Source organism: Oncorhynchus mykiss, chromosome 16 (genome assembly GCF_057628025.1).
Source record: "Oncorhynchus mykiss isolate SJ-2025 chromosome 16, ASM5762802v1, whole genome shotgun sequence".
NCBI lineage: Eukaryota > Metazoa > Chordata > Actinopteri > Salmoniformes > Salmonidae > Oncorhynchus > Oncorhynchus mykiss.
Window position 1 is genome coordinate 7,106,548 of NC_143037.1, and position 71,413 is coordinate 7,177,960.

Genomic DNA, 71,413 nt, shown 5'->3' on the forward strand with positions numbered 1-71,413 from the left:
GTCTGTGACAGATATCTCCTAGCCTCTCTGTGGAGAACATTCTGTGACATATCTTCGAGCCTCTATGTGGAGAACAGTCTGTGACAGATATCTCCTAGCCTCTCTGTGGAGAACAGTCTGTGACACATCTCCTAGCCTCTCTGTGGAGAAAGATTTGTGACATATCTCCTAGCCGCTCTGTGGAGAACAGTCTGTGACAGATATCTCCTAGCCTGTCTGTGGAGAACAGTCTGTGACATATCTCCTAGCCTGTCTGTGGAGAACAGTCTCACATTTGGGGGTGAGAGCAGCAGTAGACGAGGTCTATCTAAGATGTCTGCTGTGGCTTTGAAGTAAAGAAGTACAGGTAGGATTAATACTGCTCTGAGCAACTTGGACTCAGGGGTAGACGTAACATAGTAAATGTAAATCCGGGACAGTCCAATTAATTTGATGCAGTATACTAATGTTCTTTAGCTAGGTTTCTTAGCCCATACAGAGCATTTGGAAAGTATTCATACCCCTTGACTTTTTCCACATTTTGTTACGTTACAGTCTTATTCTAAAATGGATTACATGTTTTTTCCCCTCATCAATCTACACACAATACCCCATAATTACAAAGCGAAGACAGATTTTTAAAGAATGTTTGCAAATGTATTAAAAATAAAAAAACAGATACCTAATTTACATAAGTATTCAAACGCTTTGCTGTGAGACTTTAAATTTAGCTCATGTGCATCCTGTTTCCGTTGATCATTCTTGAGATGGTTCTACATCTTGATTGGAGTCAACCTGTGGTAAATTAAATTGATTGGACATGATTTCGAAAGCCACACACACACCTGTCTATATAAGGTCCCACAGTTGACAGAGCAAAAACTGAGCCATGAGGTCAATGGAATTGTCCGTAGAGCACTGAGACAGGATTGTGTCGAGGCACAGATCTGGGGAAGGGTACACAAAATGTCTGCAGCATTGAAAATCCCCAAGAACACAGTGGCCTCCATCATTCTTAAATGGAAGAAGTCAAACTGAGCAATCAGGGGAGAGGGCCTTTGTCAGGGAGGTAACGAAGAACCCGATTGTCACTCTGAAAGAGCTCTGGAGTTCCTCTGTGGAGATGGGAGAACCTTACAGAAGGACAACCATCTCTGCAGAACTCCACCAATCAGGCCTTTATGGTAAAGTGGCCAGACGGAAGCCACTCCTCAGTAAAAGGCACATGACAGCCCTCTTGGAGTTTGCCAAAATGCACCTAAAGGACTCTCAGACCATGAGAAAAAAAATTATCTGGTCGGATGAAACCAAGATTGAATTCTTTGGCTTGAATCCCAAGCATCACGTCTGGAAGAAACCTGGTGCCATCCCTACGATGAAGCATGGTTGTTGCAGCATCATGCTGTGGGGATGTTTTTCAGCGGCAGGGACTGGGAGACTAGTCAGGATGGATGGAAAGATGAATGGAGAAAAGTACAGAGGTATCCTTGATTAAAAACCTTCTCCAGAGCACTCAGGACCTCAGACTGGGGTGAAGGTTCACCTTCTAACAAGACAACGACATTAAGCATACAGCCAAGACAATGTAGGAGTGGCTTCAGGACAAGTCTCTGAATGTCCTTGAGGGGCCCAGCCAGAGCCCAGACTTGAACCCGATCAAACATCTCTGGAGAGAGATGAAAATAGCTGTGCAGTGACGCTCCCCATCCAACCTGACAGAGCTTGAGAGGGTCTGCAGAGAAGAATGAGAGAAACTCCCCAAATACAGTTGTGCCAAGCTTGTAGCTTCATACCCAAGGAGACTCAAGGCTGTAATCGCTACCAAAGGTGCTTCAACAAAGTACTGAGTAAAGGGTCTGAATACTTATGTAAATGTGATATTTATGTATTTTTGCTTTGCTTTGTCATTACGGGGTATTGTGATGTCATTATGGGGTATTGTGATGTCATTACGGGGTATTGTGATGTCATTATTGTGTGTAGATTGATAAGGGAAAAAAACAATTGAATCCATTTTAGAATACAGCTGTAACATAACATAATGTGGAACAAGTCAAGGGGTCTGAATACTTTCCGAATGTTCTGTATGTTAAGTTTCGTATGGGGGTGTATTCATTTGTGGATGTCCATCTCCTATGATATGTTACAAATTACAACGCATATGATATATTACTAACTGCAATTCGTACAATATGTGCCGAATTTGCTAAACGTATGATAAGGTACGATATTCCAATATTATGCCACTAATGTTCCCTAGGTGGCTAACGTTAGCTTAGGGTTAAGGTTACGGTTAAGGGAAGTGTTAAGTATTTGCAAAGTAGTTGAAAAGTAGTAACTCATTGCAAAGTTGCTAATTAGCTTAAATGCTAAAGTTGTCCGTGATGATTTTTGAAAACACTACCGTTGGCATGCTGGACGTTCATGTTATACGCCCACCCATTCACCCCGACTAACCAACCTACTTTCATTTTTGCCTTAATTACCTCCTGTCTTATGTAACCATACCAAACATAACATATCATACTAATTTGAGTTTCCTGGATTTACAATTTACTATGTTACGTTTAGCCTATGAGACCAGGCTGCTCTGAGAAACTGCTCCAGCTTCTTACACTGAGCTGAGCCGTCTTGCGAGATGCCTGGCATATTGTAGACACCTCCAGAAGGACACTGACTCCGTTCCACTCAGCCTCTCAGCCGGTCTCCCCTCTTCCTGGTCTCTACCTCCACCCTGTATGATCCTGACAAACCGTCTTCTGCCTCCTCCATCAGGATGAAGAACCAAAAGAAAAAAAGAGGGTTTATTTTTCTCTTAGTCTTCTTGGTTACTCTTCCTCCCTCGTTGGGTAGGTTTTTATTTTCTCTGTCCTGGTCTTTGTCTTGATATTGGGAGTTCACTGGGTTTTCTTTACCTTCTGTCAGATAATACCATTTTCTTAACCTCTTTTGACTTTAAACTGTCTTGTTTCTCTCTGCTTTCCTGCCGTTTCAGGAAGTGAGTACAATAATTCAAATGGAATATTCAGATAAACAGGACCACAGGTGTCAGACGTAACTGAATTGATTATGACCGCATGTGTTATAATTTCTGTACTGTATAAAAGTTTACTCGTCATCCATAGATTGTCATCTAACTTTTTTTTTGCGATTGTGAATACGCTTGATAGTGCTGTTTTGTTATAAGTGACACATTTCGATTCATTTGTTTTTCTCCACCAGGGCAAACGTCAGACTATGCTCCCTATTTCTACGACAAAGGACCGAGCAGCACTGATGGCAATATGGCTCTCTTCAGTATCTCAGAAGACACACCAGTCGGTAAGTGTTGTGAACAATTAAATAAATGAGATGATTATTTAATATAATTATTCAATTGAGTCAGTGAAGTTGTGAATTGATAATATACAGTATGTCATGTGGTTTACAAATAGCATGTATAATGTGGCTAAATTAAAAGAAAATCACAGTGTGATGGATTTTGTGTTTCAAGAACAGTGTTATACAGTAGTTAAGGATCAGACCTGGCTTCAAATACTATTTGTAATAATTTCAAGGAGATTATTTGTGCTTCGTTGAGCTTGCCTAGCTTCGTTGACCAACAGAATAGTCCCAAAACTGCAAACCCTGCACTCCATGCAGGCGAGAGCAAACACAAAAAAATATTTGAAAGATTTCAAATAGTATTTGAACCCAGGTCTGCTTGTGATGGACTGATCAGTGATCACTTGAGCAGCATTGAGCCTTAGATTTATCACCATAATGCCCTGCAGAGGACGGTGACGCGCGCTAACAAGCTTAGCCAGGGAAAATAATAACGAGGCATGGGTGGCTGTCAACAATAGGAAAAACAATCAGACAATACTACGGAATGCAACATTTCCAGGTTTTCCAGAAATCCCACTTGGAGGAATACCCAGATTTCCTGCTTGTTCCTGGTATTCTGGAAAACCTGGGTTTTTGGGAAAGGTTACACCTCAGAATTCCTATTCCTAAACAACTATGTCTAGGTCAGGTTAATGGTGCTGTAGGATATGCTCTCCTGTACAACTGGAGGTAGAGATGGGTTACCTTTCATGTATTTGATAGGTAATGTTATTACCAAATTCGGTAACACTTTAATATTTGAAGAGTAGCTACATAAAGACTTCATCACACATTCATAAGCATTCGTAACTCATACATGAGCATTCATAAGCATTCATAACAGATTCATAAGCATTCACCACACATTCATAAGCATTCATAACACATTCATAACACATTCATAAGCATTCATAATGCATACATAAGCATTCATAACACATACATACGCATTCATAACACATTCATAAGCATTCATAACACATTCATAAGCATTCATAACGCATTCATAATGCATTCATAACAGATTCATAAGCAGGTGCTATCTCTGTCTCTAACCTTACAGGAACACAGGTATATATCCTAAATGGCACTGACCCAGAGGGGGATGCCGTGTGGTTTGGCCTGACCTTTGAGAAGGGCACCAGAGAATACCTGAGAGTGGACCCCAAATCAGGAAACATAACTCTCATTCAGGAACTAGACAGAGAGGTGAGTGTAATGCAGGGAGCTTTGAGAAAACTATATCTCTGGTAATCTCAGCAACCCAGAACCAAGTCTGCCGTCTGTCGCCAGAGACTATCATTACCCCCTAGTACCGGATGTGCTATTTAGAGTGCTGTTAACAACATGTTCTTTGTTTTGTCAGAAACAAGGTGAAATCTCAGCTCTCGTTAGCATAACAGATGGCCGGAATAAGGTGAGCTGAGCTTTGACAACAACATTCGTCTCTTCAAATGTATAGGCCAGTACACATACCAAATAATCATCCCTGGCTTCTCAGCCGGGCTGTTGTGATGTCATCTGTTTGTTCCTTCCTTTAGGTTGTCGAGACGATACGGGTGTTTGTCACCGATGCCAATGATGAAGAACCAGAGTTCCAGAACCTGCCTTTCGCCGTAGATGTCCCAGAGGTCAGTGTTAAACCCTCATCGGCATACAGACAGCTCTGTCTTTGGTTTAAAAGGTCTTTAGAGATAATGTTAAGTGATAACGACAGAGATGTCAATATTGGTTTCATGTCTTTAGAGATAATGTTAAGTGATAATGACAGAGATGTCAATACTGGTATCATGTTTTTAGACATAATAGGGCGTCACTACCCCAGGGGCCTGTCTGACATGCTGGCAAGTAATGACACCGTTATTAAAGTCTAAGCAGATATGTACTAGATAAGTAAGTGCACAAGCACTTATCTAGTACATATTCTATTTAATGTCAAATGCCATCCATGTCTGTGTCATCTGCAGGACACTCCAGCTGGAAGCAGCATTTACAGAGTGCAAGCGGTGGATAAAGACATGGGCTCTGGAGGCAGTGTCACCTACTACTTACAGGTGAACAACGTCCATTAATCACTAAAGAAGAAGAAAATGGTCTGAAACAGGAAGGGACTATATGAACCCTCAAATTTTTTTTTAATTTTTGTTGCTACGTGTTTGTTTATTTGACCTTTATTTTAGTAGGCAAGTCAGTTAAGAACAAATTCTTATTTTCAATGACGGCCTAGTGGGTTAACTGCCTGTTCAGGGGCAGAACGACAGATTTGTACCTTGTCAGCTCAGGGGGTTTGAACTTGCAACCTTCCGGTTACTAGTCCAACGCTCTAACCACTAGGCTACCCTGCCGCCCCGTGTCATAATGAACACAGTCCTGGTTTGTCAGAGGGTTCAGTGTTAGTGAGTGCTCTAATGTAATACAGTCTATACGGAGGATCCACTTTCATACTGTAGATGAATGGTAAGGCCATGTCTTTAATCAACACAGGAAGTGAACCATCCTCGGAGAGAAAACCATTCATTTTTTTACACTGGAGTGGAGGCAGGAAATGGTGTTACTTTAGTGGATTACATTTCAATTACATTTCAGCAAGGTGTCGAGGGCTTAGCCGGAGCTTAGGGCTGCTTTTGGCCATCAGCAAGCAAACAGCCTTTGGCACCGTTCATATGTCGACTGGGAGATTCACAAAGCAGATTCTGGAGTCTAAAACCATCCTGATGATTTTAGATATCTGAAAGAACAACAGTAGAAAATGGTTGAACGGCTGAAATGTAACGTTTTATCCCTCTTTAGGCCTGGATTTGATGTGTGATGTGGTCTTGGTTGTACTTCAAGTGTATTTGAAATGTCATTGAAACCAAACAGTTAATTGAATGGCGAGTGCTTAGTTAGATCTGTCCTAGATCTCAGCGTACATCATCACAACGAAGGGTTTTACTGATGGTCCTGTGTCTGTTCACAGGGAACTCCTACTACCAAGTTCACCATCGACGGCCACAGTGGGGTCCTGCGGATCAAACCAGGCGAGACGCTCGACTTTGAGACGACAACGTTACACTTTGTGACGGTGGTTGCCAAGGTTAGATGGCCGCTAGCTATGTGTCAATCAATTATTTTTGTAATTTTTGTATTTTTATGAAGGCCTTTTTTTTTTATACAGCAGTTGTCACAAAGTTCTTTACAGATACCCAGCCTAAAACCCCAAACAACAATGTGTCATCCCAATCTATCCTCTCCTCTGAGTCCTGGGGGAAGGAAGCTTTCCTTCTATTTCTGTTCTCTGAGTCCTGGGGGAGGGAAGCTTTTCTTCTATTTCTGTTCTCTAAGCCCTGGGGAGGGAAGCTTTTCTTCTATTTCTGTTCTCTGAGTCCTGGGGGAAGGAAGCTTTTCTTCTATTTCTGTTCTCTAAGCCCTGGGGAGGAAAGCTTTTCTTCTGTCTCTATCCTCTTCTCTAAGCCCTGGGAGAGGGAAGCTTTTCTTCTGTCTCTATCCTCTTCTCTGATCCCTGTGGGCTGGGGGTCCCTCTGTCTTTAAGCCTCAGGGGGAGGATCAGCTCCTCTCCTCCATCCTTGGATCCGTCTCTAAGCTCTCGGGGAGGGTCTGCCCAGATTATTTAAGGCCACACTACGGCTCGGCCCTTGATCCCACACCATGGCAGTTGATTGACTAATTGTCTCGTGTGAAGGAGCATGTTGTTTAGGCCCTTTACTGTACGTTGAGTGTATTTTCATGGGAGCCAGATTCTGAAGTTCACACACAAATAGAAAGCTGTTGAAATTCACATATCTAGCAGATGGAGATGTGTGACACTGAGTTCTCAGCCTGAAGTGTCGCTCCTTTCGCAATTGAAGAAGGCCTTTTTTCTTAGGGCGATGGAGGAGGTGGTACTCCTCACTAAGCAAACAGTGTTACATCCTTCCACGCAGAGTATTTAATTTTTTTGGTATTTAATTAGGCAAGTCAGTTAAGAACAAATTCTTATTTTCAATGACAGCTTACTGGGGAACAGTGGGTTAGTTAACTGCTTTGTTCAGGGGCAGAACGACAGATTTTTACCTTGTCGATCCAGCAACCTTTCGGTTACTGGTCCAACGCTCTAACCACTAGGCTACCTGCCGCCTTGTTTAACTTATGCAAACAGTACTGTTGCTTCGCAATGGTTTTTAGCGCTAAATAATCAGTCAGCACATGTGTCGTCGTCCAATGTCTAACCTTCTGTTGTATCCACCAGGATGGGGGTGGGCAGTACAAAGGGAAGCATCAGGTGTTGACATCTACAGCCACCATAACCATCAACGTCCTCGACGCCCAAGACACTCCTCCAGTCTTCGTTGGAACTCCTTACTTTGGCTACGTCTACGAGGTCTCACTTCCTGTAAGTACAACACAACCTTCTTACTTTGGCCACATCTACGAGGTCTCAGTTCCTGTAAGTACAACACAACCTCCTTACTTTGGCTATGTCTACGAGGTCTCACTTCCTGTAAGTACAACACAACCTTCTTACTTTGGCCACATCTACGAGGTCTCAGTTCCTGTAAGTACAACACAACCTCCTTACTTTGGCTACGTCTACGAGGTCTCACTTCCTGTAAGTACAACACAACCTGATGATCCTCTGGTCTTTCAAACATAGGTTTTAAAACTTTTGGGAACTTTTGCAAGCCATTTCTTTATATTCAATAAATTGTACTTTAATTATTTTGAATATCATGTCGCCGTATTAACATACAGTATGTTCAACAGATTTTTTGGAAAACTTTTCCAAGCCATTTCTTTATGATGTATAATTTCTATTTGCAGGGTTCTGAAATAGCCACTGTGTTTGCCAAAGATGGTGACGAAGGAAACCCTAATCCTATTCATTACTCTATTACCAATGGTAAGTTGGTAATACACACACACACACACACACACACACATCACAAACTGATAATAACCTATCATTGTCAGCAGTTGAGCATGTGTGTGTCTACAGTTTCACAGGTATTTGTGATTTCTGTATGCGCCATGATTCACATACTATGGTGATGTTCTTACCTTTCTCCTCCTTCAGGTAGTGAGGATGTCTTCACCATCAATATCACAACTGGTTGTATCAGCCTAACAACTTATCCAGTCACTCTGAGGAATGAATTATATGAAATCAAAGTCAAGGTAATAAGAGCTTTCTTATTCTGTTATTAGTGTCAGTGCTCTGTTAATACGGTGTTAGTGCTCTGTTATTAGTGTCAGTGCTCTGTTATTAGTGTCAGTGCTCTTTTATCACATTACTATTGCTCTGTTATTACGGTGTTAGTGCTCTGTTATTACAGTGCCAGTGCTCTGTTATTACAGTGCCAGTGCTCTGTTATTAGTGTCAGTGCTCTGTTATTACAGTGTCAGTGCTCTGTTATTAGTGTCAGTGCTCTGTTATTACGGTGTTAGTGCTCTGTTATTACAGTGTCAGTGCTCTGTTATTAGTGTCAGTGCTCTGTTATTACGGTGTTAGTGCTCTGTTATTACAGTGTCAGTGCTCTGTTATTAGTGTCAGTGCTCTGTTATTACGGTGTTAGTGCTATGTTATTACAGTGTCAGTGCTCTGTTATTAGTGTCAGTGCTCTGTTATTAGTGTCAGTGCTCTGTTATTAGTGTCAGTGCTCTGTTATTACAGTGTCAGTGCTCTGTTATTAGTGTCAGTGCTCTGTTATTACAGTGTCAGTGCTCTGTTATTAGTGTCAGTGCTCTGTTATTACGGTGTTAGTGCTATGTTATTACAGTGTCAGTGCTCTGTTATTAGTGTCAGTGCTCTGTTATTACGGTGTCAGTGCTATGTTATTACAGTGTCAGTGCTCTGTTATTAGTGTCAGTGCTCTGTTATTACAGTGTCAGTGCTATGTTATTACAGTGTCAGTGCTCTGTTATTAGTGTCAGTGCTCTGTTATTAGTGTCAGTGCTCTGTTATTAGTGTCAGTGCTCTGTTATTACGGTGTTAGTGCTATGTTATTACAGTGTCAGTGCTCTGTTATTAGTGTCAGTGCTCTGTTATTACGGTGTTAGTGCTATGTTATTACAGTGTCAGTGCTCTGTTATTAGTGTCAGTGCTCTGTTATTACGGTGTTAGTGCTATGTTATTACAGTGTCAGTGCTCTGTTATTAGTGTCAGTGCTCTGTTATTACGGTGTTAGTGCTATGTTATTACAGTGTCAGTGCTCTTTTATTACAGTGCCAGTGCTCTGTTATTACAGTGTCAGTGCTCTGTTATTACAGTGCCAGTGCTCTGTTATTACAGTGTTAGTGCTCTGTTATTACAGTGCCAGTGCTCTGTTATTACAGTGTTAGTGCTCTGTTATTACAGTGTCAGTGCTCTGTTATTACAGTGCCAGTGCTCTGTTATTACAGTGTTAGTGCTCTGTTATTACAGTGCCAGTGCTCTGTTATTACAGTGTCAGTTCTCTTTTATTACAGTGTTAGTGCTCTGTTATTACGGTGTTAGTGCTCTGTTACATGTTTAGCACATCTTTTTTATTGTCTGATCTCTTTCGCTTGTGTGTGTATCTCTCTCTCTCCTCTCTCTCTCTCTCTCTCTCTCTCTCCTTCTCTTTCTCCTTCACTCTCTCTCTCTCTCTCTCTCTCTCTCTCTCTCTCTCTCTCGTGCTGTTGCTGCCATTCTCTCTGTCTCTCTGTCTCTGTGTCTCAGGCCACTGAGCTGGGGCCTAGCGAGGAGCTGTTGGACTACAATGCCATGACTATGGTGACGGTTCGAGTGGTGGATCTCAACAACCACCCTCCTACCTTCTACGGAGAGAACGGGCCCCAGAGCCAATTTGAGGTGACCATGTATGAGCACCCTCCAGAGGGGGAGATCCTCAGGGGGCTGAAGATAACGGTCAACGACTCTGATCAGGTACTGGAAGGCAAAGTCTGTTTCCCAAATCGCACCCTATTCCCTATATAGTGCACAACTTTTGATCAGTGCCCTGTGGGCCCTGGTTAGAAGTAGTCCGTTATATTGGGTAACATTTCGGATACAACCGGAGACATTCTATTTCCCACCTCTCGTACTTTCATGGAAATGACTCCTTTATGCTTCGTTATAGGCGTTGAGCCTGTCTCCTAAACATGTTTGTTAGCCCAACCCCAGAACACTTGACTGATACTAAGGGTATTGATAGCTCCAACGATGACTTTAGTGCTACAATCCACGTTGTGTTTTATTAATGGGTGCTGGTTGTGTTATATTATGTGATGTATTTGGCCGTAAAAATCTACATTTCATAAAGGAGGCTTTCATTAACCCCCCCCCCCCAGACAGAAACACAGAGACACACAGAGAGACACACAGAGAGAGACACAGAGAGAGACACAGAGAGACACACAGAGAGAGACACAGAGAGAGACACAGAGAGAGACACAGAGAGAGAGACAGAGAGAGACACAGAGAGAGACACAGAGAGAGACACAGAGATACACACAGAGAGACACACAGAGAGACACACAGAGAGACAGAGAGAGGAGGGACACACACACACACACACACACACACACACAAAACAGTATGTGACATTATGTAAACCCATTTTAGAAATCAATATCTTGATCCCCATATTTGCCCAATAATACTATTAAACATCCCAGGAATGTCAATAGTTAATTTAGATTAAGATGGCTGTCATTATCATCATTATTCCCAGAATTCTCATCTGCAATTTTTTTTACATTATATAATAATTGTATCCATTGACAGTTTTTTTTCCCCTCTCAGCCCATTAGATAGATTAAAATGATTGTTGTCAAACAGAGGTCAGAGATCTTGGTATCTGCCATGAATGTTGTCATAGATGGCAGATTCATGTAGGTGTGTGTTTTCTCTGACAGGGGGCGAATGCTAAATTTAAACTGAGATTGGTGGGGCCTGGTCGTGTACTCAGAGTGGTGCCCCAGACGGTCCTCAATGAAGCACAGGTCACCGTCATCGTTGAAGACTCTGCTGCCATCGACTATGAAAAAGGCAAATCCTTAACATACAAGGTATTTCACACCATTTTCAGCTGCATTTACAGTACCAGTCAAAAGTTTGGACACACCTACTCATTCAAGGGTTTTCTTTTAAAAAACAAAGATTTTCTACATTGTAGAATAATAGTGAAGAAATCAAAACTACGAAATAACACATTTGGAATCATGTAGTAACCAAAAGTGTTACACAAGTAGCCACCCTTTGCCTTGATGACGGCTTTGCACACATGGCATTCTCTCAACCAGCTTCACCTGGAATGCTTTTCCAACAGTCTTGAAGGAGTTCCCACATATGCTGAGCACTTGTTGGCTGCTCTGTGTCTCACAAAGACACAGCGGTTGGAACCCAAAAATCTCAAATTTGGATTTCCACCGGTCTAAGGTCCATTGCTTGTATTTCTTGGCCCAAGCAAGTCTCTTCTTATTATTGGTGTCCTAGAAGGGGTTTCTTTGCAGCAATTTGACCACGAAGGCCTGATTCTCACAGTCTTCACCGAACAGTTGATGTTGAGATTTGTCTGTTACTTGAACTCTGAGGCATTTATTTGGGCTGCAATTTCTGAGGCTGGTAACTGTAATGAACTTATCCTCTGCAGCAGAGGTACCTCTGGGTCTTCATGAGAGCCAGTTTCATCATAGAGTTTGATGGTTTTTGCGACTGCACCTGCATTTTTTTTAAAGTTCTTGAAATGTTCCGTATTGACTGATGTCTTAGAGTAATGATGGGCTGTCGTTTCTCTTTTCTTATTTATTGAGTTTTTCTTGCCATATTATGGTATTTTACCAAGCAGGGCTATGTTCAGTATATCTTCTACCTTGTCACAACACAACTGGCTCAAACGCATTAAGAAAGAGAAAGAAATTCCACAAATTAACTTTTAAATTAACAAATGAACTACCTCATGAAGCTGGTTGAGAGAATGCCAAGAGTGTGCAAAGCTGTCATCAAGGCAAAGGGTGTCTACTTTGAAGAATCTAAAATCTAAAATATATTTAGATTTAACACTGTTGTTCTGGTTACTACATGATTCCATATGTGTTATTTCATTGTTTTGATGTCTTCACTTTTATTCTACAATGTAGAAAATAGTACAAATGAGAAAAACCCTGGAATGAGTAGATGTGTCCAAACTTTTGATTGGTACTCCATGACAAACTGGAATAACAAATGTTTGATCCTAAGAGGGACAATGTAGATTGGATATGATTTTATTTTGATGGTACAGAAATTACTAGGTATTTACTAAGAAATTACAATGGTAATTATACAGTTAGAAATTACAATGGTAATTATACAGTTAGAAATTACAATAGTAATTATACAATAAGAAATTACAATGGTAATTATACAATAAGAAATTACAATGGTAATTATACAATTAGAAATTACAATAGTAATTATACAGTTAGAAATTACAATGGTAATTATACAGTTAGAAATTACAATGGTAATTATACAATAAGAAATTACAATGGTAATTATACAGTTAGAAATTACAATAGTAATTATACAGTTAGAAATTACAATAGTAATTATACAATAAGAAATTACAATGGTAATTATACTGTTAGAAATTACAATGGTAATTATACAATAAGAAATTACAATGGTAATTATACAATAAGAAATTACAATGGTAATTATACAATAAAAAATTACAATGGTAATTATACAATAAGTCATTACAATAGTAATTATGTGGTAAGCAATTACATTGGTAGTTATACAGTAATAACCTATGACTTATAAAATAATAATAATTTAGCAGACTCTTTTATCCAAAGTCACTTAAAGTAGTGCTTCCATATATTTTGTATTTTTGACCCCAGTGGGAATCTAACCCACAACTCTGGCATTGCAGGCATCATGCTCATTCCTTCAACAATTATTTACTATAGTATAACAGCAAGAATAGCAGTGAGTATTTTATGGCTTTAACATAGCATTTTCCTCTACCAGTTACTGGCTGTGGAGATTGACACCCCTGAGAGGTTCAGTGCGACAGCTGACATTGTGATTCACCTTTTGGACACCAATGACAACACTCCCAGGTTCACCTCAGAGTATTACATCGCACGTATCCCGGAGAACTCCCCCGGAGGCTCCAACGTTGTGTCTGTCACCGTGAGTACATCTGGATTATTCAACTCTACTCAAACATCACTGCCACCAAAATATGATTATGTAATCTCACAACAATAATCCACCGATAGATGGATATTAATGGTTATGGGTAATTGGAAGCTGAGAGGAAGCAGGGATTTCCAGCTTGAGGGATTTCCACAAAATGCCCGTAGAGACGTAATGCTTATATGATTGACTTTCTCCATACAATACTCAACTATGGAACCAGATTCAATAAATGCAAATAAATGTATTGAAACAACAATAATAGGAAAAAACAATACTCCAATATCAATTTTATTTCAATGTTGTTATCTGTATTTATTTTGGGATGAATCTGCTTCCATACTACGAGTATTTATAATGTTACACGACTAGTAGTTACCGTTTAGCAGGAATTAGAGTTGGTGAGAAGGAAACATTTCTTTAGGGTCAATCATATTGGCCTTTACACTGTGGTGTCCCTGTGGTGTCCCTGTGGTGTGACTGTGTCCTAATCACCCCAGGGAATGGGAGCCTAGTAGACAGACCCTGCTGGGGTGAAATCCTCCCCACATTGTTCGGTGTGTTTTAGCTTAGAGTAAGATCCTCTCTAGTGTGTTATCCTCAGACTGTTCCAATCAGCAAATGGACAGTGACCTTCAATCAATGACCTTGTGTCCCAATGGACTCCCTACTCAACAATATTGTCCCCAAAAATCAGTTGTTAAAACTATAAATATTAATGTGGAAATTGTTGTTATTATTATGAATAATATTGTTATGTAATATTGGAAAAATAAAATGTTTGATATGCGTTTATTTCCTGGGTGATTGGATACTTTTTAAAGAGCCCTGACATGCTTATGCATAGGTACCAAAATTCTAACTCCTCTCCTCTCTGTTCCGTTCCAACATTCTAACTACTCTCTTTTATGTTCCGTTCCAACATTCTAACTCCTCTCCTTTATGTTCCGTTCCAACGTTCTAACTACTCTCTTTTATGTTCCGTTCCAACATTCTAACTCCTCTCCTTTATGTTCCGTTCCAACATTCTAACTCCTCTCCTTTATGTTCCGTTCCAACATTCTAACTCCTCTCCTTTATGTTCCGTTCCAACATTCTACCAAAATTCTAACTCCTCTCCTTTCTGTTCCGTTTCAACATTCTAACTCCTCTCCTTTATGTTCCGTTCCAACATTCTACCAAAATTCTAACTCCTCTCGTTTATGTTCCATTCCAACATTCTACCAAAATTCTAACTCCTCTCCTTTCTGTTCCGTTCCAACATTCTACCAAAATTCTAACTCCTCTCCTCTCTGTTCCGTTCCAACATTCTAACTCCTCTCCTCTATGTTCCGTTCCAACATTCTACCAAAATTCTAACTCCTCTCCTCTTATGTTCCTCTCCAACATTCTACCTCCTCTCCTCTATGTTCCGTTCCAACATTCTAACTCCTCTCCTCTATGTTCCGTTCCAACATTCTAACTCCTCTCCTCTATGTTCCGTTCCAACATTCTAACTCCTCTCCTCTATGTTCCTCTCCAACATTCTACCTCCTCTCCTCTATGTTCCGTTCCAACATTCTAATTCCTCTCCTCTATGTTCCGTTCCAACATTCTAACTCCTCTCCTCTATGTTCCGTTCCAACATTCTAACTCCTCTCCTCTATGTTCCGTTCCAACATTCTAACTCCTCTCCCCTGTTCCGTTCCAACATTCTAACTCCTCTCCTCTCTGTTCCGTTCCAACATTCTAACTCCTTTCCTCTATGTTCCGCTCCAACATTCTACCAACATTCTATCTCCTCTCCTCTATGTTCCATTCCAATATTCTAACTTCTCTTTTCTCCTCTCTGTTCCGTTCAAGCATTCTACCAGGATTCTAATTTCTCTGTTCCCTTCCAGTATTCTGACTCCTCTCCTCTATATTCCTTTCCCAGCAATCTACCAGTATTCTGACTTCTATCCTCTCTGTTCCTTTCCAGCACTCTATCAACATTCTGACTTGTATCCTCTCTGTTTCTTTCCAGCACTCTATCAACATTCTGACTTCTATCCTCTCTGTTCCTTTCCAGCACTCTATCAACATTCTGACTTCTATCCTCTCTGTTCCTTTCCAGCACTCTATCAACATTCTGACTTCTATCCTCTCTTTTCCTTTCCAGCACTCTATCAACATTCTGACTTCTATCCTCTCTGTTTCTTTCCAGCACTCTATCAACATTCTGACTTCTATCCTCTCTGTTTCTTTCCAGCACTCTATCAACATTCTGACTTCTATCCTCTCTATGTTCTGTTCCAACATTCTAACTTCTATTGTCTCCTCTATGTTCTGTTCCAACATTCTAACTTCTACCCTCTCCTTTATGTTCTGTTCCAACATTCTAACTTCTGCCCTCTCCTTTATGTTCTGTTCCAACATTCTAACTTCTATCCTCTCTATGTTCTGTTCCAACATTCTAACTTCTATTGTCTCCTGTATGTTCTGTTCCAACATTCTAACTTCTATCCTCTCCTCTATGTTCTGTTCCAACATTCTAACTTCTATTGTCTCCTCTATGTTCTGTTCCAACATTCTAACTTCTATCCTCTCTATGTTCTGTTCCAACATTCTAACTTCTATTGTCTCCTCTATGTTCTGTTCCAACATTCTAACTTCTATCCTTTCCTTTATGTTTCCTTTATCTTTCCTTAACGTGCGTCCTCTCTATGTTCTGTTCCAGCATTCCAACATGTGTCCTCTCTATGTTCTGTTCCAACATTCCAACGTGCGTCCTCTCTATGTTCTGTTCCAGCATTCCAACGTGTGTCCTCTCTATGTTCTGTTCCAGCATTCCAACGTGTGTCCTCTCTATGTTCTGTTCCAATATTCCAACGTGTGTCCTCTCTATGTTCTGTTCCAACATTCCAACGTGTGTCCTCTCTATGTTCTGTTCCAGCATTCCAACATGTGTCCTCTCTATGTTCTGTTCCAACATTCCAACGTGTGTCCTCTCTATGTTCTGTTCCAATATTCCAATGTGTGTCCTCTCTATGTTCTGTTCCAGCATTCCAACATGTGTCCTCTCTATGTTCTGTTCCAACATTCCAACGTGTGTCCTCTCTATGTTCTGTTCCAACATTCCAACGTGTGTCCTCTCTATGTTCTGTTCCAACATTCCAACGTGTGTCCTCTCTATGTTCTGTTCCAACATTCCAACGTGTGTCCTCTCTATGTTCTGTTCCAGCATTCCAACGTGTGTCCTCTCTATGTTCTGTTCCAACATTCCAACGTGTGTCCTCTCTATGTTCTGTTCCAGCATTCTAACTCTCTTTCTCGTTTTTTGCATTCCAGGCCAATGATCCAGACTCTGGCCTTTGGGGTGAAGTCAAGTACTCCATCTATGGATCCGGATCTGATTTGTAAGTACAGTGGAGTCCTGCCAATACCAATGATTGTTGAACATGAAGATTTGAATAAAATCCATTAATCTGTTGGTGTGGAGCCAGTTGAATAGAACAAAATGGGCAGAAATGATCACTTAAGCAATATAATAATTTGTTATGCCTGATTATGCGTGAGGACAAACGTGGGGAAACCCGCTGGGTCTTTGTATTGGGTCCCAATCGCTCAAGCAACAGTGATAGAATGGTAGAAAAACGTGGGGAAACCCGCTGGGTCTTTGTATTATTGGGTCCCAATCGCTCAAGCAACAGTGATAGAATGGTAGAAAAACGTGGGGAAACCCGCTGGGTCTTTGTATTGGGTCCCAATCGCTCAAGCAACAGTGATAGAATGGTAGAAAAACGTGGGGAAACCCGCTGGGTCTTTGTATTGGGTCCCAATCGCTCAAGCAACAGTGATAGAATGGTAGAAAAACGTGGGGAAACCCGCTGGGTCTTTGTATTGGGTCCCAATCGCTCAAGCAACAGTGATAGAATGGTAGAAAAACGTGGGGAAACCCGCTGGGTCTTTGTATTGGGTCCCAATCGCTCAAGCAACAGTGATAGAATGGTAGAAAAACGTGGGGAAACCCGCTGGGTCTTTGTATTGGGTCCCAATCGCTCAAGCAACAGTGATAGAATGGTAGAAAAACGTGGGGAAACCCGCTGGGTCTTTGTATTGGGTCCCAATCGCTCAAGCAACAGTGATAGAATGGTAGAAAAACGTGGGGAAACCCGCTGGGTCTTTGTATTGGGTCCCAATCGCTCAAGCAACAGTGATAGAATGGTAGAAAAACGTGGGGAAACCCGCTGGGTCTTTGTATTGGGTCCCAATCGCTCAAGCAACAGTGATAGAATGGTAGAAAAACGTGGGTTCACAGTGAATAAAGTACAGCGGAGTATATTTTATATGGCTTTTTCCGGCAATAGATGTGAAAAATTTAAAAAAGTAGTGTAAACGGTGTTTACTTGTGTCTACTCTCCACCCAGACCTAACAACAACGCTCACCATCAGATGAACCAACCTCCTACTGACTGATCAGTCTCAGAGAGATTCACATTTTTCATGGCATTCCATCTGTGATTATTGTGGATAAAAATGAATGAGTTTGACTTGGGTTAACTAATCCTGCTCCAGGTCAACCATCTCTCAACTCAGATTCTTCCCCTTTGATTGGAAGATGGGAGAAGACAGTATTTCAGTATTAGGTTGGCTATGCTTGTAGCTCTTCTCCTCCCTCCTGTAACAGCTTACTCTTAAGATTGGGGCACGATACTGACTGGTTAATCTTGTAATTGGATTGCAGGGTGAAAAATAGCCTGCCAGGCCTGGATGTCTCGTGTAGAGAGGGCCAATTAACATGCAATGTGGCAGCTGGAGCTCTGCTATGGAAAGCAATACAGGCAGAACATTGAAAAAATAAGTGTCAAGTTATCTTCCAGTTTTGCTTGCCGTCTTGACGCAGGAAGTAAATGATAAATGTGTGAAAGTTAACAGTTTGCCTTGTATTTGTTAATTTTCACAGGGAATACGTTCTAAAAAAAGAAAATGTTGGAAAATGGCTGAATATGTGCCACTTTAACAGAATATTGGACAAAAAAAAATGTGTACTGGACAAAAAAATGACCTTGGTGATAATACAGAATAATTTATCATCTGCAACACGGGTCTTGATATATTTTCCCCATGAGATTTAATCCAAGATTAAACTGTTGTGCACAGTACATACAGTAGTGCATAACCTTGATTGTTACATAACTCCCAATATACTGCTAATGCACTGCTAAAATACTGCCAATATACTGCTAATGCACTGCTAAAATACTGCCAATATACTGCTAATGCACTTCTAAAATACTGCCAATATACTGCTAATGCACTGCTAAAATACTGCCAATATACTGCTAATGCACTGCTAAAATACTACAAATATACTGTAAAAAAATACTGCCAATATACACTCTTAGAATAAAAGGTACCAAAATGGTTCTTCGGCTGTCCCCTTAGGAGAACCCTTGATGGTTCCAGGTAGAGCCCTCTGTGGAAAGGGTTCTACCTGGAACTAAAAAGGGTTCTTCAAAGGTTTCTGCTATGGGGACAGCCGAAGAACCCTTTTGGGTTCTAGATAGCAACTTTTTCTAAGAGTGTACTGCCTAAATACTGCCAATATACTGCTAATATACTGACAATATATTGCTTGTATACTACCAATATACTGCTAATATACTGACAACATATTGCTTGTATACTACCAATATACTGCCAACTTACTCTTAATATACTGTCAATATAATGTTAATATACTATCAATATACTGCCAATATAATGCTAAAATACTGCCAATATTCTGCTAATATAATGTCAATATCCTGCTAATACACTGTTGTGTATTCCAGGTTTCTCATCCACCCGTCCTCAGGCATCATCTACACCCAGGCCTGGGCCACTCTGGATGCTGAGGTCAAGTCCAAGTACAACTTCTACGTGAAGGCAGAGGACACAGAGGGCAAGTACAGCCTGGCGGAGGTGTTTGTCACTGTCCTTGACATGAACGACCACGTTCCAGAGTTTGATGACAGCTTTGTGGAGAGGACCATGATCATCGGTGCACCTGTTAGGGTAGAGGTATGTACAGTGGCAATAAGATAGGATAAGATAGCACTTTATAGATCCCTAAAGTAGAGGTTTGTACAGTAGCCATGTGGTGTGTAGAGGTATATTCTAGAGCAGTGGTTCCGCAACGGTGGGGCTGTAATAGTAACAGTAGAATGAAGGTGCACTTTCACAATTGTGTAGTGCATCATCAGTGTTCCTCTTGTCATGTCAGTCATTGGAAACCTTCCAGAGCTATTACCAACTGGTCATGTCCAGATCAACTATCCCATGTTAGCTAACGTTATTTAGCTAGGTTTCTTAGCCTATACAGTGCATTCGGAAAGTATTCAGACCCCTTGACTTTTTCCACATTTTGTTACGTTACAGCCTTATTGTAAAAAATGTATATATATTTTTTCCCTCATCAATTTACACACAATACCCCATAATGACATCACAATACCCCATAATGACATCACAATACCCCATAATGACATCACAATACCCCATAAGCACAAAACAAAAACATGTTTTTAGAAATTGTTGCAAATGTATTACAAATAAAAAACTGTAATATTACATTTACACAAGTATTCAGACCGTTTACACAGTATTTTTTTTAAACACCTTTGGCAGCGATTACAGCCTCGAGTCTTCGTGGGTATGACGCTACAAGCTTGGCACACCTGTATTTGTGGAGCTTTTCCCATTCTTCTCTGCAGATCCTCTCAAACACTGTCAGGTTTGATGGGGAGTGTCGCTGTAGAAAAGGCCCATGGAGTTGGTGGAATAATCCTTTAATTCATTGCCATTTACTCAGCTGGGCCAGGGGCGCTTTAATTAGGTCAGGTGGAAATGTCTGACAGATCTCAACTCCATAAAAGGCGGAATTTGCCATCGCCTGATCTCGCTGCTTTCTCTTCCTTAATTACATCTGATCCAGAAGTTCTGTGCATCCATGAATCCACGTAAGTCCACCGACTCTGTTACCGTTCATCTGAACTATCTGTTGCGATCCGGAGATGGGCCATCAGTTATTGTTTATAGTTATTGCGGCTTGGAGCGCATGCTTCAAACATATTGTGTAATGTGAATTGTCAATGATCCCGGCCCTACGGATCCTCATAAGCCAATTATGCAATCGATATGGTTCATATGTATTGAAATTAATTATATGTACACATGAAGACAAGTGAAAGAGTGAAATGAGAAACATAATTGTTTGCTAACTGATTGACTTTGATAATGGGGATTATAGATTGAATAACCATTCACTGTTTGTATTCTTTCATGATTTATGATAAATAGTTACGAGCCTAAATGACTCGCGGATGATTACTATTGACTTCTTAATGAACTGAACTGTTGACCTCCCTAAAAAATTTTACTAATGAATGATATGATTTGATCTTTGATTATGAATTTGATTGAATACATGTTATTTGTTTCCTTTGTGATGCAACACAGACTACTCAGTAAATATACCACTTTATGGTTAAAGGAATTCCTGCCTCATTCAGATCCATTCCTCTGTCACCTGACACGTTTGGGATCAAATATGCTCTGAAAGCAAACATGTTGACATGAGTACCCTGATATCGGGTCATTTGTGCCATTCTGACACCTTCACTGTCAGTCATCCTACCTTTCCAGCTACCCACACAGATTCCACTAATCTTTCAGTCGCTGCACAGCTATTTTCGGGTCACTCCAGAGATGTTTGATCGGGTTCAAGTCCGGGCTCTGGCTGGATCACTCAAGGACATTCAGAGACTTGTCCCGAAGCCACTCCTGCTTTGTTTTGGCTGTATGCTTAGGATTGTTGTCCTGTTGGAAGGTGAACCTTCACCCCAGTCTGAGGTCCTGAGTGCTCTGGAGCAGGTTTTCATCAAGGATTTCTCTGTACTTTGCTCGGTTCATCTTTCTCTCGAACCTGACGAGTCTCCCAGTCCCTGCCACTGAAAAATATTTCCACAGCATGGTGTTGCCACCACCATGCTTCACCATAGGGATGGTGACAGGTTTCCTCCAGACGTGACACTTGGCATTGAGTTTGGCTGGGCGGCCAGCTCTAGGAAAAGTCTTGGTGGTTCACTTCTTCCATTTAAGAATGATGGAGGCCACTGTGTTGTTTTTGATACCCTTCCCCAGATCTGTGCCTCGACACAATTCTGTCTCCGAGCACTACCGGCAATTCCTTTGACCTCATGGCTTGGTTTTTGCTCTGATATGCACTATCAACGGTGGGACCTTAGACAGGTGTGTCCCTTTCCTATTCATGTCCAATCAATTCAATTGACCACAGGTGGACTCCAATCAAGTTGTAGAAACATCTCAAGGATGATCAATGGAAACAGGATGCACCTGAGCTCAATTTCGAGTCTTATAGCAAAAGGTCTGAATAATTATGTAAATAATGTATTTCTGTTTTTTTATTTGTAATAAATTAGCAAACATTTATAAAAAGAAAAAAACAGGTTTTGCCTTGTCATTATGTGGTATCATGTGTAGATTGATGAGTCAAAACATTTTCCCCAATGCTGGAAGGGGGGCCTGAGTGAAAAGGTTTGGGAACCCCTGTCCTAGAGTTGTAATGGTTCACTGGCCATCGGTTCGGTTTGATCCTAAACACTGTGTGAATCATTACACCCTAGTAAACACTGTGTGAATCATTACACCCTAGTAAACACTGTGTGAATCATTACACCCCTAGTAAACACTGTGTGAATCATTACACCCCTGGTAAACACTGTGTGAATCATTACACCCCTGGTAAACACTGTGTGAATCATTACACCCCTGGTAAACACTGTGTGAATCATTACACCCCTAGTAAACACTGTGTGAATCATTACACCCCTAGTAAACACTGTGTGAATCATTACACCCCTGGTAAACACTGTGTGAATCATTACACCCCTAGTAAACACTGTGTGAATCATTACACCCCTGGTAAACACTGTGTGAATCATTACACCCCTAGTAAACACTGTGTGAATCATTACACCCCTATTAAACACTGTGTGAATCATTACACCCCTAGTAAACACTGTGTGAATCATTACACCCCTGGTAAACACTGTCTGAATCATTACACCCCTAGTAAACACTGTGTGAATCATTACACCCCTAGTAAACACTGTGTGAATCATTACACCCCTGGTAAACACTGTGTGAATCATTACACCCCTGGTAAACACTGTGTGAATCATTACACCCCTGGTAAACACTGTGTGAATCGTTACACTCCTGGTAAACACTGTGTGAATCATTACACCCCTGGTAAACACTGTGTGAATCATTACACCCCTGGTAAACACTGTGTGAATCATTACACCCCTAGTAAACACTGTGTGAATCATTACACCCCTGGTAAACACTGTGTGAATCATTACACCCCTGGTAAACACTGTGTGAATCATTACACCCCTGGTAAACACTGTGTGAATCATTACACCCCTGATAAACACTGTGTGAATCATTACACCCCTAGTAAACACTGTGTGAATCATTACACCCCTGGTAAACACTGTACATTGAATGCTTGTTTTTGTTGGATGATAATCATCTGAAAGAACCGTTCCAGTCCAGCGCAATTTTTAAGTAAATAATGTGTTTCGTTTTTCTGCTTTTTCGTTTTTTTTATCCATTCAGGCCATAGATGCCGATGCAGAGTCGCCCAATAACGTCATTGAGTATTCCATTATGCAAGCTGAGCCGGACAACATCTTCGACATCAACGCAGAGACTGGAGAGATCAAGCTCAAGTCGTACATCAAGTCCATGGAGATCGTGCAGAACATCACCAAGCAGAAGGACTGCAGGTGGTCTCTGGTGGTCCAAGCCCGGGATCGAGGGTCTCCGTCCTTCAGCACTACCGCCGTGGTCAACATCGACATCACTGAGGCGGTAGGTTGAATATTTCCTGATCTTAACCGTAGAGTAATAACCCTAACCTAACTGCCAAACCCTAACTGCCTAACTACTTAATTTCCTAACCCTAACTGCCTAACTTCCTAACCCTAACTGCCTACTGCCGAATTTCCTCACCCTTACTGCCTAATTTCCTAACCCTAACTACCTAATTCCCTAACCCTAACTGCCTAATTTCATAACCCTTACTGCCTAATTTCCTAACCCTAACTGCCTAATTTCCTAACCCTAACTGCCCAATTTCCTCAACCTTACTGCCTAATTTCCTAACCCTTACTGCCTAACCCTAACTGCCCAATTTCCTAACCTTAACTGCCCAATTTCCTAACCCTAACTGCCTCGCCCTAACTGCCTAATTTCCTAACCCTAACTGCCTAATTTCCTAACCCTAACTGCCTAATTTCCTAACCCTAACTGCCTAATTTCCTAACCCTAACTGCCTAATTTTCTAACCCTGCTGTCACACCTTATTCATAGGCTGCTTACAGGGTAAGGAAATCAATAATTTGGGTAAACTAACGCCAGCAGCATTAGCTCTGTCAAGCCTGTTAAGTGATATTTTAAAAACAAACTCTCCTCTAATAGAAACATAAAGAAAGTGCTATTTCAATTGTTTATATTTTGTTTGTTTTTATATTGTAAAAATGTACATACTCATTAAGTGTATTTTTGTTTCCAAATTTGCATTCATTGATTGCATGAATTTTAAAGCCTACCTTCCTCTTTGTTAACTTTAACATCATATCCGAGAAGAATAGAATACCACAATATTATCTCTGTGTGAATATTATCTCTGTTGTCTTCTGTGTTGCATTGTGCTTTTCAGATCAAAGCTCGAATAATTGCAAACTTCCTGAACCTCATCAAGCGCCCATCAAATGTTATTGGACTTTTTTTGGGCATAGTCGGCTTCACAATCTTACTAACAATCTGTATATCCACTACCTTGTACTGTAGAACAGTGAAGAAAGCTCGCGTCAACCCCCAGGCCAATTTCATCAGAGTTATCCGAAGGCCCAAATGACCATGAGACCCATCCCACTGGACTATACAGACTACATTTTATATATCACCTTATTATGTCTGCAAGACATTACTTTATGATACTTTAAAGACAATATATTTTTTTTACTTCTTTGTCTGTAAAAGAGTAGCAAAGCACATTATAAAGGATAGGATTTTTCTATTGGATTCTTGTATTGGTATTTGGTATGTTATTAGGATCCCCATTAGCTGTTTACAAAGGCAACAGCTACTCTTCCTGGGTTCCACACAGAACATGAAAATTGACATAATACGGAACATGAATAGACAAGACCATCTCAAGGACGGCACTACATACTGGAGTACATTATATAGGAGAGTACTGGAGCACATTATGTAGGAGAGTACTGGAGCACATTATAAAGGAGAGTACTGGAGTACATTATAAAGGAGAGTACTGGAGCACATTATAAAGGAGAGTACTGGAGCACATTATATAGGAGAGTACTGGAGTACATTATATAGGAGAGTACTGGAGCACATTATAAAGGAGAGTACTGGAGTACATTATAAAGGAGAGTACTGGAGTACATTATAAAGGAGAGTACTGGAGCACATTATAAAGGAGAGTACTGGAGCACATTATAAAGGAGAGTACTGGAGCACATTATAAAGGAGAGTGCTGGAGCACATTATAAAGGAGAGTACTGGAGTACATTATAAAGGAGAGTACTGGAGCACATTATAAAGGAGAGTACTGGAGCACATTATAAAGGAGAGTACTGGAGCACATTATATAGGAGAGTACTGGAGTACATTATATAGGAGAGTACTGGAGTACATTATATAGGAGAGTACTGGAGCACATTATATAGGAGAGTACTGGAGTACATTATAAAGGAGAGTACTGGAGCACATTATAAAGGAGAGTACTGGAGCACATTATAAAGGAGAGTACTGGAGTACATTATAAAGGAGAGTACTGGAGTACATTATATAGGAGAGTACTGGAGTACATTATAAAGGAGAGTACTGGAGCACATTATAAAGGAGAGTACTGGAGCACATTATAAAGGAGAGTACTGGAGCACATTATAAAGGAGAGTACTGGAGCACATTATAAAGGAGAGTACTGGAGTACATTATATAGGAACAGTAAATAAGTACACACACACAAAGGTTTTGACCGGTCGTCATTGTAAATACGTTTTTTTTTCTTAACTAACTTGTAATATGATTATATGATCATATTGTAATATGATATTATATAAAACAATTATAGTTCTTTCATATCCATCTTTTATATTTGATTGGGATATGTTTTTCTACTCCTAAAAATGTATTTTTATCTACTTTATTTTTATCTCTATTTACTGTTTTGATCATATTGTCAAATTCTAGTGCTAGTATTATAGTATGTAGGACTTATTTTATAGTAATTCTCCTACGTCAGAGCATATTTTAAACAGTTTGACTATACTGAAGTAACAAAGATGAAGTCATTTACTTTCAAGCCAGTGTCTTAAACTCAAGGTTAATCCCTTTGTCAGAAGAAGAGTAATCTCTATTTTTCCATTTTTTTTCCTTCATATCCATGCAAATAATACTCTCAAACCAAAGACCCAGTAGCATTCAACGTAGGGCTTTAGGAACCTGTCACAGGAAGTTAATCCACAGTACAATCCTTATTGGAAAACATGTCACGGCGCGTGAACAAAAAGAACAAACTGTTCTGATGCACCTGCCACACGCCCGACAACAGTCAGTGTGTGTATGACCCAAATGGCACAGCCTAAAGTAGAGCACCACACCCTAAATCATATCATATCATACAGACACAGCAGTTTGGGATGAAAGGGTGTTTGGCAACGTATCATTACAGTGAGAACATACATTATTAGTACATGTATGGACTAGCTGTGGGAATTGAACTCCCCAACCCTGTTGTTGTTGTTAGCCCCGTGCTTTTACCAACTGAGCCACACAGGACTTCCTGCGGCCATCATGCTGCTAGCGTTATAGAGATGTTGTCTGTCTGGGGCTCCTCTGTCAGTGCTTGGCTCATGTCTGACCTCTGACCCTGCTGCTTGCCTGCATGCTTTTGGACCAAAATATGAAACGTTTTAAAACGTTTGATGATCTAGTCCCCGTGGATGGGCATGATTAAAAGTATTATCTTTGTGCTCTTTTACAGACTCAACTCAAGGGGCCTATGGCAGCCTTTTTATTGCAAAGTAGGCACAACCCAATGAAGGCCCTAGGCATGGTCGCTGGTGTCATTAGCATATTGGTAGGCGTCACTGTCTTGATCTCCACGGCTATGTTCTTGCGCAACACAAAGTCCAACAGGATAATGCCGGCGCGTCGCATCATCATCAGACGGAGACCGTCAAGAGACCGTAAGCCGTGGACGTTTAACGTACCGTTCCGTGGCGGCGGTGGAAATGACCCGTTGAACAAGTTTGTTGTAGGCGACCCGGAAGCAGGGAGTGTCAGCATCAACCCCAACAAAAACATCAGACCCCGGTGCTCTAGATCAAAGCCCAATCCTCTGCCCCCCAGAGCCCCCTGTCTGTCTCCTCCATCCTGTCCCCCTCTGTCCGCCGACCCCAGGCCCAGTGAGAGGCCCCGGGCTGCAGTGCCGACCGTCTCTGGGGCCCTGGCTTCAAAGGGCTCCAGGAGATCCAGCCAGAGCAGAGAGAGCAACATCAGCTCTGAGACTACTAGAATCCCCGTCAGCTCAGCCCTGGTCTCTGAACTCAAAAGGAGACTGGAGCAGAAAATCATTGAGAGCAACTCAAGCTATTATTGAACCTGATAGGTGTGGTGTGCTGGCGCTCTATCCAATCTGTCAGTAAATTGTCTGGACTTGCTTAATGTGCTCAGTCCTAGGATTGTAAAACTGCAATTGTAATAGAAGGTTGAGGACAGTAGGTAAATTCCCTTCAAAACTGTATTTGTTTTCAATGCAAGTCCTCTGTCAAAGCAATGTTGCAACACTGTCCTATTATTGAACCTACTGAATTCTAACGAGCTCTACACATTTTCTTCAAGATGTTATAACATAACGTTGGACACTTGGATCCATGGGCCCCGGTCCAGAATAGTGCAGTTTACAGGGAATAGGGTGTCATTTGAGACACACACCGTCCTCCAGAAATAACTAGAGATGTTTCTGCACTGCCATCTTGAGATGTGTAATGGGATCCTTGTTAGATACGTCTCTGCATTTCTGCCATCTTGGGATGTGTAATGGGATCCTTGTTAGATACGTCTCTGCATTGCTGCCATCTTGAGATGTGTAATGGGATCCTTGTTAGATATGTCTCTGCATTTCTGCCATCTTGCGATGTGTAATGGGATCCTTGTTAGATACGTCTCTGCATTGCTGCAATCTTGAGACGTTTAATGGGATCCTTGTTAGATACGTCTCTGCATTTCTGCCATCTTGAAAAGTGTAATGGGATCCTTGTTAGATAAGTTGGCAGCAATTCAATCTTGAAAAGTGTAATGGTATCCTTGTTAGATAAGTTGGCAGCAATGCAATCTTGAAAAGTGTAATGGTATCCTTGTTAGATAAGTTTGCATTGCTGCCATCTTGAGATGTGTAATGGTATCCTTGTTAGATAAGTTTGCATTGCTGCCATCTTGAGACGTGTAATGGGATCCTTGTTAGATAAGTTTGCATTTCTGCCATCTTGAGACGTGTAATGGTATCCTTGTTAGATACGTCTCTGCATTGCTGCCATCTTGAGACGTGTAATGGTATCCTTGTTAGATAAGTTTGCATTTCTGCCATCTTGAGACGTGTAACGGGATCCTTGTTAGATACGTCTCTGCATTTCTGCCATCCCGAGGGGAAACAACATGTTAACAAGAGTGACTAAGGGGGGAAATACTGGACCATGTCTGAGGAAAAGACTACTGCATATTTCTGTGTCATATTCCTGAAACGTTTAGTTTAATTTGCTTAAGACCCTGCAATGTTTTCAAGAATAGTGCTGAAATATATGATTAGGATTGATATGTAGCCTATGTTGCCAGAATGCAAAATGGAATTCAAATTACGGAATTAATTTTGGCTAAAAGGACGCCTCAAAATAGCCTCAATCAGCCTTGCTACTGTAGCTAGCTAGCTAGCTTGTTTACAATGATTTGATGCAGTCCAGACGGGCACTAGCAGATGGCATAATAGGTAACATATGGCAGCAAGGAGTTGGTGTAACTAGTGCCGCACGCCGGAGCCCCTATTCCTCTCTCCACTCACCTCTTCCCCACCTTTCTACTGATACAAACAAAGGGACTGCAGCGAGCAAGTCTCCATTGAAGTTTTCCAAAACAACTGTTTTCTTTAAAACACGTAGTATTTCTACTATCATGATTTTGTTGTAACAGTGAAAACATTTCGAATGCCCCATCTCTAAAAAATGTACCAACTTTGACTTGTGCGTCAGATCGAAGCAGCTATACGACACAGCTATAAAAAAAATAAACAAGAGATATTTTTGACAGGATAAATGCCATTGCTTAAAACACGAGTGCTCGTGGACCTGTGTTTGTGACATTCTAATGGTGTTTGTCATATTTAGATGAGTAGATGTTCAAGGATTATGATGTGCCACTGCCTGTTTCCAAGACAACAAAAACTCTTGCTTGTTTGAAATCAGTAACTTTTTTTTCTTTATTTTATTTTTATTTGTTTTGCTGAAATGCTTTTCTATTTCAAAAGGGTCTTCTTTTAATTTGGGGGGGGGGATTGGTGTTGGATTACTCACTTAAATGAAGGAATCATTTTGTTGTTTCAGTAAATATCAAACTGTATGAACGGAGATGTTGTAAAATTGGCCATAAACTAAAGCATTAATTTCCACGCTGTGCAAACTACATGAAAATTAATGGGATACATAACGATACAATATATTCTATATATGTGTGTGTGTATGTATGTATGTATATATTCAATAATAATAATGTATGTGGTGTAACACTTGCCTGTTTCTTGAAGTGAAATCTTGATTGTCTTTCTTTTTTCGTTTTGAATAAATGTATGAAAAATAATTGTTGTGATTTTGTTAGTTCATAACTAGCGAGATATACAGTACGTTTTAGATAACAACAATAAACGGAGAGAAGAAAAAATAAGTAATCCGCACACTGCTCTTGATCGTATCACTGCTCTTGATCGTATCACTGCTCTTGATCGTATCACTGCTCTTGATCGTATCACTGCTCTTGATCGTATCACTGCTCTTGATCGTATCACTGCTCTTGATCGTATCACTGCTCTTGATCGTATCACTGCTCTTGATCGTATCACTGCTCTTGATCGTATCACTACTCTTGATCGTATCACTGCTCTTGATTGTATCACTGCTCTTGATCGTATCACTACTCTTGATCGTATCACTGCTCTTGATCGTATCACTGCTCTTGATCGTATCACTCGTATCACTGCTCTTGATCGTATCACTGCTCTTGATCGTATCACTCGTATCACTGCTCTTGATTGTATCACTGCTCTTGATCGTATCACTGCTCTTGATCGTATCACTGCTCTTGATCGTATCACTGCTCTTGATCGTATCACTGCTCTTGATCGTATCACTGCTCTTGATCGTATCACTGCTCTTGATCGTATCACTGCTCTTGATCGTATCACTGCTCTTGATCGTATCACTGCTCTTGATCGTATCACTGCTCTTGATCGTATCCCTGCTCTTGATCGTATCACTGCTCTTGATCGTATCACTACTCTTGATCGTATCACTGCTCTTGATCCTATCACTGCTCTTGATTGTATCACTACTCTTGATCGTATCACTGCTCTTGATCGTATCACTGCTCTTGATCGTATCACTACTCTTGATCGTATCACTACTCTTGATCGTATCACTGCTCTTGATCGTATCACTACTCTTGATCGTATCACTGCTCTTGATCGTATCACTACTCTTGATCGTATCCCTGCTCTTGATCGTATCACTACTCTTGATCGTATCACTGCTCTTGATCGTATCACTACTCTTGATCGTATCACTACTCTTGATCGTATCACTGCTCTTGATCGTATCACTGCTCTTGATCGTATCACTACTCTTTAATTAGCTTTACGCATCGCCCTCACAGCCTTTGTCAGAGCTGAAGATAACAATAGACTACAATACTGAAATAATTTTGTGATCTGCAATAAATTACATTAAAAAAAAAATACATGTTTATGTGTAGATGTCAGTGGAGGCTGCTGAGGGGAGGACGGCTCATAATAATGGCTGGAACGGAGCAAATGGAATGGCATCAAACCATGTTTGATGTATTTGGTACCGTTCCACTGATTCCGCTCCAGCCATTCGCATGAGCCCGTCCTCCCCAATTTAAGGTGCCACCAACCTCCTGTGATAGGTACGGTACTATATGTCATTATTCAATCAAAGGCGTGTTGTCGACACGTGCATTGCACTTGACTTTTAAAGATAATTTACACACATGAATGGTCTCAGGATGCTTTACTGTTGGCGTGACACAGGACCGATGGTAGCGCTCACCTTGTCTTCTCCGGACAAGCTTTTCTCCGGACGTCCCAAACAATCGGAAAGGGGATTCATCAGAGAAAATGACTCAGTCCCCAGTCCTCAGCAGTCCAATCCCTGTACCTTTGGCAGAAAATCAGTCTGTCCCTGATGTTTTTCCTGGAGAGAAGTGGCTTCTTTGCTGCCCTTCTTGACACCAGGCCATCCTCCAAAAGTCTTCGCCTCACTGTGCATGCAGATGCACTCACACCTGCCTGCTGCCATTCCTGAGCAAACTCTGTACTGGTGGTGCCCCGATCTCGCAGCTGAATCAACTTTAGGAGACGGTCCTGGCACTTGCTGGACTTTCATGGGTGCCACAACAATTACACCGCTCTCCTTGAAGTTCTTGATGATCCGATAAATGGTTGATTTAGGTGCAAACTTACTGGTAGCAATATCCTTGCCTGTGAAACCCTTTTTGTGCAAAGCAATGATGACGGCACGTGTTTTTTTCAGGTAACCATGGTTGACAGAGGAAGAACAATGATTCCAAGCACCACCCTCCTTTTGAAGCTTCCAGTCTGTTATTCGAACTCAATCAGCATGACAGAGTGATCCCAAGCCTTGTCCTCGTCAACACTCACACCTGTGTTAATGAGAGAATCACTGACATGATGTCATGGTCCTTTTGTGGCAGGGCTGAAATGCAGTGGAAATGTTTTTTGGGGGGATTCAGTTCATTTGCATGGCACAGAGGAGATGTGACAGTTGGAGATTGTCCGAAAATTGCTAAGAGCTGAAGAATCTATATTACTTTCCGTCAGAAGGGTTCACCATAGCAGTTTTTAGTGAAGTGGGGAAAGTGCCTGTGAATAGGGAGTGATTAACAACAGCTTGCACTTCTTCAGATAGGCAATTAAAAACTATTTTGAAGAAGGTTGGGGGGGGGGGGGGGGGGGGTAGGATTGAGAAGGCAGGTAGAAGGCTTAAATTGTGATATAACTTTTCCTGAGCATATCTGTGTCAAATCCATAGTGCCTTTGTGTGGTAGACTAGGGACAATATCATCAAGCTTCTCATCAGATCTTGCTTATGCAGCACACTCATCATATTTAACCTTGGAAGAAAGTTCACATAGGTTTGAGGTAGAATTTATGAGTTTATGGTCCCGTGTAGCTCAGCTGGTAGAGCATGGGGCTTGCAACATCAGTGGTAAGGGTTCAATTCCCACGGGAGGGCCAGTGTTAAAACGGTATGCACTCTGTACTGTAAATTACTCTGGAGAAGAGTGTATGCTAAATTACCTCCACAAACATGAGGCCATCAATGGTTGAGAAGAGCACTCTCAAATTATTCTGATTAAGTTAGAAAAATGAACACGTCTGCAATGTCTAATTGTCTTGTTATACAGGATATGCCAAGTTGCTCTTAGAATATAATAATGGCAACCAAATCTCTCTTAGGGCCCCCAAAAGGCTATAGCCGGCCCCGATTGTCTTCATAAGTGAATGCTGTCCCTGGGTAAACGGGTGATATTAACCCTTTAAACCTTACCATTAACACCCTATTCTACAGTCAAACTGACCTGCTTGACCCTCTCGTCTCTATTCACTCATTCATGGGTAATGCTCACTTAGACATAATTGGCTTTTGTCTTTTGGCGGCTGAGAATGTTGATAGCAAATTCCGGTGAATCTTTCAACTGGGAAACCTGAACATTTTGTGAAAGTTATCTGAATTTTAGGCGTAATAAATTGAAAGACGTAAACTTACGATGATACAAATCAAAGAAGTAGAATATCTTTGACTCCACAATAGATGTGCTTTTATTCAAGACTATACATGTTTTGATCACATTGGCATGTGAAAGACAGATATTTTAGGCAATTGTTGAATACAAAAATACATTCAAGTAAATTAAGGACTAAATTATTTACCCCCTTAATGTGACAGACAATATATATTTTATATAGATTAAAAAAAAAAAAAACTAATATCAGAAATGATCATCTAATGCAGCTTTCAGTAAACTCAGAGAATATCTCATGTTGTCTATTCTCTCTGAGAGACATGGTTAGGATCTATGTGAGACCCAAATGGGACCCTATTCACATTGTAGTGCACTACTTTTTATCAGGGCCCATACGGAGTAGTGCACTACTTTTGTCCACGTCCCATTGGGAGTAGTGCACTACTTTTGACCAGAGCCCATAGGGGTAGTGGGAATAGGGTGGCATTTGGTACACAGGTGTGGTTAAGAGGGTAAAGATCTAGAGAGATACAAAATACAGATTATAAAAAAACTATATATGATAATCTCTTTACCAGTGTATGAATAAACACGCACCAAAACAACGCTTTTACATAACACATCCTTTTGAGTTGTGGTGCTAAAATCAAAGTGTTAGTCTGTGAACATGCACTCCCTTCCTGTTGGCCCTATCCATTGGATGTTTAGAGATCTGCAGGAAGTCCCACAACTAAACCTCTTATACCTATCCTATCCTATAGAATAACTTATCCAGACAAGGGTTACGAAATTACAGTAACTTTCCTAAAATTCCCAGGTTTTCCAGAAATCCTGGTTGGGCAATTGCAGATGTCCTGCTTATTCCCTCCTGATTCCATGAATCTCCAACCAGGATTTCCTGATTCCATGAATCTCCAAACAGGATTTCCTGATTCCATGAATCTCCAACCAGGATTTCCTGATTCCATGAATCTCCAACCAGGATTTCCTGATTCCATGAATCTCCAACCAGGATTTCCTGATTCCATGAATCTCCAAACAGGATTTCCTGATTCCATGAATCTCCACACAGGATTTCTGGAAAACCTGAACATTTTGTGAACGTTACCAGAATTGTACAACCCTAATCCAGACCCTTCAGATTTGTAAACATCAAAAGCTTAAGGTCAATGGGATCTGGGTAGGGAGCAATTAGGATGGTGTTGTCTCAAGTGTCCATCTTCACCCCTAACTCTAATCCCAACAACCTTCACCCCCAAGTCTAATCCTCACCATCCCACCCCCACGATCCCAAAGTGAGTCAAAAACAGGAAAAGAGTAGCAAAGAAGCCTCATACATTACGTAGGTAGTAGTGCAAAGGCTGTATACAGTATGTATTCATGTATATTTAACTGAACCTCTCCTAATGAATGAGTTTCAACGAACCGTGAAGAAATGCAGTCCATTACATTCTGAAGACAAGAACATATGTGCAACTATATTGCATGTACAGAATTAACAGTTTTTTTTTTGTCAGATGAGATGAATTCTCCATTTTTCTTTTAAAACAGAGATCAATCAAGATAAATAGATACAGTATATAAACTCATTAACAATATACTCTTTCTACAGACATGGAGAAAGGCGTTTCACTCTTAACATGACAACTTGAAGCTTAACAAATGTATTTCCTAACGCTTCACTTCACATAAGACTGTTCCCCACTATTACAGATAAGTGTTCCTCTAGACGTCTTGTACACGTTTTAAAACGTTAAACCTACAGCGAATATAGCTTTGTCTCTAGTGGTTGTCTCTAGTGGTTGTCTCTAGTGGTTGTCTCTAGTGGTTGTCTATAGTGGTTGTCTCTAGTGGTTGTCTCTAGTGGTTGTCTCTAGTGGTTGTCTCTAGTGGTTGTCTCTAGTGGATATTTTAAAACGTTAAACCTACAGCTAATATAGCATTGTCTCTAGTGGTTGTCTCTAGTGGTTGTCTCTAGTGGTTGTCTCTAGTGGTTGTCTCTAGTGGTTGTCTCTAGTGGATATTTTTAAACTTTAAACCTACAGCTAATATAGCTTTGCTCTAGTGGTTGTCTCTAGTGGTTGTCTCTAGTGGTTGTCTCTAGTGGATATTTTAAAACGTTAAACCTACAGCTAATATAGCATTGCTCCAGTGGTTGTCTCTAGTGGATGTCTCTAGTGGTTGTCTCTAGTGGTTGTCTCTAGTGGTTGTCTCTAGTGGATATTTTAAAACGTTAAACCTACAGCTAATATAGCATTGCTCCAGTGGTTGTCTCTAGTGGATATTTTAAAACGTTAAACCTACAGCTAATATAGCTTTGCTCCAGTGGTTGTCTTTAGTGGTTGTCTCTAGTGGTTGTCTCTAGTGGTTGTCTCTAGTGGATATTTTAAAACGTTAAACCTACAGCTAATATAGCATTGTCTCTAGTGGTTGTCTCTAGTGGTTGTCTCTAGTGGTTGTCTCTAGTGGTTGTCTCTAGTGGTTGTCTCTAGTGGTTGTCTCTACTCTAGTGGATATTTTTAAACTTTAAACCTACAGCTAATATAGCTTTGCTCCAGTGGTTGTCTTTAGTGGATATTTTTAAACTTTAAACCTACAGCTAATATAGCTTTGCTCCAGTGGTTGTCTCTGGTAGATCTTGTGCTTTTCCCCTGTGGTTGTTTTTTTCGTCTGAGGACTTACTCCTCTTCTTCATCACCTCTTCAGAGTCTCCACAGAGTCCTTCATCGCTGGCGGCCTGGAGGCTGTCGAAGGTCCCCTGTCTCTCCCCATTGGTCCTCAGGGTCTTCTCCTGCCTCCTCCTCCTCTTACACTGCTCCGTACAGCGGTCCAGGCAGCTGAACTTACATCTGGTGTCGGTGGTGCAGGCGTACATCCCCACGGGCACCGCCAGCACCATGGCGCACACGATTACGATAATATGGATGAGCTTCTCCCGTTGTTCCAGCTGACTGATGTCACTTCCTGTTACAAACACGATGCACTGGCCGGCGCGGGGCATCTGGTTCTTCAGCGTTACACACACCTCGTATTTAGTAACCGGTAGGAGGTCGTTGACCGAATAGGTGTTGATGCCCGGGCCGATGTATGTCAACTCCTTTTTGTCAGAGTGGTATTTCCCCAAGTGGATGGTGAACCAGGTCTCTGCAGGGTTGTCCGTCGCCGCGTACCACTCCAGAGTGATGCCGTAGACCGTCTGCTTGGAGATGCGTATGTCAATGTAGACGTTCTCGTCGGCTGAGGCCAGGGGGAATGGGGGCAGAGACATGGCGGCACCGACGGAGGAGGAGGATGCGTTGAAAGACTTGATGTTGACCAGGACACTGACGGAGGAGTTGCCTATGAAGTTGTTGGCGAAGCAGGTGTAAGCGCCTCGGTCCGCCAGGTGAAGGGATGGGATGACCAGCTGAGATCTGATGGTCTCATCGTCCACACGGGTCTCTGAGACTGGAGAGAAAGGAGAATTATGTTACAACTTAATCAACAAGGGTGGATAAAAATCAACATATTGTACATGTATAATATGCAGTACTGTTTATGTTATTTGTTGCATTAGGCATTATTGTTGAGTTTGCCTACAAGAAAGGCAGTGTCATACACTGTTTAAAGCAATCTATAAACATCAATAGCCAACCAAACCCCGTTTCAATCTATAAACACCAATAGCCAACCAAACCCTGTTTCAATCTATAAACATCAATAGCCAACCTGTTTTAATATATAAACACCAATAGCCAACCTGTTTTAATCTATAAACACCAATAGCCAACCTGTTTTAATATATAAACACCAATAGCCAACCTGTTTTAATATATAAACACTAATAGTCAACCAAACCCTGTTTCAATCTATAAACACTAATAGTCAACCTGTTTTAATCTATAAACACCAATAGTCTACCTGTTTCAATCTATAAACACCAATAACCAACCAAACCCTGTTTTAATCTATAAACACCAATAGCCAACCTGTTTTAATCTATAAACACCAATAGTCTACCTGTTTTAATCTATAAACACTAATAGTCAACCAAACCCTGTTTTAATCTATAAACACCAATAGCCAACCTGTTTTAATCTATAAACACCAATAGCCAACCTGTTTTAATCTATAAACACCAATAGTCTACCTGTTTTAATCTATAAACACTAATAGTCAACCAAACCCTGTTTCAATCTATAAACACTAATAGTCAACCTGTTTTAATCTATAAACACCAATAGTCAACAAAACCCTGTTTCAATATATAAACACCAATAGCCAACCAAACCCTGTTTCAATCTATAAACACCAATAGTCAAATGAATGTATGAAATAAACATGCTTTAGCCTACTTGGCTTAAATCCTGTCATCAGAGTGGTGTAGTTATGAGTGACTGACATGTGATATCAGTCACTGGTAAATACCCTACCGCAGCAAAGTCACAGCAATCTAATAGATGGTAGTTTAGAAGTTGCAATTAAATAAAACCTTTACCAGTAAATCCCCGTATAATCTTCAGGCTGTATGACCAGTGGATGGCGGGGTCAGGCCTGGCTTTGACTAAGCACCGGAGGGTTACCTTGTCCCCCAGTGACACCGTCATGTTGCTTTCTGAGGCCGAGGCCTCGGGCTTCATACATGTTTTCAAACCGACTTCGTGGAAGAACTTTCCCGCTCTGGAACTGGGGCCCGTGCACATCAGGTACGAGTTCATCAGAATTAGAGGCGGACTAACACTTTTGATAAACTCTACGAAACCTTTGAGGCGGCAGTCACACAGCCAAGGGTTGTCGTGCAGCGCTAAAACAACGTTGGCCTCTCCACTGCTGGGCTCTGTACCTCCTTTTCTCTCCTGAGCGTTGAGGAGAGGCCAGTTGAGGAAGACATCCCTGGATATGACAGTAAGCTGATTGAAGGATAAGTCTAAATAGGTCAGGCCTGGAAGTTGTCTCAGGGCAGATTCCGGGAGCACGTCTAGTCGGTTATGTTTCAGGTCCAAAATCTTCAGGTTCGGCGTATCCTGGAACGCTGTCCATGGGACTGAACGCAGCTTGTTCCCCTGTAGCCGTAGTTCGGTTAGATTCGTCAGCCCCTCCAGACTCTTGATGTTCATTAGGGTGATGTCGTTGAAATTCAACCACAGAGACACCAAGGCACTAACTTTAGAGAAGGAGCCGCGGGGTAATTCGGTCAGATGAGAATTCTCTATTCGAATTTTACTGAAATCATTTGGAACATTGTCTGGGAGTCGTCCCATGGCTGTTTCCATGCAAAGTAGGGATCTAAAATGAAACAAAATTATGTTGATTAGAGTTATAATTTAATGTTTAAATGAAATAAACAAAACTAGGTTATTTATGTTCTCTTAGAGTAAGTTATCTCTCCACATTGTGCATTGTTAAAACAAGTTCTGAAAAACACCATTGAGTTTAGCAATAGGCTAAAGTCGATCAGTCAATAGGTCTACTGCATAACGTACTGACACGGTAAAGAAACTCGGTACAAAACTAGTTAGCCTACAAAATAATTGACAACAAACAATTTACCTTCCCAAGTTGTCATTTGTGCAAGAGCAGCCGGGTAAACAAGATGTTGATCCAGGAGTAACTCGACAGAATAGCAACGCTATAGTTAAAACTGAATACAAGGTGGCGGCCATATTCCTTTAACAGAAACGCATGTGAAGCATTTGAGCAGGGCATCTCCACCGGGACGGACCGTATAGGTAAAGCTATTACTTTAATCTTCCTAGTGACGCAATTTCTTAAGACCCCAAAGGACATGATAAACACACCGGAGGTTTGTATTTTTAGCAATGAGCCTCATTGACTGACTGTCTATATGTGCCTCTACTAAACATATGTCCACTAATCCCTATGAATTAATGGGAAGGTTTTCAGGAATAATACGACTTGATATTGAATATGTACTGACAGTGACCTGGCCCCAAAAAATAAAAATAGAAATAGATTATCAGGGAGCATAATACGCAATCTATAGATTTGTCTTACTACAAACCAGCTGAGAAAATGGCACCATATACCCAACACCTATTATTTGTATACTGCGTGAAACCAAGGATCACAAAAAAAACAAAGAGCTCGCGGTGCCTTTTTAATTGAGGAACGTTGGAAGAGGTCTTCAGACATACATAGTCTGCAGATGTTAGTGTACAAAGTAAAGGACTTACTGGGGCGGCAGGGTAGCGCGTTGGACTAGTAACCGGAAGGTTGCGAGTTCAAACCCCCGAGCTGACAAGGTACAAATCTGTCGTTCTGCCCCTGAACAGGCAGTTAACCTGTTCCCAGGCCGTCATTGAAAATAAGAATTTGTTCTTAACTGACTTGCCTAGTTAAATAAAGATAAAATAAAGTGACCATGACACAAACAAACACTGGTCTAATGTACTTAATACTGGAAAGTACTACTTAAATCGTTTTTTGGGGTATTTGTACAGATGTTAGTGAACAAAGTAAAGGACTGCAGTGACCATGACAAGGAAACAAGTTGTACACCAAACAAACACTGGTCTAATGTACTTAAGTAAAAATACTGAAAAGTACTACTTAAGTTGTTTTTTGAGGTATTTGTACTCTATTATTTATATGTTTTGCCAGTGTTTACTTTTACTGCACTACATTCTTAAGGAAAATGATGTGCTTTTTACTGCATACATTTTCCCCGACACCCAAAAGTACTCATTACATTTTGAATGCTTAGCAGGACAGGAAAATTGTCTAATTCACACACTTATCAAGAGAGAATTTCTGGTCATCCCTACTGCCTCTGATCTGGCGGACTCACTAAACACAAACTTCGCATGTAAATGATGTCTGAGTGTTGGAGTGTGCCCCTGGCTATCTGCAAATAAAATGGCGCCATCTGGTTTGCTTAATATAAGGAATTTGAAATTATGAATACTTTTACTTGTACTTTTGCTTTTGATACTTAGGTATATTTAAAACCAAATACTTTTAGACTTTTACTCAAGTAGTATTTTACTAGGTCACTTTTACTTGAGTAAAAGGTATCTATACTTTTACTCAGGTATGACAATTGGGTATTTTTTCCAACACTGCACAGAAAACATATCACGTGGCACTATCCATGGTGCTGATCGCAACCAATTATGTATATAATACATTAGATGACTGACAGGGGGCGCTGTTTTGAAGCCACCGAGCTTAAACAGACGGATTTTGATGTGGATTTGTGTATTATGCTAATTAGATGTCCGTGCTAGACATCGACTCTAGGGGGTTAAAGTATAGTTTTTAAGAGAGTACCAATATCACTGTCCCCACTACAGCAAAAAAAGATTAAATGCATTTGCTCCCGAGTGGCGCAGAGGTCTAAGGCACTGCAGACGCCGTGGTTTGAAACCAGGCTGTATCACATCCGGCTGGGATTGGGAGTCCCATAGGGCGGGGCACAATTGGCTCAGCGTTGTCCTGGTTTGGCTGGGGTAGGCCGTCATTGTAAATAAGAATTTGTTTTTAACTGACTTGCCTAGTTAAATAAAGGTTAAATCCAAATATATATATAGATATATCAAAAATTGTCCTTGAAATATTTCATTTAAATACTGAAGAATTCTATTACAGTTTTTTTACAATCACTTTGGCACTAATTTCGGAACCTTGATGTCATTTTTCAAAACTCCAGACACAAAACTCACAATCAAGGATCAAAATGCAAATTTTTCAAAACTCTAACACTAACACTTTTTCCACGGTGTTGTACGTTAAGAGATGCCCTTCTGCACACCACTGTTTAAAACAGCTGTTATTTGAGCATGTGTGGCCTTTCTGTTAGCTTGAATGAGTCTGGACATTCTCTTCTGACCTCTCTCATTAACAAGGTGTTTTTGACCACAGAACTGCCGCTCACTGAATGTGTTTTGTTTATCGCACCATTCTCTGTAAACTCTAGAGACTGTAGTCTCTATCCCAGGAAGGCAGCTGTTTCTGAGATGCTGGAATCACCATGTGTGGCATCAACAATCATACCACAGTCAAAGTATCTTAGATTATGCATCTTGCCCGTTCTAATGTTAGGTCGAACAACAACTAAAGCTCTCTACTCTTGAGTTTCAGGCAGCCACATGATTCGCTGTTCTAATGTAACCTTCTTTGATGGGCTAAATAAGGTCTAGAGCTGATGGCATGACCTACAGTATGTCATTGTGTGGGATAATGTCAGGTTCCACCATGCTCAAATGGTGCAAGCATGGTTTCAGGCCCATCCACAATTTACTCTCCTTTCCTAAAACCAGATTGAGGAATTTTTCTCCACATGGAGGTGGAAGGTATATTGTAGGCGCTCTCATGAACAGGCCACCCTTCTCCAGGCCATGGATGATGCATGCAATGACATCACGGCAGATTAGTGTCAGGCCTGGATTCGCCCGAAGATTCTTCCCAAGATGTTTGGCTAATGAAAACATCCATTGTGATGTGGATGAGAACCTGTGGCCAAATCCACAAGACAGGGTTGATGGAAATATAGAAGTACAGTAATCAATCCTTTGTTTTTCTTTTTACAGTAAGCCAGGTGAGGAACACTGCAGTGATGTTTCACAGTAAGCCAGGTGAGGAACACTGCAGTGATGTTTCACAGTAAGCCAGGTGAGGAACACTGCAGTGATGTTTTACAGTAAGCCAGGTGAGGAACACTGCAGTGATGTTTTACAGTAAGCCAGGTGAGGAACACTGCAGTTGATGTTTTACAGTAAGCCAGGTGAGGAACACTGCAGTGATGTTTTACAGTAAGCCAGGTGAGGAACACTGCAGTTGATGTTTTACTGTAAGCCAGGTGAGGAACACTGCAGTGATGTTTTACAGTAAGCCAGGTGAGGAACACTGCAGTTGATGTTTTACAGTAAGCCAGGTGAGGAACACTGCAGTGATGTTTTACAGTAAGCCAGGTGAGGAACACTGCAGTGATGTTTTACAGTAAGCCAGGTGAGGAACACTGCAGTGATGTTTTACAGTAAGCCAGGTGAGGAACACTGCAGTTGATGTTTTACAGTAAGCCAGGTGAGGAACACTGCAGTGATGTTTTACAGTAAGCCAGGTGAGGAACACTGCAGTGATGTTTTACAGTAAGCCAGGTGAGGAACACTGCAGTGATGTTTTACAGTAAGCCAGGTGAGGAACACTGCAGTTGATGTTTTACTGTAGTTTTTTTCTTTTTTTGTAGCAAATTATTTTTGCTTTAATTCAAAGAAATCTATGAGTGATTTTATTGTATTTCATCAATAAATGTCATATTTTGTTCAATGATTCCACTGTGTCTGTAGTATTCTCTCCACTAGTCCTTTTACAGTGATGTATTTACGTGTAGTACCATAATGAAACATGTATCACATATTTTGTACTACAATATTTAATGATTGAACGAACAACTACACAGTGAAACTATCGGTATCTTGTGTGTGGGTGATCTAAATGAATGGTCCTATGGTATTTCATGATAAATTAGTTATTTGAACCAATGATTCTGCAAGTGCAAGGTTTCTTTAAAGATATGAATGCACAATGCAATGTTTTGAACATTGGACAGCCTGTGTTACAAGTGATGACCGTTTTGAGTTTTGTGTCTAGAGTTTTGAAAAATGACCACAAGGTTCTGAAATTAGTGCCAAAAGGATTGTAAAAAACGGTAATTCCTATGGATGGTTGAGCCTTCTGAAGAGTACCAATATGGCTGACCGGTGGCTTCAAAGCCTCTCATTGGCCAATATGGGAGTGGAGCTGGAATGGAGCGAGGAGTGGAGCTGGAATGGAGCGAGGACGCTCAATTTGACTGGAGCGTGGAGCGAGTTTCCCAAAGGCTGGAGCGCCGGCCTTCTCGCCCGCTCCAATTTCGCTCCAGTAGCGCACCAGGAACGCTCACGGTATGCCCGGACCAGCATGCATTTGTAGTCTACTTGTGTGCTGCTATAGCCCCTTGCTTTAGCCACTGTCAGGGAGTTTGCTAAATATTTAAAATGCCTAAAGAAAAAAAATATATATTGGGAGGAAAATGCTTTTCCGGAGCAGGTAAGGATTTAAGAGGACACAAACATTTATAAAAAAAAGTTTTAATTTTGTCATACATTTATACATACACATCAGATCATAGATACATATTACAAAATACATAGTATGTTAGCTTTGATTGGACAGTAAAGCTGGCACATTAACATATATGGTAAATACAAAAAAAAGTATAAAATATCACTAGAGATGAGTTCTGCTTCAACAATACTTTACAAATACTTTATTTTGTCAAATAACAACAATTCTGAGGTCAGATTAATTTCAGAACAACTCTGCCATTCCTCTTTCTCCTTGCAAAACTTCATTAAGAAGATGGGCTTAATGTATTCTAGTAGAATGGGCCATTTAGAGTTCCTTATTCCATTCTGAATCTGGGAATCTTCCACACAAGAGTTTCTGTAAAACCTGGGAATTTTGGAAAAGTTAAATACTGCCCTTAAAAGTGCATGACAAATACAAAATGTTTCTTTGCAGATCAGAAATCATTTATGAAAAAAAAAAAATATAATATATATAAAATATATAAAAAAGTTTTTTATTACAGTTCACCAGGTCAAGGGTTGCCTGTATTCCCATAATCACACTTATGTCGACAGTTATTTATCTAACTCACATATTCACCACACGTTCTTTTTTTCCAAAGGAAAGAGTGTCAATGCAACTAGCCTTTTGTTTCTGTCCAGTCTCTGAGCAGTTTCACTCATGCTACTGTCAACTACTGGCTGAAATCATACAAAACCTTAGTAACAAATATTTAAGTTCTACTTGGAACTTAAGTTCTGCTCTAAAGGCTTGAGGCCATCAGTTGGTATCAACAAAAGTACTCGTTAGGCGGTCCCTCAGTCCTACAAATGGCCTCGGAGTCCACACTGCACCTAGCAGAGAGCAGTCTGTTGGACTCGTCTGGCTGTTGCCTGGCAAGGTACTCCCCCTCCATCCCCTTAGGGTTCTGTCCCGGGGATAGGGTCTCGAATGTCACATATGATTCTTGGATATCTTTGGATTTTCTCCCCAGTAGCTTTTTGCAGCGCTTCTTGAGCGCCCCGCAGCAGACGATCAGTGTCAGGGGGACAGCGATCACGCAGGCCACGGTGATCACCACCACGTTAATGAGCTTCTGGGTGCCGCTTGCGCTGGCTGCCTCGTCCGTCGAGAAGATTACACACTGCTCCTTTTTAGGGATCAGGCCTTTGACGCAGACGCAGGCGATGTACTTTGTCCTTGGCACAAGGCCCTCAATTGTGATCCGGTTCTTTCCCGCAGCAACGTTGATCCTCCGCATGTCCCTCTCGCCGAACACGGCGTACAGGACGCTGAACTCGGTGGTGTTCTTTGCCGCCGGGGCCCGCCAGTTCAGGGAGACGGTGTGATCGGTGTCCCCGATTATCTTCACCGAACGCACCACCCGTTTCTCCGGCGGTTCCGGCGCCTGTAAAGAAGAGGCGTCGGCTGCTAGATTGCTAAGGACCTCCTTCTCCACTTCCTGCATCGCCGTCTCCGTGATGGGAGGACCGGGCGTCTGTCCGTCAACCACGCTGTTGGAGATATCGTAGCTCTCGATATCATACTTTCCTGTAAAACCGCCCGGTCCTAGTGGTTCGATGATGGGCGTGACTGCCGTGGTGGTTGGTGGAGGTAGGTATTTTGCAACAAGTTTATCCTGGTAGGCAGCTTTCCCAAACCCACCGGTTTTCCGTCCCCTTTGTTTTTTAGTCTTGGAGCTGCCACCTTGTTCCTCATTTTTTAAGGAGTCTGTGATAACTAGGGAGATGATGGCATCTGCAGTCCCCAGGAAGTTGGTCGCTTTGCAGATGTATTTCCCAGAGTCCCTGTAAGAGACAGCACGAACACTCAGGATGGACCAAATGATTCCCTCCTTTGAAACTTCTTCCTGAACTATCAAAGAAATACGAAAGAAAAAGTGGTTAGATCAATTAGTGAAAAGAAATCAGGCCACCCATCTGTAATCTAGGAAATAAATCCATCCATCTGTAATCTAGGAAATAAATCCATCCATCTGTAATCTAAAAAATAAATCCATCCATCTGTAATCTAGGAAATAAATCCATCCATCTGTAATCTAGGAAACAAATCCATCCATCTGTAATCTAGGAAATAAATCCATCCATATGTAATCTAGGAAATAAATCCATCCATCTGTAATCTAGGAATTAAATCCATCCATCTGTAATCTAGGAAATAAATCCATCCATCTGTAATCTAGGAAATAAATCCATCCATCTGTAATCTACGAAATAAACCCATCCATCTGTAATCTACGAAATAAACCCATCCATCTGTAATCTAGGTAATAAATCCATCCATCTGTAATCTAGGAAATAAATCCATCCATCTGTAATCTAGGAAATAAATCCATCCATCTGTAATCTAGGAAATAAATCCATCCATCTAATCTAGGAAATAAATCCATCCATCTGTAATCTAGGAAATAAATCCATTCATCTGTAATCTAAGAAATAAATCCATCCATCTGTAATCTAAGAAATACATCCGTACATCTGTAATCTAGGTAATACATCCATCCATCTGTAATCTAGGAAATAAATACATCCATCTGTAATCTAGGAAATACATCCATCCATCTGTAATCTAGGAAATAAATCCATCCATCTGTAATCTAGGAAATAAATCCATCCATCTCTAATCTAAGAAATAAATCCATCCATCTGTAATCTAGGAAATAAATCCATCCATCTGTAATCCAGTCTATTTCAGCTTCTGACTGTACAGTGCCAAAAATAGATTTCCTAAGTACGTACCTTTTTTAGGCAATAGGCAGACATGTATTCCCTGGTCCCAGATCTGCTTGTGCTGTCTTGCCAACTACGCCAAACATGACCATAAGAGTTTCCAAGACAGCACAAACAGATCTGGGACTAGGCTACAACCTGCCATGACTGGAGCAGGTTTAGCCAAACTAACTGTTTTGTGTTACCCTTTATCCATTTTTTTAACGTATGTACTGTAGCTACTGCTTGTTCTTGGCTGTATATCTATTTGTTACACATTAAATGCATTCAATCAATAAATCAATGGAACTCACCAGTGCCGTTCATCTGTTTACCGTCTGCCCGGGTCCAGGACAGCTCTGGTACTGGGACTCCGATTGTCCCACAGCGCAGCAGGACGTTGTTCCCCAGGGAGCTCCTGACCCGGGCCACAGCCGTGTGGACACGGGGCTCCTGGCACTTCCGGAGCTCCGTCTCGCTGAATGACACTCCCGACAGGCTCTCTGGGTCCGCGCAGTGCAGCCTGGTGTCGATCAGAGTCACGGATGGCGACGGAGACTTCTGGAACTGGACCACGTCATAGAGCCGGCAGTCGCACAGCCACGGGTTGTCATGGAGACCTACGTCAATGAAGAAAATAAACATTTCACCAGAAAATACATTTTTGTTTTTGTTTATTAGACGCTCTTATGCAGAGCGACTTAAGAGTGAGTACATTCAACTAAAGTAGGTAAGGTAACAACAATGGTAGCTAAACAAAGGTAAAATAAAAACAACATCACTTTTAGCATGGCAATAGATAAGATAGATATGCTTTTTGGTCTTAACGTTTTTGCTCTGTCTGAACTATGACCATGTATTATGTGTTTACAATGGCAGTTTAGCAACAAAAAAAAAAGTAATTGAAAGTAGAAGTAATCATGCTAGTTTGAAGTGAGACTAGTGAATGTAGTCACAATTAACACTACAGTATGGCTACCTTTACTATAATTAGAGTAATCCTTACACTACTCCCAAATGCTGATGCTGTCTCCTCCAACTGTCCATGTAATGCTATGTAACACACCAAAGGTGCTCATGAAATGCATGTTGGGATAAAACCACCTTGACAAGCAATGTTGTAGATAGCATATTTTTAAAACCTTTTCCTGTGTATCAATTTCATGTCATTTAAGGCTTGCAAACCAAATGGGATTCCCTCTAGGTAAATAAAGATAGCTTTAATTGGAATTGATTGATTAATTAATTGCTTAATTGGTTGTTTAGATCCTTACCTAGAATATATTTGGAACTTTCCCCATCTCCTTGAGATGGTTTCACAGATAACCACGTAAAGAGAACCTCAGGAGGAACCGTGACTAGGCTGTTGCTAGATAAGTCCAGGTAGGTCAGGTTCTTGATATAGATGGCCGCCTCGGCCGGGATCGACGATATCTTATTATTATGCAAGTCCAGTAGCCTCAGGTCGGGCATATCAGTCAGAGATTCCCAGGGGAAAGAGGTGAGAGCGTTCCCTTCCAGTCTCAGCTCATCCAGACTTCTCAGGCCACGAAAGCTGTCTACATTCAAAGAGTTCAGAGAGTTGAAAGAAATGCAGAGCAATTCCAAACTGTTGAGGTAGTGAAAGGTTTCGCTGGAGATCCTTGTGATGGCAGTCTTCTCGATCCGCAGTTTCGAGGTGTCTGTAGGAAAGTTGGGTGGGATTAGAGTGATCTCTGGGTCATTGCAAAGGACACTCCTAGATCGATGGAAAGAAAGGTAAACACAGGTTAGTGAATGTCACTGTATAACCTATTATAACAGGGTTATGTAGATAATTCAACTGTATTACAAGGTTGACTCAATTAACCGTGTGTTCATGACATAGGATAGCTTGACAATTAATGCATACAAAAAAAATCACACTAAATATTTGATTTGCTCTGTTTTTAATCGTTGGTTTTTTCGCTTATTTTATTCCTCTGGGTCTAAACGTGGTGAATACACCAGGATCAATGAAGAGCGGTAGATAGCCGAGTGTGTTGGGCCAGTAACCAAAAGGTTAAAAATCTGTCATTCTGTCCCAGAACAAGGCAATTATCCCACTGTCATTGTAAATAAGAATGTGTTCTTAACTGATTTGCCTAGTTAAAATGAAAGGGGATTAGAGCAGCGCAAATTAATCCTCAGACCTATATAAACAAATAAAGAGCTGATTTTACCTGCATATTCCGACCCAGTAGCACACAACAGAAAAAAAACATATAGAAGGTGTTGACATTAAGATTTTAATTATTTGTAATAATTGCATTGGTCTTACCTTGCTTTGGATCCGTCCGATAGTTTGTGAAAGAAACAGCTACATTGAAACGGACACGTGCTGCATACACACCGTCCGAGGCAAAGTAATGCCAAGCAGAAACACAGACTAAAACCTTGAACCATTTTCTCTCCGAAACTTCACTATCAAATATAGAAGATAGTTAGATCTTTTTTAAAAGTACTGTTTATTTTGTTCTTCCCGAGCCTGCGATGCATCATGTGTGTGTCCTGCTATCTCAGTATCCCATATTGGTCTGAACGTCGTTCCCGAAGCCTGAGATAAAAAAGAACGGAGGGATTAGTGGAAAGGAATTGGTTTATTTTCATTTACGCGAGTATTGCCTTCTGGCCTGGCAGTTGATTAACGAGCTGTGTAAGTTTGCTTATTTTTATATGCAGAGTAAAAACGCTTATCTATAGTTGGGGTTTATTATAGAGATGGGAGTGCACCATCAGTCTAAATGCAGAGTAAAACACTTCCCTATAGTTGGGGTTTATTATAGAGATGGGAGGGGACCATCAGTCTAAATGCAGAGTAAAAACACTTCCCTATAGTTGGGGTTTATTATAGAGATGGGAGGGGACCATCAGTCTAAATGCAGAGTAAAACACTTCCCTATAGTTGGGGTTTATTATAGAGATGGGAGGGGACCATCAGTCTAAATGCAGAGTAAAAACACTTCCCTATAGTTGGGGTTTATTATAGAGATGGGAGGGGACCATCAGTCTAAATGCAGAGTAAAACACTTCTCTATAGTTGGGGTTTATTATAGAGATGGGAGGGGACCATCAGTCTAAATGCAGAGTAAAACACTTCTCTATAGTTGGGGTTTATTATAGAGATGGGAGGGGACCATCAGTCTAAATGCAGAGTAAAACACTTCTCTATAGTTGGGGTTTATTATAGAGATGGGAGGGAACCATTAGTTTATATGCAGAGTAAAACACTTCCCTATAGTTGGGGTTTATTATAGAGATGGGAGGGGACCATCAGTCTAAATGCAGAGTAAAACACTTCTCTATAGTTGGGGTTTATTATAGAGATGGGAGGGAACCATTAGTTTATATGCAGAGTAAAACACTTCCCTATAGTTGGGATTTATTATAGAGATGGGAGGGGACCATCAGTCTAAATGCAGAGTAAAACACTTCTCTATAGTTGGGGTTTATTATAGAGATAGAGATGGGAGGGGACCATTAGTTTATATGCAGAGTATAACACTTCCCTATAGTTGGGGTTTATTATAGAGATAGAGATGGGAGGGGACCATTAGTTTATATGCAGAGTATAACACTTCCCTATAGTTGGGGTTTATTATAGAGATAGAGATGGGAGGGGACCATTAGTTTTGGTGGGTTATTTATTTTTATAGAAGCACTGCATGCATTTTCTTGAATGTGACAATATAAGGTAAGTGCAAAAGGAAGCTATTATTTTTTCAAACATAACTATTACCATAGTCTGTCATTAAAAGGTTGCATACCGTGATTTTGACATAGAACTCATTATTTCTTACATTTTTGAAACTTTGTGCAGTATTTTCAGGCTAAATATCTATTAACAAAGTCAGACCGATGAAAGATATCCACCAGTATTATCAAAACCCATACCAGTAGCAGCCTCCTTTCCCCCAATGCACTGTGGGGTACAGTGTTCTAGACCCCCGTGGGACCCTACATAACATGGAACGCACCACTAGATGGCAGCGAAGAGTAATAGAAAACAATCCATCCATTTGATTTGTAAACTTTCTTAACCTGTATATTTTGGTGAGTCAGGGTCAGGGTTTTAGAGTCAGAGTTGTGGTTCTAGAGTCAGAGTCAGAGTAAGAGTTATAGAGTCAAAGTCAGGGATCTAGAGTCAGAGTAAGAGTTCTAGAGTCAGAGTAAGCGTTCTAGAGTCAAAGTCAGTGTTCTAGAGTCACAGTTCTAGTCAAAAGTCAGGGTTCTAGAGTCAGAGTAAGAGTTCTAGAGTCAACTTCAGGGTTCTAGAGTCAGAGTAAGCATTCTACACAAGGGCTTCTGACGGTTTCAACATTCTATGACTATGCTTCTTCATCCACTTAATGTTTATAGCCCCTTGTTCCTGTAGGTCTGGACATCTATTAGTCTGCAAAACTACTGATCCCTCCCCATGACACACTTTCCATCTGTGAGAGTGGCTTAGTGTGAGTACACAGTCTGTCCCCGGTCTCTGTTCAGACACTGATGTAAAATGCATCACGAAATGGCACCCTATCCCCTATATAGTGCACTACTTTTGACCAGGGCCCATAGGGTAGTAATGCACTATATAGGGAATAGGGTGCGGTTTGGGACCGGCCCATAAACAGCCAGGTGCAGACAAAAGCTTTAAAGATTTCAAGCGAATTTGCGACCAGGAGGCAAATCCCAGCCCCCAAACAACTATGTGTCTTTAATCCAGTCATCTATCTATGGCCCTTATTAATACATCTTAAACCCACTTTCATTCTGGAGGGGTTTTCTAGCACATGAAAAAAACCTCCTCCACTAGCATGTTTTATCTGGGCTCTAGGTTGTGTGTGTGTGTGTGTGTGTGTGTGTGTGTGTGTGTGTGTGTGTGTGTGTGTGTGTGTGTGTGTGTGTGTGTGTGTGTGTGTGTGTGTGTGTGTGTGTGTGTGTGTGTGTGTCCTAAGTAATGTGAATTAGTATTTATAAAGAGGGCTGCCTTCTGCTTTAGTAATAAACTACAGTCTAGGGGCTGACAGATCGAGGAATGAGTTGAGTTTTGAAATGTTAAACAATTGTGTGTTATTCAATGTCTAAAGTCCAAACTAAGGCATCTGGACTTACATCAACAGTGCAATCTTTGTTTTATTGCTACATCAACAGATTATAACGGTAGGTGAAATGAACTATGTCCCAATAGGCAACACAGGCACACTACACTAGCGGTAGAATTGATTAAAATCCATATCGGAATCTGTGGGTGTTGTTTCTCGTGCCATAAAAGTTGGGGTCTTTGATTACAATGTAATATTATTCATCCAGTTTAAGTGGGATTCAAATTCTACCCTTTTCCCTATGTAGTGAACTGGTCTGGTCCTGGTCTCTGGTCAAAAGTAGTGAACTACTGGTCCTGGTCGCTGGTCAAGAGTAGTGAACTACTGGTCCTGGTCTCTGGTCAAGAGTAGTGAACTACTGGTCTTGGTCTCTGGTCAAGAGTAGTGAACTACTGGTCCTGGTCGCTGGTCAAGAATAGTGAACTACTGGTCCTGGTCGCTGGTCAAAAGTAGTGAACTACCGGTCCTGGTCTCTGGTCAAAAGTAGTGAACTACCGGTCCTGGTCTCTGGTCAAAAGTAGTGAACTACTGGTCCTGGTCGCTGGTCAAGAGTAGTGAACTACTGGTCCTGGTCTCTGGTCAAGAGTAGTGAACTACTGGTCCTGGTCTCTGGTCAAGAGTAGTGAATTACTGGTCCTGGTCGCTGGTCAAGAATAGTGAACTACTGGTCCTGGTCTCTGGTCAAGAGTAGTGAACTACTGGTCCTGGTCGCTGGTCAAGAGTAGTGAACTACTGGTCCTGGTCGCTGGTCAAGAGTAGTGCAGTAAATAGGGAATAGGGTGCCATTTGGGACGCATTCAAGCTCTATTGTTTAAGTCTTTACTGTTGTTACAGTACATTAGGACCATCTCTAGGCTATCCAACGCTTTGGGCTCTACTGATGAAGTGTGAACCTGGGACCATCTCCAGGCTATCCAACGCTTTGGGCTCTACTGATGAAGTATGACCCTGGGACCATCTCCAGGCTATCCAACACTTTGGGCTCTACTGATGAAGTATGACCCTGGGACCATCTCCAGGCTATCCAAGGCTTTGGGCTCTACGGATGAAGTATGAACCTGGGACCATCTCCAGGCTATCCAAGGCTTTGGGCTCTACGGATGAAGTATGAACCTGGGACCATCTCTAGGCTATCCAAGGCTTTGGGCTCTACTGATGAAGTATGAACCTGGGGCCATCTCTAGGCTATCCAAGGCTTTGGGCTCTACGGATGAAGGATGAAACTGAGCTAATGTATCACATACCAACTCAAAGAGCCTAGTCATAATGCCATCTAATGCTTTGACCCATATATATATATATATACATATTGATATTGAATTTATAACTTGTAAAATTACATAGAGATATCAGTTGATATCCGTTTTCTCCATCTTGATGTACTGTACTTGGCATTAACACTGAAGTAGACAATTCATTTATACTATAGGAGGCTTGATCTGTTCCCGGTGACATGAATACATTAAACTGGCTGCTTTCTTTTTGATTTGTCATGCTCCCTGTATGACAATATGGTGTCGACTGTGATTGCTTTGTCTGTTCCGATTCTTGGTGTTCATTTTTGTGTTGTGTGTATATATATATATATATTTATTATACAAAATGTCTTAATGACAATAAATGTATAACCAATATCCTGTGTACAGGTTGGGGTGACGTAGGGACATCGCTAACAGAGTTACGTTCCGTGGAAGTCAGATTTGATTTCACCCACCAAGTTTAGCCAGACTGAAGGATTATTAAATGTCAACATGTTGCTTTGTGAAAATGGTGAAACCGATAATGCACTGGACCAGGGTCTGTCAGTCCATTCAATATGCTTTGTCAGCTTCCAGCTAGCACTTTAAGCTACTGTAGGTCTATGTTTATGATGTCATGGATGGTGAAGGCAGCAGGTAAAGATGTAGGATCTTAATTTGATCACTCTTTGGTTGCTGAGCATTTTCCTGCATAGTAGGAAATTCTAACTTGTAGTGTATTCGAGGTTTAAAAAGGCTTCTAAAGTTTGTAATTTATACTTTAAAATGTCAGACTTGATTAGCCCTATCCGTTGATTATAATCCACATAATAATTCACGTTTCCCGTTGGTGCTGGATCATTTTCCTGCCATAGCAAACTGGCTCAAACTAAGATCCTACATCTGTAGGCCTACCTATCTAAATATATATTTATATGTTATTTAAACTTTATTTAACTAGACAAAGTCAGTTAAGAACAAATTCTTATTTACAATGACGGCCTTACACCGACCAAACCCTGACCAGGACGACGCTGGGTCATTTGTGCGCCGTCCTATGAGAGATATCCTTCATTGTCATGTGCCGTATAATGTCTACTAAGGATAATCTACGACCTGTGGGTTTAGAGTTCAGTGACTACCACTGGTCAGTAGTAGCCTATAATGTGAGATAGGCGGGCTCCTTATCAGTTGTTTTATAGATCGGCGAGCTGCGCATGCGCACTAGGTGCGCAGAAACCACCACAATGAACACAAAGAAAAATATATTTTCGGAAAAAGAAGAAAATAGTTAATATCCAATGTGTAGCATACTCTATCATTATCACTGTACCTCTAATTAGAACATTCCTGTAGGGATTGGTAAGGTTTTTTCTTGAGATAAGTCCTTGAATGCCTTTTCACGTGAAAGAGCGTTTATAAGGAGTTCAGTCTTAGAAACCTCTGGGCACTTTTAGAAGCGAAAATAAACGTAGAGGAATTATCTGTAGTGTCCCGACAATTATAGTAGCCATTAAAAAAATGACAGCATACACATTACCGGAGGGATTCTCCGATTTTGACATGTTTGCATTCGGTTCAGCTCTTCTTGTTGGGGGTAAGTGAAATATTTTATGCTAAATATGTTGAAACGAAAGTTGTTATTTATTTGCACTAGAGAAACGGCTGCCAGAGGATGGAGCCCTATGGGCTTTTAAAGGGATCTTAAATGGATAGGCCTAAAGAATTTAAAGTCGGACAAAACAAAAATAATTTGGCCCGGGAAATGCTTTGAAGATTCTTCAAGTAATGACAGCAATTTGGCAACTTCAAATCATCCATGTATGTCAATGTGATAATTGCTATTATGTGCTATAATTGTAAGATTATGTTTTTGTAAGGTTGAAATGTGAAAGTGAAATAAAAGTATGTGTGCTTAAAATTCAACAATTTCGGACATATCCAATACGTGTAACCTCCATTTAGTCTGTTTATATCATGGAATCTATCACAAGTTGTTTCCCTTGATGCTTTCTTTCTTTCCTGTGTGTGTTTTTAGGTCTTCTTGGATTCTTCCTCAACGCCATTTCAATATTGGCCTATATTAGCGTAAAGCAAATGCGAACTCCCAGTAATTTTCTTGTGTTTAACCTCGCTGTGGCTGACATCGTGCTCAATTTAAACGGCCTGATCGCTGCTTACGCCAGTTTATTTTATAGGTATGAATTTTTGTCCTCTGACACTGCATTAACTCCTTTGGAGGTTGCCTAATTTATGTGTACATTAGTTGTTGCAAAACATGCGTTTATGCATTGATCTAAAAGTGGTTTACAGAATGATTTGTGCTGACATCCTTTCTAGAGAGGCATTCAAGTAAGGCACATGTATCATGTATTTCTGAGTAGCTATAATGGATATATGCTATACTACACAAAAGGGTGATTCCTCACGAAACTAGGGAAAAAATGACTTTTTTTTTATTTAGATTTTCATGAAATGTAATCCATATAAGGGTCCTTTGGAGGAAGCATTGTTGACATGTATCTGACATTTGTATCTTCAAGCATAATTGAACAATTTTTTTTAATGCAGTTTGAAAATTTGTGACATTTTGGCCTGACCCAGGTCTCCTTTAAGACACCAACAAAATGGGCGTCAACTGTAGCTTTTCTACTTGTTCTCTAGTAGTAATAGTAGTAGTAATTTGATTTCAAAAACATATTTTATAATTATTGAAAAATATAGAAATGTTGGTTAGGGCAAATTGTTCAACATCAATGTTGAACATCATATACTCTACGGGCATATACACGTTCCAGAGGGATCTCTGCTAGTTTTAAAGTTATGACCCATTTTATACAGAGAAAATGGTAGAGTAGGCAATGTGACCAATCACAGCCCTCCTTTTATTTGTATAATTTCACATCCTGCAAATCACCAGTAGAGGTTGATAATTATTTTAATCAAGTTTCGCATTCACCCTGTTGGTAATGCATACTAATTGGATCATAACTCTAAAAGTTTCAGGGATTCCACGGGTGGAACTTTAATATGCCTGTTATTATGCAAAAAAAACTATATTTAAAAATAATGTATTTAATCTATTTATATTTTTCAATATTGACAAATGAATGTACTTTATAACAAGCAGAACAAGAACAAGCAGCAGAGTTTCATATGACACCGATTTTCATCTACAGATGAAACAATATGGAGTCTTAAGGGACGAAAGGGTAAGGCCAAAATGTCACATATTAAAATGTCAATTAATTATTTCTCAATTATGCTTTTTAAGATACAAATGTCAAATATATATCAAGAATCCAACCACCAAAAGGAACCTTCTATGGATTAAATTATGTAAAAAATCCCCCAAAATCATGGTCTTCTTTTGTTACGAGAGGAATCGCCCATAACTGTAATGTTGAACAGTTGTTAATGTGTGTGATCCTGATTACATAGTTCAACTGTATAGAATCACAACCTAAAGCAGGTGTATTTGATATAACAATTTGCAGCAATATGAGTCACCATGTTTATGCCTGATGGGAATACAAACACCAAGGCTGTGTTTAGACAGGCAGCCCAATTCTGATATTTTGTCAATATTTTTTTTTGTTGTTTGACCAATCAGATCGATCTTTTGTAAATAATCAGGCAAAATATCGGAATTGGGCTGCCTGTGTAAACGCAGCCTAAATGTGCTCCTCTCGTCTCGTCACCCTAGACACTGGCCCTGGGGCCAAGACGGATGTAGCAACCACGCCTTCATGGGGATGACAGCAGTTCTGGCCTCTATCAGTTTCCTGGCTGCCATCGCCTGGGACAGATATCACCAATATGTGACCAGTGAGTAGTATCCTACTGTACGGCGACAGGTAGCCTAGTGGTTAGAGCGTTGGGCCAGTAACCGAGCTGACAAGGTAAGAATATGTCGTTCTGCCCCTGAGCAAGGCAGTTAACCCACTGTTTCCCGGGCGCCGTGGATGTTGATTATGGCAGCCCCCCTTGCTCCTCTCTGATTCAGAGGGGTTGGGTTAAATGCGGAAGACACATTTTTTTATTATTTAAAAAAAACAATTTTACCCCCTTTTTCTCCCTAATTTTGTGGTATCCAATTGTTAGTAATTACTATCTTGTCTCATCGCTACAACTCCCGTACGGGCTCGGGAGAGACGGAAGGTTGAAAGCCATGCGTCCTCAAATGCGGAAGACACATCTCAGTTGAATGCGTTCAGTTGTACTACTGACTAGGTATCCCCATTTGCCCTTTCCCAGTATGTGTTCATGTCATTTACTATAGCGTTATGGATTTATTAAACATTTTATTTATTGATGTACTATATACATCTACAAAGCTACAAACATACTCTTGCAAATTCCAATAAACATAACTTTATTATGTTCCAGATCAGAAGCTGTTTTGGAGCACGGCCTGGACTATTTCAATCATTATCTGGGGGTTGGCCATCATCTGGGCGGCCGTCCCTCTGATTGGTTGGGGAGTTTATGACTTTGAGCCCATGAGGACCTGCTGCACACTAGACTACACCAAAGGAGACATGTAGGCTACGTTTATATTAAATTGTAGGTTATTTAACAGACAATCTTATCCAGAGCGACTTACAGTCAGAAAATGCGCACACCCTCATGTTCTCTCTCATCTGTGGTGCAGGGAATTCCAGACCTGAAGGTAATTTAATTGTAAAACAACAACTTCCTCACACACTGTTACCTCTACACATGTTGATGTTTCAACCAGAGACCCTACAAGACTTTACAAAGTCTAAAGATTGACACCCAAATACCCTTCTGTCTAAACCAGCTGTTGACATCACTGTTTTGCTTAGTCAAATGTCAACAATGGAATAACAGAAACTGGGATTTAAGACAACCAAGCAGATTACCTCAAAAGTAGGCTCTTTACGCCAGTTGAAAACATCCAGCATTTCACACACAGAACGAGCACTTCCAAAAAATCTCTAATGGATTGGGATTATTCATTTCGGACAATAAAAACAATGCTGTCTAGCAATGTCTCCCGCTGACTATGGTTGCAACATTCCAAGGTTTTCCATAAGTCCCAGTTGGAAGATTCCCGGAATCAGAAGGGAATAAATCAGGAACTGAATCCTCTAGGATTTCTGGAAAACCGGGGAATTTTGGGAAAATGACCAGAATTTAGCAACCCTAGACAAGTGAGGATACCCCATGTTTTAAAGATGCACAGTATAATACAGTGTATGTTGTTATACCGTCCGTGTTCATCTCCATTCAACAGGGACTACATTACCTATATGGGGGCCCTGACGGTCTTCTACCTTATCTTCCCTGCTTATGTCATGAAGTCCAACTACGACGCCATTCACGCATACTTCAAGAAGATCCACAAGCACAGGGTAAATAAACCCTCCAACATTCCACCGTTAGAACATGTGAATGTTCTTTGGAACATTACAACGCATTATAATAATACCATTCATATTTGGCCAGAAAAACATACTTCTCAATATACAGGGCATTCGGGAAAGTATTCAGACCCCCTTGACTTTTTCCACATTCGGTTACGTTACAGCCTTATTCTAAAATAGATGAGAAAAAATACACACAAATACCCCACAAAGCAAAAAAAAATTGTTTTGACATTTTTGCAAATAAATAAAACAGAAATACCTTATTTACATAAGTATTCAGACCCTTTGCTATGAGACTCGAAATTGAGCTCAGGTGCATCCTGTTTCCATTGGCACTATGTTCTGTGTGGGGGTACATACAGTCACTATGTTCTGTGTGGGGGTACATAAGTCACTCTGTTCTGTGTGGGGGTACATAAGTCACTCTGTTCTGTGTGTCGGTACATAAGTCACTATGTTCTGTGTGGGGGAATATAACAGTCACTATGTTCTGTGTGGGGGAATATAACAGTCACTATGTTCTGTGTGGCGGTACATAATAGTCACTATGTTCTGTGTGGCGGTACATAATAGTCACTATGTTCTGTGTGGCGGTACATAATAGTCACTATGTTCTGTGTGGCGGTACATAATAGTCACTATGTTCTGTGTGGCGGTACATAACAGTCACTATGTTCTGCTCTTTTATACATTATGTGATTTTGATATGTTATTGTGTGACTTCAAAAGCCAGAGAAGTCTAAACAGGATTAAAGTAAGTGTAGGGGTTAGAATGTATGGTAGGGACATCCCAAGGATTCCAGATAGCTCTAACCCTTAAAAGTCCCATTCAATACAACTTTATTGACTGTCCTTGTATTCCAGTGGAACACCAGCATACCACTGAGGGTTCTGTTGTTCTGCTGGGGACCCTACGAAATCATGTGCATCTACGCCTGCTTTGGCAACGCCAGACTGGTCTCTCCAAAGCTGAGAATGGTGAGCAGTTATTTTTTGTCTTTTTTTCCTGTTCCTTTCTCTCTGTGCTTGATCATTCTTTAGTTCAATGAAATTTGAATGGAGATTTGTTTTATTTACATCTTTTAACAAGAAAACATCTTTATTCATCTCCTAGTTGCTTCCTGTTTTGGCGAAAACTAACCCTATTTTCAACGCGTGGCTCTATTCCTTTGGGAATGAGTTCTACAGAGGAGGGGTGTGGCAGTTCCTGACTGGCCAGAAGTTTACTGAGCCGGTCGTTGTGAAGTTAAAAGGAAGATAAAGGAAGTTTTCCATTCTGACATTCTAATTCCATGGTTACACTACTGTACAGGCCATGGAATTAGAATGTTCCATTCTGACATTCTAATTCTACGGTTACACTACTGTACAGGCCATGGAATTAGAATGTTCCATTCTGACATTCTAATTCTACGGTTACACTACTGTACAGGCCATGGAATTAGAATGTTCCATTCTCACATTCTAATTCTACGGTTACACTACTGTACAGGCCATGGAATTAGAATGTTCCATTCTCACATTCTAATTCCATGGTTACACTACTGTACAGGCCATGGAATTAGAATGTTCCATTCTCACATTCTAATTCTATGGTTACACTACTGTACAGGCCATGGAATTAGAATGTTCCATTCTCACATTCTAATTCTATGGTACAGGCTATATCCAAACAACATCCTCATCATGCACTCTCATTGCAGTAGGTTTCACATTGGAAGAATGGTATTTGTACAAGGTGGTGAACTTAATGTTAATTGCTTATTTAGCTGGCTTGGGAAACCATGGGTCCAATGTAGCTTGTCAATAGCGGTATGGTGGCTGACTCTCCATTCAAATAGACTTTGGGGAAAAGCACCTGCTATTAGATTGAAGGATGTCTCATGATTGACTAGACATAGGACACTCAGTGACCTACGTTGTAATACAAATACCACAGTAGTCTTAATGCCATGTTCATGCTGAGGGATTTGAAGGTAATACGACCAGAGATCAACTTAAAAGTGGACCCAACTTAAGGTTCAAGTCATGTTAATGTAATGCCGTTTTTTAAATATTTTTTTTATAGCCAATAGCTTTACTTCTAGAAGTTTCCCTGATGTATCCCTCCAGCACTGTAATAAACACAGCAAGGTATTCTGATAGGCAGCCGCTCTTCAATCTGACTCCACTGACCTTACCTGGAAATGGTGTGATTCTCAGCATGCTGCTGTACCTGTACAGCTGTAAAAGAATGAGACTTCAAAAAAGAGCTATACTCTTACCAGACCTGGGTTCAAATACTATTTGAAATCTTTAAAATACTTTAACCTGCCTGGAGTGCCAGATGGGCAGGGTATACAGTTTTTTAAACTTTAATTATTTTTTTTTTTTACAGTATACAGTTTTAAGGCAATCTCAATCGAGCCAGGATAAAGTATTGGAAATTATTTCAAATAGTGACTGAACCCAGGTGTCATTCAGCCAAGACATTTCATGCTATGGAGGTTGTTGTGTTGTTCTGACCAAGTAGATTTATTGTGTCACTTTTGGTTCCTGAGTTTTAGGATTGTGTCCCAAATTACACCCTATTCCCTATTTAGTGCACTATGTAGGGAACATGGTTCAATTTGAAATCTGAAGACAAAAGCCTTGATGTGATGTAACCTCTTCACAGTATAGCCACCAATCTTTCTGTGAAGAACTATTCTCTGTAGATACTTACTGTGGAGACAGAACTTAAAGAAGCAGGATCATCACCTTTTTTAAAGGAAGTGGCGAAAACCACTTCCTTTAAACACTGAATCCCACGGAGGAAGTTTGTGAATGACCAATGCTCCCCATGTTGCGTTACATAGTCTTACAATACATTACATCCCCATATAGTCTGGAGTAAACTAGATTTAACCTAATAATGTTTGGTGTATTGAATGTGTTTTTATTTTGGTTCTAATATAATATGCCTATTTAGCAGACAGATTGACAGTCATGCGTGCATATATATATATTTTAACGTATTTGTACGTTCAAACCGTAATCTTAGACTGTCACATTGTGTCACGTTGTGACGTTTTAACTTCGTCTATCTTTGTGTAGCAGACGCCGGCATGAATAACCTTACAAAAAAAAAACAGTCAATCTACTCCATTGCAGTTGTTTGCAATGTTGTCTTTCTCAGTTTTGTCTCTACTCCCAGTCATGTGTTCTGGTCCCAGGTGAGGTAAGCATGGCAGACATCAACACAGTGGTGTAACGCGCCAGCGCCTGTCACTGTGTCGTCTGAGCTGCTTAACACGGAGTCTCCAGTCCTGAAATAAACCTTTAACGAGTGGAGTGAACTAATGCAGCTAAGTCCCTGACACAGTCGCCTGTCACAGTAATCCTGTTTGGCACAGCACCAGGGCCTGTCAGAGCCACATCACCCAATCAGCAGGGGTGTTGCAAATGGCAACCTATTCCCTATATAGTGCACTACTATGATCCAAGACCTAATAGCCACCTATTCCCTATATAGTGCACTACTATGAACCAAGACCTAATGGCCACCTATTCCCTATATAGTGCACTTCAACAGAGTGGGGAATAGAGTGTCATTTGAGACGCAAACTGCAAATAGACAACAGCCTTCCTCCGGGGGAGGAGTCGGCTTTCTCCTAACTCACCTGGATGTTACAGTTTGTCAGGTTCAGAGAACCCTGTTGACCAATACAAAGGGACCTGGATGTTACAGTTTGTCAGGTTCAGAGAACCCGGTTGACCAATAAAAAGGGACCTGGATGTTACAGTACTCTAAGAAAGTGATTACTACACACCATCATTACAGTATGTTTTAGGAGTGTTGACAGAATGATGTAACCAACCATTTATTTTTATACAAATTGGGCAACATCTTGTATTTTCCTGAAATGTATACAAAATACAGTTCTGAGATCATTTTTAGTGAGAGCAGAATTGGTGGAAATGACAGAATGCCAACTAGTTCTGGATAAATCAACAAAATGTTTAATTTTTTTTAGCTAGATGTGGAGTTTTTTAAAAATGTAGCGATAAATTAGATCAATCCTGAACTGTGAGATGTAGTAGGGAGTTGTAATTTCCAACAGGCCAACATTGTACATAGTTTACCGCAGAAAACTTGGTAATTAACTACAATGACTATAATCCTTCCCGCTGAGAGAAGAGAGAAGCACCGATCGAGGGATAGAAAGTTTAGCGAACCTGAAAATACATGATTTTAGATTTTCAGCAGTCATAAAAAGTATGCCATATTTACTTTGAAGAAATACTAAAATAGTGATTTTGTCAAACAGCATAGGCAGTAACTCTAGTAACTCTATAGAGATGAGATGTTGACTTGGAATTAAATAATAAAGTCGTTGAAAAAAAGGGTTGGTTCCTTTAAGAGGTTTAAAGTAATGTGACTGCTGTTAATTGTTTTATTCTGTGTTAAAGCGTTTAACCCACATAATGCATAGCACATTTCTTTTAAATGATAGAAATTGAAAAACGTGAATCTTTTTTAATAATCGAACCGAAACTGAACCGACCTCAAAAAGAACTATTCGCTCAGTACCTAGATACAGCATAATCTATTTAACAGATGAGATGGTACGCCAAACTAAACAATGTGAAGGAAGTGTCCAAAATGGCACCCTAAATTATACCCTAAATGGCCCCCTATTCCCTATGTCGAGCACTACTTTTGGTAGGGAATAGGGGGCCCTTTGGGATGCGTATGAAGTCTGAGGGGTTCATGAACGGACATTAACATACTTCGAAGAACTCAAACACAATTGGTAACTGCCTGGTACAGTACACAATGATAACTACAGATGTGGGATCTTAATTGGATCACTCGGATGTCGCAGGAAATTTCCTGCACAACAGGAAATGCAAACGTATAGTGTATTCAAGGTTTAAAAAGGTGTGTAAAGTTTGTCATTTCCATTTAACAGACTTGAACTAATAAAAAAGTATCAACACCTTCAAAAATGTCCAATCATTGTAATTCACCCATAATTCAAATTCCCTGTTTCTGACATGGCATGCTATTCACTATATAGTGTCCCACATTTGGCTACAGTAGAACTTGATACCATTAGCTGGGAGGCGTGTAGAATGTCATTCATTGTATGCTGTAGCATTTAAGATTTCCCTTCACTGGAACTAAGGGGCCTGAACCATGAAAAACAGCCCAAACCATTATTCCAAATTTTACAGTTGGCACGATGCATTCTGGCAGATAGCGTGCTCAGATTCTTCCGTCGGACTGCCAGATGGTGAAGCGTGATTCATCACTCCAGTGTCCAAAGGTGGTGAGCTTTACACCACTCCAGCTGACGCTTGGCATTGCGCGTGGTGATCTTTGGCTTGTGTGATCTTTGGCTGCTTCACCATGGAAACCATTTCATAAAGCTCCCGACGAACAGTTATTGTGCTGACGTTGCTTCCAGAGGCAGTTTGGAACTCGGCAGTGAGTGTTGCAACCCGAGGACAGACGATTTTTTACGCGCTTCAGCATTTCCTGTTCTGTGAGCTTGAATGGCCTATCACTTCGCGGCTGAGCTGTTGTTGCTCCTTTCCACTTCACAATAACAGCATTTACAGTTGACCGGGGGAAGCTCTAGAGAGGAGAAATTTGACAAACTGACTTGTTGGAAAGGTGGCGTCCTATGAAGGTGCCACAAAGTGACTGAGCTCTTCAGTAAGGGCCATTCTACTGCCAGTGTTTGTCTATGGAGATTGCATGGCGGTGTGCTCGATTTTATACATCTGTCAGCAACAGGTGTGGCTGACATAGCCAGATCCACTCATTTGAAGGGATGTTCACCAATGTTCCCTTGCACTGAGCAAATTTTTGGTCTGCTGAGCTCAAACTTGGTTCTGTGCAACTTCCAGTGTGCGTTTACTATGAACACTGAGGCTGTACCTGCTTTAAGTTACAGGTTTAACAGTGGCCAAGTAGCCTACAGTGACTATTTGATCCTACCAGAGTGGCCTACCATAAAAAACAATGGAGAAAATGCATCCCATAACATTTTATCATGGAAATAGCTGTCCTAGTATTCAGCCGACAGTAACAGCCAAAGTTTGGTGTTCAATGTAGGCCCACATTCCATGAGACTTAATCTGTTTATCAACTTAACCTTAAGACAAGGAGGTGACTGAAAATGTTGTTGTGTTGTTTGATGCAGGAAATCACTTTACAAAATAAAATGCATTATTATTCCCATACCATTATTACAGAGAATCAGACAAATTATGCTTCTCTCTGCCTATTGGCTACTTAGCTTATTCAAGCCTGTCTCAAAATACAACACTGCCCCTTTAAAACATAAACTGCCTTGGTTTTCAAAGATGTGAGAAAAAAATCACTCCCCCATTGCTGACTACAAATAATTTTTAACTGGGCTAATAACTCACTAACTAGTAAAGGATATGAACAAAATGTACACACGTGGCTACATGCAGCTCTCGATCACGTCATCTTTCACATTTGGATTCACATGATTCCTGCAAACCAAAAGGAGTCATTCTGATACACAGTATTTTTAACACATATTTGACAACATTGTGTGTATTTATAGAGTAATTCATGTACAACAGGTTGTTAACTGGGATTTGAACTCACATCCTCTTGGTTCACAGCATTCCAATCTTCCTGCTCCTCCACAATGTCTGTTGTCAGTAACTGATTTCACCTGCATTCCTACATTTTGGACTTCGAAGAAAATCTCAGCTTTGTTTAAAAACGATTATATTTATTATAGTGATTCAGGGGTAACATTAAAAGAATATACAGAATCACTCAAATGACTGAAATAAGTCAATTAAATCAATGATGAGAGAATAGTCAGATTAACTGAGGACTATAATAGCAGTACAGATGACGCTGTTTTGATAAGTGCAAAGATGTATTATAGGTAATGAATGTTTTAAGAAAACACTGCTGACTTTGTGGCGCAGCAGAATGATCAGTCTACTTCCAATCCAGTGGTTCTGAGTTTAAATCCCAGGTGGGGTCATCCCTTTAGCTGAACAGCAATAACACATGGAATTGCACATTTGAAATTGTGAAGTGTTCCAAAAACACGTTTTTTTTTCACATGTGAAGTGTTCCAAAAACACGTTTTTCACATGTGAAGTGTACAAAAAACACATATTCCACATGTGAAGCGTTCCAAAAACACATTTTCCACATGTGAAGTGTTCCAAAAACACGTTTTCCACATTTGAAGTGTTCCAAAAACACGTTTTCCACATTTGAAGTGTTCCAAAAACACGTTTTCCACATTTGAAGTGTTCCAAAAACACATTTTCCACATGTGAAGTGTTCCAAAAACACGTTTTTTCACATGTGAAGTGTTCCAAAAACACATTTCCACATGTGAAGTGTTCCAAAAACACATTTTCACACGATTTGTTCCAAAAACATGTGAAATCATTTGGTTCAACATGTGATAACATGAAACTACACTGTTAGTCATTAGTGTTTATTTTGTGGTAAATTGTAGTTATTTTACGGTACATTTCTACAGTAATACGATACTCTATTGGTGTTTTGTAGTTTATTTACTGTCAATAGCAATGCACTTACGTAATTTTTGTCCCGTCAAGAATACATTTTTGCACGTTGCTAAAAGTTGCCTGGAATCAAGTCAATAATGGCGTGATTATCTGACACCAACTAAAAAGTAGCAGTGCTCAGGGACACTTGACGTTAAAGGCCTAGATTCAACACGCGATAGCCGACACATAGCTGGTGTTTTGACTGTGTCAGAGGTGTAACTGCATTAGAGCTGTCAAATCGGGGAGTTCATATGGTCATCATCATGAAGCCAAGCAAGTTCTACTCAGAACGAGAACGTGTAGGCTATATTGACATAATGACACTCAAATTTAAAATCATTCCACAAAATAATGAGGATTTCTACCAGCCTAATTGAGGTGTAGATTACACCTTGTGTTCCAACTTGTAAACAAGGCTGCATGGTATCTCTCTTAATGCAATTCTGTGCAGCTAATGGCAATTTCCGCTTCAGGTATAAGGCCGGAAGACGTTTGTGGATTTGACAGCTCTAATGCAGTTCCACATCTTACACTGCCAAAAGAATCGCTTTGCAGGTGTCCACTAGCATGGAGCTAGTAGACTCTAGCACAAAGTGTGATTAAACACTCTTGGGATTTGAACTTTCAGTCTGAACTGTATTAATGTCTCAGCGGTGCCACAAAATGGTTATTTGTTTCCACACACACACACACACACACACACACACACACACACACACACACACACACACACACAGAGGAATGAGAGCATGGTTACAGTACAGCGTTATTCGCTGGTGAAAGGTACACATAGGAACTCAAGTAGTACTGGTCGGTAACTTTTAGTGTACATGTGCTCATAATCTAGTATAATGGACATTTTTCTACCCAATATATTAAATATAAAGCTGCATTTGCAACCATGTAGGAGATGGGAATTTACCAGTTGTGAAATCGTAAATACCAGTTGGATGCGTTAACATTGGAATTATTACAATAACATTATGACGAGCAATAAATTAAATATTGCATGGTTCTTTGGTATCACATTGATATATAATCTCAGCAAAAAAGGAAACATACTCTCACTGTCAACTGCGTTTATTTTCAGCAAACTTAGCATTTGTAAATTATTGTATGAACATGACAAGATTCAACAACGGAGACATAAACTGAACAAGTTCCACAGACATGTGACTAACATAAATTGAATAATGTATCCCTGAACAAAGAGAGGGTCAAAATCAAAAGGAACAGTCAGTATCTAGTGTGGCCACCAGCTGCATTAAGTACTGCAGTACATCTCCTCCTCATGGACTGCACCAGATTTGACAGTTCTTGCTGTGAGATGTTAGCCCACTCTTCCACCAAGGCACCTGCAAGTTCCCAGACATTTCTGGGGGGAATGGCCCTTAGCCCTCACCCTCCGATCCAACAGGTCCCAGACGTGCTCAATGGGATTGAGATCCGGGCTCTTCGCTGGCCATGCCAGAACACTGACATTCCTGTCATGCAGGAAATCACGCACAGGACGAGCAGTATGGCTGGTGGCATTGTCATGCTGGAGGTTCATGTCAGGATGAACCTGCAGGAAGTGTACCACATGAGGGAGGAGGATGCCTTCCCTGTAACGCACAGCGTTGAGATTGCCTGCAATGACAACAAGCTCAGTCCGATGATGATGTGACACACCGCCCCAGACCATGACAGACGCTCCACCTCCAAATCGATCCCGCTCCAGAGTACAGGCCTTGGTGTAACGCTCATTCCTTCGACGATAAACGCGAATCCGACCATCACCTTTGGTGAGACAAAATCTCGACTCGTCAGTGAAGAGCACTTTTTGCCAGTCCTGTCTGGTCCAGCGACGGTGGGTTTGTACCCATAGGCAACGTTGTTGCCAGTGAGGTCCTGCCTTACAACAGGCCTACAAGCCTCTCTCAGCCTATTGCAGACAGTCTGAGCACTGATGGAGGGATTGTGCGTTCCTGATGTAACTCGGTCAGTTGTTGTTGCCATCCTGTACCTGTCCCGCAGGTGTAATATTCGGATGTACGGATCCTGTGCAGGTGTTGTTACACGTAGTCTGCCACTGCAAGGGCAATCAGCTGTCTGTCCTGTCTCCCTGTAGCGCTGTCTTAGGCATCTCACAGTACGGACATTGCAGTTCATTGCCCTGGCCATATCTGCAGTCCTCATGCCTCCTTGCAGCATGCCTAAGGCACATTCAAGCAGATGAGCAGTGACCCTGGGCATCTTTCTTTTGGTGTTTTTCAGAGTCAGTAGAAAGGCTTCTTTAGTGTCCGAAGTTTCATAACCGTGACCTTAATTGCCCACCGTCTGTAAGCTGTTAGTGTCTTAACGACCGTTCCATGTTCATTAATTGTTTATGGTTCATTGAACAAGCATAGGAAACAGTGTTTAAACCCTTTACAATGAAGATCTGTGAAGTTATCTGGATTTTTACGAATTATCTTTGAAAAACAGAATCCTGAAAAAGGGACGTTTCTTTTTTTGCTGAGTTTATGTCTGGCCTTTAACAACACTGAATAACTGGCAGACTACAGGCTTCTTCTTCGCTGACCTTTAACGGCGGTTGGCATCCAAGAAATGTTGCATTACAACCACCTACTAGACTGGAGTATAACTCCCTTATAGTTTGCTTTAAAAAAATACACAATTATAATAATAAATAAATACCCTACCATCTAACACTACACTCACAATTTTTAAAATAATAATACTTCACTATTTAAATCTATTTATTCCTACCTCAGGCCAACAGCCTGAAAGGATGGGATACCACCACTTATTACGTCCTTTAACTCTTCTGACGTCAAGTCTCGCACAACCAAATACCTCTCTGCAGCTGCCACCACAACCTCAATTTTCTGAGATTTATGTTTCATCCCTGCAGTACATTTGATAACCATTGCTATAAATGCCAAAAATCCAATCTTCCTGAAACATATATCACTTGTTGGTTTATCTCTCTGTACTGGTACAGATCTACTACTCACACCACCCCTCTCAGTATCCCTCCCCCTTGACCCATCTTCCTCTACTTTCTTCACTACTCTAACCCTGGAAATCTCAAACTGCCTTTCTCGCACCGAACATTTCTGATCCCCTGCCCCATGGGCTCCCCTACAATTAACACATTCCACTACTTTCCCTAATGCTACACATTCCTTTGTCTCATGCCCTTCTGCACACTTCTCACACCTACAGTAGGAACCTCCCTTCAACACACTGCTGCCACATGCCCATAAGCTTGACACCTGTAACAACATAATGTAATCGGCACAAAAAGCTCATACAGGATAACTTATACATCCTAACATCACTTTTTTGGGCAAAGACTCAACATCAAAGCTCAAAAGAACAGACAATGACTTCTGTTTCACCACTCACGCCACCCTGTCTGCGTTGCACCAAACAACAAGCATCCCAAACACCGGGAGTCTTCCCCTTCCTTAGGTCAGGTTCACATTTACCGGGAATCTTCCCCTTCCTTAGGTCAGGTTCACATTTACCGGGAGTCTTCCCCTTCCTGAGGTCAGGTTCACATTTACCGGGAGTCTTCCCCTTCCTGAGGTCAGGTTCACATTTACCGGGAGTCTTCCCCTTCCTTAGGTCAGGTTCACATTTACCGGGAGTCCTCCCCTTCCTTAGGTCAGGTTCACATTTACCGGGAGTCTTCCCCATCCTTAGGTCAAGTTCACATTTACCGGGAGTCTTCCCCTTCCTTAGGTTCACATTTACCGCTGCCCCAGTAATCACTCCTTTCAATGGCGCCCTTTTCTTGAGAGCGAAACGATTCACATCTCTTGCCCCCATTCGTTTAACACAGAGCACCTACTCCCTCTGACCAGCAGAAACACAAACAATTATCACGAGACCACTTCTGGTTACACTCACGGATTCCACAGCACCAAACTCTATTTTCACTCACCCTGAAACCTGAAAATGGCAAGGGTCCACTTTTTCCAAAAACGTTTCTCCTACTGTCACAGATTAGTCTTTATCCTGACCCTCGGGCTTCGAGAACTTCACCACACCTATCACCTCGGATTCTTCGCCCTCATTCACTTCCGTTTCTCCTCCTGTCTTCAACTCACTCTGCTTACACTTTCTACCATTCTTCTTTAACAAACAGTCTCCCCTTTTCCCGCCATTTTTAATAGTCTAGATCACCCTCTTCCTCCCTCTCTTTCTTAGACCTCCTCTCCTCTGCCTCTCTTTTTCCCTCCATTCTTCCTCCGTATTCCAAGCACACGTCTACTTATGATAATACTGCACTTCTCCTGACATACTTCCTGTTCTTGCCTTGTCAAGGGATGCAATTTTTAACCAGCTGTCACAATCTCCGTCCAATCAGCACTAATGCTCAATGTATGTAACACTCAACAATGCATCCCACTTGTTAAAAAATGATTTATATATAATTACAAGCTTGGTGTTTATGAACAGACCAGATTAACTGGGATGACATTCCCTCTTATGGGAGACCAAAAAGAGCTAGCTGAAAGCCACACCTCGAATAAGCCAAGTCTGCAATCTTCTGATAGGATGAGGCTGTTACAATATGCAGTTATATATCAGCAAGTGATGTCAACAGAAGAGTCAGTGAAGGCACAGTATGTTACTGTCACCATTGCTAGTGGGAGCAAGTGTCCTGTAGGTTACTGGCACCATTGCTAGTGGCAGCAAGTGTGATACCGTAGCTCCGAGACCATGCGTCGAAATCACGAAGCAGCTAACGTTGAAGCAGTGTGACGATGCGTGTATCACTTTATCAGAAATACGCCATCAAAGCTTTGTTTGATCACGTGGTTTTTTCAAACCGTTTGATGCAAAATGCGAGATCCCACTGATTTCGTTGTGGGTTCCGGTGCTTTCTTTGATTCCAAGCTGCTTTCAAAACACCAACCTCTACTTGACACTGAACTTAGAAATAATGAAATAAAGTTAGGATTTTGTACTGACACTTTCACATGACCGGTATCCCAGCAGGTAGAGTAGGGAACTATGGATCATTCAGGGATGTGAGGGTATGTAGTCGAATCCCGTTGAAGGCACACCATTTAGCGTTGACCAAGTAACCTAAAGGTCGCTAGTTCGAATCCCCGAGCTGACAAAGTACAAATCTGTTGTTCTGCCCCTGAACAAGGCCGTTAACCCACTGTTCCTAGGCCATCATTAAAAATATGAATTTGATCTTTAACTGACTTGCCTGGTTAAATGAAGGTAAAAAGAAACATTTAAACATTTTATTATGTGAAACTACACTTTCTGCACTGTTGTTCAAATAATTCGTTTTATTTAGTATAGTATAAACTTCTGTCTTAAGCATCCTAAATAATGCCATTGATTCTGTTTTTTATATCGAAATCAACAAAGGGAAGCATGATGTAAGATGCGAACCTGGTATTTCAACTGTTAATAGGCTACTAAAGCCAACGACTTATCGCTGTGCCACAGAGTTCTGACCAAAACAGCAGTGAAGAAACCTCAACATCTCTCTGATAACCACACGTTGCTATTTATTGCTGACCCGCAGATGTCACTAATGTGCATTGTGAACCGATAATGAAGCTCTGAGTAATTCATCGTTTTGCGGCACAATTTGTTCAGAAAGCCTCGGTTTCACATCACTACTACAAGGTACCGAACTACACCATTTGAGTTAGTTTGTGTACCTGTGAAGTTTACCTTTGACCTTTTTTGTACCCCAGGCAACAACACTGCGGTGTACCCTAACCATAACCTTCATGTTTGCGAGTGTGTTAATATGTATTCCAAGTATTAAGTATGAACGTGGTGGCAGAAACATCGATGCACTTCAAAACAGTATTAAGCAAGTTCAAATCTCCAAATAATTGATGTATACTCTACATCAAGTGTCCTTGAGCACTGCTAGTTTAACGCTGATGTTATGTTGGTGGTGATAATTGGATCATTATCTATTTGATTCTGGGAATCTTTTAGCATAGAGCGGAAATGGACTCTTGCCAATAAGTCTGTGGTCGTATCTCCTTCAAGCTCACAGATCTGGTGATACAGCTGCTCTGTAGCAGGAAGTTTCAAGTTGCTCGTGACCAATCGATTATGAGTTCAAATTCCATTTAAGGCTGAGTCCCAATTGTGTTCACAGTATAAGATTTAAACAGTAATTGAAATCAGATTACAGCAGCATACTGTCACTGTATCGAAATAACGCCTTCAAGTTGTTATATTTACTTTATTTTTACTGCAACTTTTTGTGCAGAAATGTATTCTTGCCCATCTCCATGATGTCCACAGACCTGGTGGTGCAGCAGGAACTTCCGGTAGCTAACAACAACCACGAGAGTGTAAGTTCCAACCACGAAGTACGGTTGAGTCACAAGTCAGCAGCCTACTGTCCTTTAACAAAAAATGCCTTAATTTATCTGTAAAAAATACAGGAACTTTTTGTAGATTTACCATATTTTCACCGCAACTGGACAAAAACCTCCAGGGTATCATGACACAACGTTCTAAGAACGTCCTAAAAACGTCCTCGGGGACGTCCTTTGATCCAACCTGGAACTAAACAAAACCTCCAGGGTATCATGACACAACGTTCTAAGAACGTCCTAAAAACGTCCTCGGGGACATCCTTTGAACCAACCTGGAACTAAACAAAACCTCCAGGGTATCATGACACAACGTTCTAAGAACGTCCTAAAAACGTGCTCGGGGACGTCCT

The 71,413-nt window shown here is 40.9% G+C and overlaps 4 protein-coding genes across 7 annotated transcripts; 2 read left to right on the forward strand and 2 right to left on the reverse strand.

Annotated features, from left to right (window-relative positions):
* The first annotated feature begins 2,644 nt into the window (after positions 1-2,644).
* On the forward strand, positions 2,645-29,437 carry LOC110492810 (cadherin-related family member 1a-like). 3 transcript variants are annotated; one of them, XM_090201839.1, is made up of 17 exons: positions 2,662-2,828; positions 3,202-3,300; positions 4,409-4,554; positions 4,712-4,762; positions 4,887-4,976; positions 5,313-5,399; positions 6,305-6,421; positions 7,574-7,717; positions 8,146-8,224; positions 8,399-8,499; positions 10,022-10,228; positions 11,200-11,352; positions 13,301-13,465; positions 16,781-16,848; positions 19,267-19,495; positions 23,120-23,374; positions 26,577-29,437. In XM_090201839.1, exons 1-17 carry the CDS (start codon positions 2,756-2,758, stop codon positions 27,192-27,194), a joined length of 2,682 nt encoding a protein of 893 aa, XP_090057965.1. In that variant the 5' UTR covers positions 2,662-2,755; the 3' UTR covers positions 27,195-29,437. The 3 variants fall into 3 exon arrangements, with proteins under 3 accessions (XP_090057963.1, XP_090057964.1, XP_090057965.1); XM_090201837.1 differs by lacking the exon at positions 26,577-29,437 and adding an exon at positions 24,225-24,589 and having other exon boundaries at positions 2,645-3,300; XM_090201838.1 differs by lacking the exon at positions 26,577-29,437 and adding an exon at positions 24,356-24,589 and having other exon boundaries at positions 2,645-3,300.
* Positions 29,438-33,749: 4,312 nt separating this feature from the next.
* Positions 33,750-38,392, reverse strand: LOC110491297 (leucine-rich repeat, immunoglobulin-like domain and transmembrane domain-containing protein 2). The gene is made up of 3 exons (XM_021564650.3): positions 38,171-38,392; positions 37,119-37,906; positions 33,750-36,088 (listed from the first exon to the last, which is right to left on the reverse strand). The coding sequence occupies exons 1-3, from the start codon at positions 38,281-38,283 to the stop codon at positions 35,241-35,243; spliced, it is 1,749 nt and encodes a 582-aa protein (XP_021420325.3). The 5' UTR covers positions 38,284-38,392; the 3' UTR covers positions 33,750-35,240.
* Positions 38,393-42,872: 4,480 nt separating this feature from the next.
* Positions 42,873-47,974, reverse strand: LOC110492811 (leucine-rich repeat, immunoglobulin-like domain and transmembrane domain-containing protein 1). The gene is made up of 4 exons (XM_036946072.2): positions 47,717-47,974; positions 46,692-47,155; positions 45,732-46,037; positions 42,873-44,563 (listed from the first exon to the last, which is right to left on the reverse strand). The coding sequence occupies exons 1-4, from the start codon at positions 47,839-47,841 to the stop codon at positions 43,479-43,481; spliced, it is 1,980 nt and encodes a 659-aa protein (XP_036801967.1). The 5' UTR covers positions 47,842-47,974; the 3' UTR covers positions 42,873-43,478.
* A 4,791-nt stretch (positions 47,975-52,765) lies between these two features.
* On the forward strand, positions 52,766-59,294 carry LOC110491298 (RPE-retinal G protein-coupled receptor). Of its 2 annotated transcripts, none has more exons than XM_021564651.3 (7): positions 52,766-53,357; positions 53,799-53,958; positions 55,467-55,588; positions 56,150-56,303; positions 57,021-57,138; positions 58,018-58,131; positions 58,268-59,294. In XM_021564651.3, exons 1-7 carry the CDS (start codon positions 53,282-53,284, stop codon positions 58,412-58,414), a joined length of 891 nt encoding a protein of 296 aa, XP_021420326.3. In that variant the 5' UTR covers positions 52,766-53,281; the 3' UTR covers positions 58,415-59,294. The 2 variants fall into 2 exon arrangements, with proteins under 2 accessions (XP_021420326.3, XP_021420328.2); XM_021564653.3 differs by lacking the exon at positions 52,766-53,357 and adding an exon at positions 53,413-53,581.
* The last annotated feature ends 12,119 nt before the right edge of the window (positions 59,295-71,413 follow it).

What these genes read in the sequence shown, in the direction of transcription:
- LOC110492810 (XM_090201839.1), top strand. Translation starts at nt 2,756, where the DNA reads ATGAAGAACCAAAAGAAAAAAAGAGGGTTTATTTTTCTCTTAGTCTTC. An exon ending in CTCAGAAGACACACCAGTCG is followed by an intron (nt 3,301 to 4,408) that starts GTAAGTGTTGTG and finishes CTAACCTTACAG; the next exon opens with GAACACAGGTATATATCCTA. An exon ending in TATATGAAATCAAAGTCAAG is followed by an intron (nt 8,500 to 10,021) that starts GTAATAAGAGCT and finishes TCTGTGTCTCAG; the next exon opens with GCCACTGAGCTGGGGCCTAG.
- LOC110491297 (XM_021564650.3), bottom strand. Translation starts at nt 38,283, where the DNA reads ATGGCCGCCACCTTGTATTCAGTTTTAACTATAGCGTTGCTATTCTGT. An exon ending in ACAAATGACAACTTGGGAAG is followed by an intron (nt 37,907 to 38,170) that starts GTAAATTGTTTG and finishes GTTTCATTTTAG; the next exon opens with ATCCCTACTTTGCATGGAAA. An exon ending in GATTATACGGGGATTTACTG is followed by an intron (nt 36,089 to 37,118) that starts GTAAAGGTTTTA and finishes CTTTCTCTCCAG; the next exon opens with TCTCAGAGACCCGTGTGGAC.
- LOC110492811 (XM_036946072.2), bottom strand. Translation starts at nt 47,841, where the DNA reads ATGGTTCAAGGTTTTAGTCTGTGTTTCTGCTTGGCATTACTTTGCCTC. An exon ending in TCGGACGGATCCAAAGCAAG is followed by an intron (nt 47,156 to 47,716) that starts GTAAGACCAATG and finishes CCATCGATCTAG; the next exon opens with GAGTGTCCTTTGCAATGACC. An exon ending in TAAACAGATGAACGGCACTG is followed by an intron (nt 44,564 to 45,731) that starts GTGAGTTCCATT and finishes TTTCTTTGATAG; the next exon opens with TTCAGGAAGAAGTTTCAAAG.
- LOC110491298 (XM_021564651.3), top strand. Translation starts at nt 53,282, where the DNA reads ATGACAGCATACACATTACCGGAGGGATTCTCCGATTTTGACATGTTT. An exon ending in TACGCCAGTTTATTTTATAG is followed by an intron (nt 53,959 to 55,466) that starts GTATGAATTTTT and finishes TCGTCACCCTAG; the next exon opens with ACACTGGCCCTGGGGCCAAG. An exon ending in AGAAGATCCACAAGCACAGG is followed by an intron (nt 57,139 to 58,017) that starts GTAAATAAACCC and finishes CTTGTATTCCAG; the next exon opens with TGGAACACCAGCATACCACT.